Raw genomic sequence first — 72,089 nt, 5'->3', positions numbered from 1 at the left:
TGAGTACTTGCACTTATATAATATATGTATATATTTACTATTATGAGTTGAATCCATCGATTTTGGTTGCGATTTTCGATTATGCGATCTTGATTTCCCCTTTCGATTCAATAAAATTAATTGAGTAGAATCCTTCGATTTTGATTGCGATTTACGATTTTTCGATCTTACTATCCTCTTTGGATTTAAAGCAAAATCCCGATTCTGACAACCTTATTACCCAAGAAAACCAGATCCATAACTTGGTGTCTCAGCCTCGACAATCTTGCCATCGTGGCAGTACGAATAGCAAACTCGGTTTACAATAAAACAGATAAATAAACACAAACAAGAACAAAAATTATTGATCATAGAATTCGGCCAATTGTGCTACCACTCCGACATTAGAGTGGCTGTTACAAGTTTACTTCTGAAATCACTACACTCAAGAAATGTTGCATTTATCAGTAAATATGAGTCATATTCAACATTGGTCCTCAACTCAATAACTACCTTTCTTTTCTTGTACCTTACGTCTCCATGCAACTTGTATAAAACAAGCAGCCCATGTTCTCCATTGGTGTGAGTGAAACCTTAACTTGTTCCTCAATTGCTTGCTATGCAATCTTCTAAACTGAGATGCAACAAACTTCAAATCTTCTGCTATAAGTGCAAAGCCTTCTACTTCAGATATGGCTTGAACCGTTCGAGTCGAAGTAGGAATTACCATACTCGGTCGTGGATCCAACGCCCATGTCAAAAGCTCCTCACCACAAAAATCACCTGGACCAATTCGACATGAGTTGAAGAAACCAGTGCGCCCTCCATTGGTTGTGTAGGAATCAAGATGCCCCCTTATTATGAATAGCATCTCGTTTACAGGATCGCCTTCGCGAACTAGATATGTGTTCTCTGTGCATAGTGCTGGCTTTAGTCTTTCACATATCGCGTCTAGCATCCTCTCATCCATTGTGTCAAAAAATGGAACCTGTTCGAATATATATATATCTCATTAGTATAATCTTAAACATGCATAATATGAGACAGGGAGTAATTTGACGAGAAAAGTTTGATGATTTATTGACTTACTCTTCGAACTAGTTCAAGGCAAAGGTGACGCTTAATGTCTCTTCGAAGATCCAATGGAAGTCCTTTAAGAAGAGATTCTTCATCTACTCCTCGTGTAGCTAGCCATTTATATTGATCATATTTACGCACGGATTGTTTTAGTTCTTGAGGTAGCTGTCTATGATGCATCCATTGTTCCGTGTCTGTTCTTTTGACCCTCCACTCTTCTAACCGGACAGTCGTTGATTGTAGGTATGTCTGCCAAAATTTAAATTCTATTGTTATTAGTACATCTGTTGAGCTAAGTCATTTTAAGTTGGTGAAATATTTTTTACAATTCAATATGGAAAACTAAGTGGCATTTGAAAGAACTTATTCGAGTTTAACTTATGACATATGGATTTAATATTAGAAGAATTTATGATATGTCTACAAGTTATTTTCAGCTTATTTTCAAAGAACCTGTAGTTTAACTAGAGGTCGTATTTAAGTGCATTTACCTGCATATTACCAATGAGCAATCCAAAAAGAACCAATCCAAGTATTGCAATAACAATGGCAAACATTATTTCTCCAACAAATGTACTAGTAAGAAGACTTTGTCCCAAAGAACTGCACCAAGAAATCAGAAACTAATTAGTGCTAAAGGAACATAAAAAAGATTTTAGTCAATCATATGAAGAAAGCATGATGATAATTTCAATGCTTAATTAGGTGGAAATGTGGACTAATTAGTAATGTTTTCATGGTTCTGTACAGAAAGGAAACAGAACTGTTAATGGTTTGTCCCAAAGAAAAGCCTTTGAGAGAAAGAAGACGGCGATGATGCAAACGTCCGAACCACACTGAAAAGAACCGAACTATGATGGATAGATCACGAATTGAACTGAGTCTAATTCGTGAGCGTTAGTCACAGCGCAGCTTTTTTCGATGTCTTTCAGTTTGGTTTAACAGTTCTGTTTAGTTTTCAGTTTTCTTTTAATAGTCCTAGGAATAATGGTAGAACTACTAGCACATAGGAGAACCCTAATATGACATACCTCAAATTCCTTAGGCCCCACCAAAGACAAAAGAAGTACTTATTAAAGAATGCAGAGGCTGTAACTTTGGATGTCACTGCATCACCATATATACCAAACTGATAAAAGAGACCATTTGGTGAACATAAATTTGTGACATTACTCGCTATAAACCAGGACGCCCTCGCGGAATCTTTAACCCTATTGCAGTCAAAAAAATCATATTTACAAGATGACTCCTCCATTTTGCAGACACTCTTCCAGCATGCTTCTTGTCTTTCAATTGATAGAAGATACCAACATGCCCCTAAAACCTTCAACAAAGAAAATAATAATAAAGTTTGAGTTCAGTGTATCATATATTAACTGTCTTTGTAGTATTAATGGAATGCAAACATATAGATAGAGTTGTATAACAGTCAGTCCTGACATAGTTCTGAATTGCCTACGGATCCTTTTATAAATATTTTTCTGTTAACGTCTTCATTACGGATATAAATGGTGGACGACCCAATCAGAAACTTGATAGCAGATGGTCCAGTGGATCGTGGAGGACGCTCTGATACCATCTTAGAATTGGGAGTTGGGCCTAACTCAACCCTACAAAACCGGCTTGTAAGGCGAGGATTGCCCTCACTTATAAAGACATATTCAGGTCATCTCGCAACCAATGTGAAAATTCTTAACAATCTACACATCAAATCTTTCTACTTAACATAAGATTTTTTCCTTAATAATCAAAAGAAGAAAATGGAAATGTATATATTTACATGACTAGCTAACATGTAAAGCATCAGGTTATAAGCAGCTCCTGCCCATGCTGTTTCTGTCACAACACCTGTAGCTTTTACAATTTGTGATGAAAGTGGAAAAATGAGAAATAGCCTTGGCAAATATTGGAATATGATGATGAATCTAAGGACATTTTTTGTGTTTGCAATGGTTGAACCTCCAAGATTAGGTATGACAATCCAAATTAACACCTGTTTCAAACAACAAAAAAAGAGCATATTTAGCTAGTTAACACTTCAAACACATTATTAGCCTTTACAAAAAAAACACTTCAAACACTTAAAAACTTGACACAAATACCAGACACGACACTAATATACTAACATTAAATACTGATAATTATTTAAGAACCGGAAAATAATTGAATATAGTCACATGTGTTGGTGTCATGTCGGTGTTAAACACGGATACATCATACGTGTCAGACACCTAACACACCTTCGAATATGAAGTGTTAGTGCTACATAGGTCTATAATGGCTTGAGTCATAGTATGCACATAATTGAGATAAAACCAACACCTATGATACCGCAGGTATGTTTTTGTCCTTTTAAAAAAATGTCTACGATCCAGGCGAGATATAAAGTATTTTGCTGTATCTGTAACTGCAACGTAACTGTGATTGATAAAGAATCAGCTGCGTTTTACTACGATACCAAAGATTGTGACAAGACAGCGACTTAAAAAGTGAAAACCTGGCTATTGAGTAACATACCTGAGGAAGGGGCAGGGCAGCAATAAAGTCCAAGAAAAAACCCTTATGCAAGTACCTAGTAGCTATCTTAGAAGAGTCTATAACAAGTTCTCCTCTTCCAAACACCCTAGAAGAAGGAGCAACATAAGCTATATGAAACCTCATAAAAATGTGAATGATGTAAAAAGCATCCAAAATTGATCTTATAACTATGAGAACAACTTCAATTTCTATTCCAATGTCAATGCACGCTTCATCTTGAACTATTGGCAAATAAAAGAATAAAGGATCCACAAACAAAGAAACTAAACATGCTACTAAGAAAATCTTATTCCATTGGTGAATGATTTGTCCCCTAGGATCTAATATTCTTCTTCTTCTCACTCTCTTGTAATCTTCTGAGAACACTCTTGACAATATTCTAGGAGCTACTTGTTTTCCATTGAGTTTAGCTAATTCAAGATCACCTTCTGAAGCCATGTCACATAAAACAAATTTAGTGCTAATGAGGATTGGATTACTATCTAGCATGAACAACCATTTCAACCATGCTTAAGTTATGAGGATTGAACAAAACTTGTTACTCTGCCTGCTAAAAAATTGGTGATGATCGATCATGTAAAACCAAAACCAAAAACAAAACCGTTTAAAGAATCTTGTTAGTTAATTCTAAAGAGATGATGATGAAAGACGGAATAGCCTATGCAACTGTAAGGAAAGCAACATAAATACATTACAAAATAGGTATGCAGTATGCACACATAATATGTATATTATATTATATAAACTAGGGATAAACCCGTGCGTTGCACGGGTTTGATTAAAATATAAAATTAAAATATTTTTATAAATAAAAAATAATAATTGCGATAACTATAATCACATATAATTAAATAATAGATATTATTTTAAAATATGATTATATTTAATATTAGTATATGAGTAAAAAAAAAGTTGTTTAGAAATATTAGATTTTTTATTAATTTATATCGTAGTTTGTTTACATTTTAATGTAATAGATCTCTTGTAATATTTCATAAGTTTGAAAGGATGTATCATTTTTTATTTTATTAGTGTAATAATATAAGATTTTAGTTTTCTTTATATGAGTTGCAATTTTATAGTCAAATATCACTTTGTTTTTTATTTTTGATGTATCCCTTATTTTATTATTTTCAATAAGAGTTGGAGGCATACCTAATTATACTTGTAGACAATATTGCTCATGAGAAATGTTAAAAAAAGTTTTGATTATAGAATATGATTCATATATGGTGGCTTTGACTATTTGTTCCACGTGTTCTCATTTTTTAAAATTATGTATCAAATAGCATATTTTGCTTACTACGTTCTATGCAATTTAAGTTTCCAAATAGCTTATCTACTTACTCATCTCTCGTTTTCTTGGAGTTTATTCTCACTTATTCACTTGGTGAAATTTTATTCCAACTTTATTAGTCCCAATTTTTTAGTCTATTGTTTGGTTCACATTTATTTTTGCTTGGTCCTTTGTTTTTTGTTTGTTTTTCTTTTACTTGGCGAGGTTTGTGTCTCTTCAAAATTATTGTTAGTTTTTGTCCCTCTTATTTAATATTTTCTTGAACATTTATTTTATTTTTTCTTATTATATTATATAAACTCGAATATTTGTTGTTGTTAATATATAAGTTTGGACGAAGATTTTATATATTTGAATTTAGGTTTAGTTATTTGGTTAAGGTAAAGAAAGTCTTATAGATGAATTTAAGATTTAACATGTGTCATCTTCTTATTTGATTAAAAAAATGTCATCTTATTCTTATAAATATTCCACTATTTTATTTTCAGCCGTAACGTAAACATTCTTTTAGAATATGTACTTAATTTATTCAAAAAGTTATATTATTATGTAAATTAAATTAATAATTTTTGAATTATTGGTGAATTTTAGTTGTGTGTAAATATGTTTAAATATATGTGTGATTATATTTTCTAAATATATGTAAATATATTTTAACATCTACGGTTTTAATAATTTCTAAAATTTATTTTGACAAATGAGCATCAACAATTTTTATTTAATAATTTTTGTCTTTTTTTAATTTAATTTAGAAAGTTTTTAGTACAATTCTAAGTGGGAGGAAAAAGTATTTAGCACAATTTCTAAACCAACATGTTTTTAGCACAATTCTTTTCATCGATTCATTTTATGGTTGTAAGAATAAGATGACATGCGTAGATTAAAATAGGACCGTCCATTAAAATTCATATATACTTGGACTGGGCAATGGGCCTAAAGGCAAAATCAAACTAGCCCAATTAATATGAGAAAGGAAACAGGCCCAAAACAATTAAATTCCAAACGCCCATTTGGCGATACAAGGCCTTGGCGAGGTGGGTAATGACGGATAACGCCCATAAGACGGATTTGCATATGACAATAAAATATCTTCATCCTTCCCTGTCTTAGCGATTAACTTGGGAACGAAGAAACCAACTCCTTGAAACCGCCATGGCTTGGAGACCAAGGTTTTATTCCTACTTTCACGCTGCATCACCGGAAAAGGCGCTGAAGACCGGATTTGTAGGAACCCTAGCTTGGAGAAGAAGGCTTTAATGGTCTATAAATAGTTTGATATTTTCATCTGTAAAGAGGATCGAATTCTGACTTATAAAAACTCCCAGGGTCGTTGGGATTGAACTGAGTGTAATCACACCATTTAATCAATAATACAAACCCCCTTGTTTTTTACCAGAACATTTTGACGCCCACCGTGGGGCTGCGGTAAAATCATTTGATCCCAGCCTATCACAGCAACTAGACGAAAAATCAGACATCTTCACATGGCTGGAGAACATGGAAACAACGATAGCTCTAGCGTTAACACCTTGCAAGCCGCCGTTGTAGAAATACGGCGCTTACAAACTCAGATTGCGGCCATCGAAGCCGAGAGAACTAATGAGAAAGAGAAAGCGAAATTGATTTTGGAGGAAGAGGAGGGAGAGGGCGTCATGGACGTACAACCCTTAGCACAACACTTGTGGGATGCCCAAGTGGTGGAAACAATCAAGGTTCCTCACCTTCCTACCTTCGACGGAAAGACGGATCCAAGGGAGCACCTGATGGCAATTGGGACACAAACCGCCATAATCAATGCTCCGGAACATCTAAAGTGTAAATTACTAGCCGGCACCTTCAAGGATGTCGCCTTGCGTTGGTACATGAACCTTCCAAGAAACTCAATTGAGAGTTATGCTGACTTTCATAAAAAATTTATTCACCAGTTCGCTGGATCGAAACACGTGAAAGTCACATCAACCAGTCTTTTCTCCATCCGCCAAAACCATGGCGAGTCATTGCGTAACTTCCTCGCCAGATTTAGCGAAGCCACCATCAAAGTCTCAAATCCAAATCAGGAGATGTTCGTGGCAGCCTTCCACAATGGGCTAAGAGCAGGACATTTCAATGAGTCCTTAGCCCAAAAGCCAGCCTCGTCAATGCAAGAGGTGAACAAGAGGGCGGAATGTTATATAAAGGGCGAAGAAAGTAACGCCGAGAAAAGGCAAAGAGACGTTAAGGAGAAGGAATACGTGGGCCGTGCCATTAGAGCGCCCGAACACCCACGACCAAAATCGGGAGGCCACCAAGGAGACCCATGGCAGAGGCATCATGGGAAGCCCTACCGCCAACCGCCCAGAAGAGAATTCAGAAATCATCCCGCCAATGAAGACCTCACGCCATTAAACGCCTCAAAAGTTTACGTCTTAAATGAGATTCTGGCCACTGGTTTGGCAAACCTCCCCCCAAGGAGAACCAGTAACATCCCCATGGGGCTGGACGATAACGCCTGGTGCGCATATCACAGGTGTAGAGGTCACTCCACAGAAAAATGCTTCCGCTTAAGAGATTTAATCGAAGAACTAATAAAAAGCGGACACCTTCGCAAATTCATTGACGACGCCGCCCAAGGGCGGGTTGTCGTGCCAAAAGTCCCCCGGCAGGAGCCACGAGACCCTCCTGGGCCAAATAGAGAACCTCCCAAGGGGAGAATCTCCGTGAATACAATAGCAGGAGGATTCTCAGGCGGGGGCGAATCAAGCTCAGCAAGAAAAAGGTATGTACGCCGAGCTATCTCGGAAATATACCTCGTCAGTCAGCCTCAGCCATTAAACGTACCAGATTTGGCATTCACGGCAAAGGATGGTTTGGAGGTAGCACCCCATGACGATGATCCATTAGTGATACAAGTCCAAATTTTGAACTGTGATGTAAAAAGAGTATTGATAGACTCCGGAAGTTCAGCGGATATTATGTATTGGGAAGCTTTCAAGGCCATGCAATTAGCAGAGGAACAATTGCAGCCATACTCCGGAACCCTGGTTGGGTTCTCTGGCGAACAAGTGGACGTAATGGGTTACGCCTCCCTTCTTACCACGTTTGGAGAAGGCAGCAACGCCAAAACTATCAAGGTACGATACCTGGTAGTTAAAACTCCTTTTACCTCCTATAATATTATTATAGGAAGGCCCGCCTTTAACACATTAGGGGCGGCCATGTCCACTCTATACCTAGCAATAAAATACCCCCTTGAGAACGGGGGAGTAGGAACAGTAAGGGGCGATCAGATTCTCGCCAAGAAATGTTACGAATCCAGCTTAAAGATACGACACCGAACTTCCAGCGCAAACGGAAAATTCGGAAGAAAACAAGCCGCAATTCCAGGCGGCATAAACATCATAGAAAGCGCAGATATGGATCCGAGAGAAGAATTTCAGGATCGAAGGGTAAGTCCTATAGAAGACTTGGAGCAGGTTCAAATTGGCAATGACCCACACCAGACAACCAGCTTGGGAACAGCATTGCCCAACGAAGAAAGGAGACGAATCATAAAAATCTTGAAGGATAACGCTGATCTATTCGCATGGAAGCCTTCGGATATGCCAGGGATAGACGAAGGGGTGATAACACACAAACTTTCAATATCACCCAGCACAAAACCAGTTTCCCAAAGAAAAAGGAAGGTGGGAGAAGAAAGACGAGTCGCTATAGCAGAAGAAGTAGAGAAACTAAAGGAAGCGGGATTCATCGAAGAAATAAAATACCCCTCATGGTTGGCAAATGTCGTCATGGTGAAAAAGGCCAACGGGAAGTGGAGAATGTGCGTGGACTTCACAGACTTAAACAAGGCGTGTCCCAAAGATCCATATCCCCTACCTAACATAGACAGGTTAATTGATGGCGCCTCGGGGTGCAAGATGCTGAGTTTTATGGACGCCTACTCCGGATACAATCAAATAAAGATGAACCCCTCCGACGCCTGCCATACAGCCTTTATGTCGAATACCTGCAACTATTTTTACAACGTCATGCCTTTTGGATTGAAGAATGCGGGAGCAACATACCAAAGGTTGATGGACAGGGTTTTTGCTGAGCAAATAGGGAAAAATTTAGAGGTATATATCGACGACATGGTAGTAAAAACTTCCGAGGGAAGTCGCCATGATGATGATCTACTGGACATCATGGGATCAATAAGAAAGTACAACATGAGACTAAACCCAGCGAAGTGTTCTTTTGGAGTACAAGCCGGAAAATTCTTAGGATTTATGCTCACCAGCAGAGGAATAGAGGCTAACCCCGAAAAATGCCAAGCCATCATAGACATGAGGAGCCCTACATCCGTGAAAGAAGTACAAACCTTGACAGGCAGAATAGCGGCACTATCCAGATTCCTATCATGTGCGGGCGAAAAGGGTTTCCACTTCTTCGCATCTCTTAGGAAAAATGAGAGATTTTCCTGGACGCCAGAATGCGAAGAAGCCTTCAAACAACTAAAAGAGTTCCTGGCATCACCGCCCATCTTGACACGCCCATTACCAGGTAACACCCTTTACCTATATCTCGCAGTTTCGGATAGAGCTTTGAGTTCAGCTCTGGTTCAAGAAATAGAGGGCGAAGAAAAACCTATATATTTTGTAAGTAGAACCTTAAGGGGAGCAGAAACAAGGTATCAAAGAATAGAGAGGTTATCTCTCGCGGTAGTTGTCACAGCCAGAAAGTTAAGGCAGTATTTTCAAAGCCACCAGGTAGTTGTTAGAACGGATTACCCTATCAAGAACGTCCTCCGAAAGCCAGACTTGGCAGGAAGGATGGTGGCGTGGTCCGTGGAATTATCGGAATTTGACATCACCTTCTCACCTAGAGGGGCCATTAAGTCACAAAGACTAGCTGATTTTGTATTGGAGATGTCTACTCCGCCAACAACAGAGAAAGCGGCGTTTTGGACACTCTCAGTTGACGGGGCCTCCAATGTGCGAGGAAGTGGAGCCGGAATAGTACTGGAAGGACCGGATGGCGTTATGATAGAACAATCACTGCGATTCGCCTTCAAAGCTAGCAACAACCAAGCGGAATACGAGGCTTTGATAGCAGGAATGAAGTTAGCAAGCGATATGGAGGTAAAGGAGCTAAGAGCCATGAGTGATTCCCAACTGGTAACCAACCAAGTATCAGGGAAGTTTCAAACGAAGGAGCCGCAGTTAATCAAATACGTGGAGAAGGTGCAAAACCTAGCTAAGCATTTCGATTCGTTCGAGTTAGTTTACGTTCCCCGCGAACAAAACATGAGAGCAGATCTATTGTCAAAGCTGGCGAGCACCAAAAAACCAGGAAGCCATAGAACCGTTATCCAAGAAACCATAAAAACTCCCAGCATCAACGGGGAAGAGGTAATGATGGTGATAGAAGAAGAAGACTGGAGATCGCCCATTATCCGGTACCTCCAAAAGGATGAGCTCCCGAAAGAAAGGGAAAAGGCTTTTAAATTGAGGAAAATGGCGGCATGGTATTCAATGGTGGGGGATAAGCTATATAAGAGGGGATTCGCGTCCCCCCTCCTTTTATGCGTCAGTACTGAAGAAGCCAAGCGCATCATGACTGAAGTACACGAAGGATCATGTGGTAGTCATATCGGTTCAAGAGCATTAGCAGGAAAGATATTGAGAGCAGGATTTTATTGGCCAGATATACATGACGATACCGCCATGTATGTAAGAAACTGTGACAAATGTCAAAGACACGCCAACCTGCATCACGTTCCGGGGGAGCCACTAAAGTCAGTATTATCCCCTTGGCCCTTCTTCATGTGGGGTGTAGATATCGTTGATCCATTTCCGGTTGGCTATAAACAAGCGCGATGGATCATCGTCGCCGTAGACTACTTTACAAAATGGATTGAAGCAGAACCGGTGTCCAGCATCTCGGTGTTGGAACAAAATTGATTTAAAAATGTTTGCCCCTAAATCTATAAAGGTTTTGATGATAACAAAGTATTAATTAACAATTGGAAGGACTAAAAATTTATTTTGAGTGCGCAGATATAAGCATCATTTAAGTCCTGAGTGGAGTTCAGAGGATGTGAACTCAGAAGTTCACAAGCGCTCAGAAGATGTTGGACTTCAGAGGTTACAACGTTCAGAGGATGAAGACTTCAGTACTTCTGTCTGTCTACGAGCTTCATCAAACTCTGAAGATCTCTTTGAAAGCTGTGAAGATTCCTTTTCACCAGTCAACTCTTCTACCAATGGAGAAAAGGACCTTTCAAGCCTGATCAGTTCAGCTACCTCTGTTTTGTCTGTCCTGTCTTGAGAACGTGGGTCTTCAGTTTTGTTAGCTGAATAAGGAAAGTCCACTCTGCAGTAGTCAAAGTACCTGAAACTCTTTCTTAGTTTTGGATACAACCAACTGCATCAAGACAGACTGCTTGAAGACAAAAGTTTATCAACTCCAACGGTTCTCTTGCAACGACTCTTTTCTAGTGGTATATATACTAGAAGATTCAGCTACAACAAATATACAATTATCAAGAATTGAACGTGCGCTGAACAAACTCTGAACTCTGTGATATACAAGCTCTGAACCTTTCTCAAGTGTTTTTGCACTTTAGCCAAATACTCTGTAATATTTGTATTTGCTCTATTTAGGTTCATCTAAGAGCATTTGTATATTTTTATATACTTTACTATTTACTTGAGGAAACTTAAGCTTGTGTGCTTAAGTGTGTAACTTAAGCTTGTGTGCTTAAGTGTGAAGTCTCTTGCTTGTGTGCTTGAGCATTGTTGAGAAGTCTCTTGCTTGTGTGCTTGAGCATTGTTGAGAAGTCTCTTGCTTGTGTGCTTGAGCAGGTGTAATCTTGTGTGATTATAGTGAAATCCCTTGGAAGTGCAAGGGGACTGGACTACTCTCGTTTTGTGAGAGGAACCAGTATAAATTGCTTGTGTGATCTCTCTCTCTCTATCTTGTTATTTATTGTGTTATTTTTCCGCTGCTAACGTAGTTGAGTTAAGAACTTGAAAAAGTTTTTAACTTAGCTAAAACACAATTCAACCCCCCCCTTCTTGTGTTTTCACACCTTCAATTGGCATCAGAGCGCCTGGTCTGTTACTTTCACTTAACAGTGAGACAGTAAAGATCTTGTGAGAACACTATGTCTGGAGGAGATGATAGTAGTACTAGAACTACTGGTGAAGGTGAGGCCAGTGGTGCTGGTGGTGGTCCTAGAAATGCTTTTGGTTTTGACTACTTAAGTAATGAATCACATGAACATAGTGGCAATAGAAAAGCCCCTATATTCAATGGTGATGCATCATTATTTGAGTGGTGGAAGGAAAGATTGTATAGCAATATTACTGCTATTGATCATGAGTTGTGGGATTTGGTTGAGCTGGGAGTAACTTTTGAAAACTTAAATGAACATGGAAGATTGTCCATTGAGCATAGAAAGTTACTCACACCAGCTAACTTAAAAATCTACACTAAGCATCATAGAGTAAAGGACATTGTTGTTGGTGCTATTAGACATGAGGATTATGTCAGAATAGAGAACAAGTCTACCGCTAAATCTATCTTTGATTCTATGTGTGCTACCTATGATGGTAATGAAAAGGTTCAAGAGGCTAAGGCTAGTCTTTTGATAAGGCAATATGAACTATTCACTATGCAACAAGATGAAAACATTGAGACTATGTTTACAAGGTTTCAAATCCTTGTATCTGGTCTTAAAGCTCTTAAGAGAAGTTATTCAACCTATGACCATGTTCAGAAGATTCTGAGAAGTCTTCCTATTGCTTGGAGACCTAAGGTCACTGCAATAGAGGAAGCTCAAAATCTCAAGACTCTGAGTCTTGAAGCTCTGATAAGCAATCTCAGAAGCCATGAGATGGTTCTGGATGCTGACTCAGAAACTAAGAAGAAGTCTAAGTCAGTGGCTTTACAGTCAACTAAGACTACTTCTAAGGCTCTTAAGACTCAGCTTCTTGATATTGAAGAAGAATCTTCTGCTGATGGTCAAGAGGATGAAATGAATGAGGATGAGTTTGCTTTATTCACCAAGTTTCAGCAATGGAACAGATTTAACAAAAGAAATTTCAGAGGTAACAGCTCCAGAAATTTTGTCAGCAAAAAGGATGATCAGAAGAACTGCTTCAACTGTAAGAAGCCAGGACACTTTATTGCTGATTGTCCAGAAATGTCTGCTAAAGACAAAAGCAAAAGATACAGCTCAAAGAAGCAACAATTCAAGAGTAAATTGAGAAAGAGTCTGATGGCTACTTTTGAAGAGCTATCATCTGAGGAAGAAGTTGAGGAAGAAGAAGAGGCAAATCTAGCCCTGATGGCTTCAGCTGACTCAGATGTAGACTCAGACGATGAATCAGAATCAGATTCAGAAGTAACTGATGAGGTATTTTCTGACTGCTCTAAATCTCAACTTATAATTGCACTTAACAAGGTCATTGAGAAACATCTCAGAGTGTTAAGTAAACAAAAAGTTTTACAAGAAAAGCTTAACACTCTGACTGAGCAAGCAGAACATTTTCAAGGTCTATATCAAGAAACTCTGAATAGAGTAGATGACTTTGAAAAGGGTTGTGCTGTTTGTCACAAACCTATTGATGAGCAGGAAATAGCTCTTCAACAGTTTGTGCATCTCAACCTTGGGAAGAGCAAAGCTGCTAATAGAATTTATAATGTCTTGAGACATAGAGGAGAAGGACTTGGCTATGAATATGGTAGAACATATTCAAAGCTGAAGACCTTTGCCAAAAAGGTTGGAAAATCTTGGGTTTATTATGTTGTTCCACCAAGTGAAGAGGGAAAGAATCCTGGTAGTGTTGAAAATGACAATGATGATCTGAATGATTTAGAAGCTGACAGCTCAGAGGAACCAAGTGCCTCAGGATCTGGAAAGAAAAGTTCAGAAGATAGAAGCTGTTCAGAACCTGAGAACATTAGTTCAGATGTTCTGAAAGATTCAACATCTGAGACTTCAAATTCTGAATCCAAAGGAACTTCAGTACCTGAAGCTAGTCAATCTAAAAAATCAGAAGTTTTTAAAAGAAAAAATTCTAATTTCAAATCTCAGATGAAGTACAGGACTCAGATTATTTATGATTCTAGAGTCAGTAGATATAATCAATCAGAACTTGGGATTGATGATAAATACAAACCCTGGAATCATAAACAATCCAAATCCTGGAATAATAACAAATTTCAAAAGAAAAGATTTCAAAAAGGTCATTATTCCAAACCAAGATCTTTCTCTAACACTAGACAACATAATAAGCATGTTTGGACTAACAAGCGTGGACCCAGAAGATGGGTACCAAAAGCTGAAATCATGTATCATTCAGATTTACCAACTAGGAAAGGATATGTCCTACCTAAAGTATGGAAACAAGTCCTATGCAAAGGAAGAAGGGCTTATGTCCTTGACCAATGGCTGACAAGTTCTCAAGATAACAATCAGAACTTGATAAATGAAGAGGAAGAATATTGGGATGACCTTATCATTAACTGTGATAAAGAGTTCCACCGTAGTGATTAAAGTTGTTTCTCATACAGCCTGTCACTCATAGAAGTATCATGAATCATTCATGGTATCTGGATAGTGGGTGTTCAAGGCACATGACTGGTGATAAACAACTATTTTCTAAGCTGACTATGAAAGAAGGAGGTTCTGTTGGTTTTGGAGGAAATCAGAAAGGAAAGATAATAGGTACAGGTACAGTAGGTAATTCCTCCCTATCTATTAATGATGTTTGGTTAGTTGATGGACTTAAGCATAATCTATTGAGCATAAGTCAATTTTGCGACAATGGTTATGTAGTTGTCTTTAATAAGGAATCATGTACTGTGTCTAAACAATCTGATAACACCATGATATTCAAAGGTCTGAGAAAGAACAATGTTTATAAAATTAATCTTTCTGATTTGAATGAACAAAAAGTAATGTGTCTTTTGACCTTGAGTGAAGAAAAATGGATCTGGCATAAGAGGTTAGGCCATGCTAACTGGAGGTTAATCTCTAAGCTTAGTAAGCTTGACCTTGTCAGAGGTTTACCTAAAATTAAATATCACTCAAACACACTTTGTGGTTCATGTCAAAAAGGAAAGATTACAAAATCTTCTTTTAAACCTAAGAACATTGTCTCTACCTCAAGACCATTGGAACTTCTTCACATTGATCTTTTTGGGCCAGTTAACACTGCTTCAATCAATGGAAAGAAGTATGGATTAGTAATTGTTGATGATTACAGTAGATGGACTTGGGTAAAATTCCTAAGAACAAAAGATGAAGCTTATGATGAGTTTAGCATCTTCTGCAAACAAATTCAAAATGAAAAAGGCTACACTATTTTAAAAGTTAGAAGTGATCATGGTGGAGAATTTGAAAATGAACCTTTTGAAAACTTTTGTGAAAAATATGGCATTCTGCATGAATTCTCTTCTCCTAGAACGCCTCAACAAAATGGGGTTGTAGAAAGGAAGAATAGAACTCTGCAAGAAATGGCCAGAACCATGATGCATGAAACAAATGTAGCAAAGTTTTTATGGGCAGAAGCTGTAAACACAGCATGTTATGTTCAAAATAGAATCTATATCAGATCTAAGTTGAACAAAACTGCTTATGAATTGTTCAAAGGAAGAAAACCTGATATTTCTTATTTTCATCAGTTTGGATGTACATGTTACATCTTAAACAACAAAGTCCATCTAAAGAAATTTGATGCTAGAGGCTATAAGGGTATTTTTATAGGATACTCTGAGCGCTCAAAAGCATACAGACTGTATATTTCTGAAACACACACTGTGGAAGAAAGTATGCATGTCAAATTTGATGACAAAGAGCCTGACCAAGTGTCAGAGCTTGTGGAAGGTTTGTCTAAATTTCAGGTATCAGAGGATCAATATTCAGATATTCCAAACTACTCAGAACATCCATTCTCTGAAGTACCTCTGAACACAATAGTTCCTACAGACTCTGAACAACCAAGAACTGAAGCATCTGCTGAACCTGAAGTTGATGAGTCTGAAGATGATGAGCCCCCAAGAAATACTTTCAAATACAAGTCATCACATCCAGAGGAACTGATATTAGGCAACAAGGATAGTCCAAGGAAGACAAGATCTCAACTGAGAAATGAGGAATCATTAGTTGGTCTTATCTCAATGATGGAACCTTCAAAGATTGATGAAGCTCTGAAGGATAATGCTTGGATTGTAGCAATGCAAGAAGAGCTGAATCAATTCCAAAGGAATGATGTATGGACTCTAGTGCCTAAACCTTCACACAAGAACATTATTGGAACAAAATGGGTATTCAGAAACAAGCTGAATGAACAAGGTGAAGTGGTAAGGAACAAGGCTAGATTGGTTGCACAAGGTTATAGTCAACAAGAGGGGATTGACTATACTGAAACCTTTGCACCAGTTGCTAGACTTGAAGCAATCAGGTTACTTCTATCTTATGCTGTTAATCATGGAATAACCTTATATCAGATGGATGTTAAAAGTGCCTTCTTAAATGGTTTTATTTCTGAAGAAGTGTATGTTAAGCAACCTCCTGGTTTTGAAGATATCTCAAACCCTGAACATGTTTTTAAACTGAAGAAATCACTGTATGGTCTGAAACAAGCTCCAAGAGCTTGGTATGATAGACTCAGTAATTTCCTTCTTGAAAAGGGTTTTGAAAAAGGAAAGGTTGACTGCACACTCTTTAGAAAAACAACCAAAGAAGACATTTTAATTATTCAAATTTATGTTGATGATATTATTTTTGGTTCTACTAATGCTGCTTTATGCAAGAATTTTTCTAAGATAATGCAGGATGAATTTGAAATGAGCATGATGGGAGAGTTGAAGTTCTTTCTTGGAATTCAAATCAATCAGAAGAAGGAAGGAACTTATGTTCATCAATCAAAATACACTAAAGAACTTCTGAAGAAATTCAATCTAGATGACTGCAAGATAATGAACACTCCTATGCATCCAACTACCAACATGGGCAAGTCAGATGATGAAGGAAAGGTAGATCAAAAGGTCTACAGAGGTATGATTGGCTCCTTACTCTATCTGACAGCCTCTAGACCAGATATTTTATTCAGTGTTTGCTTATGTGCAAGATTCCAGTCAGATCCTAGAGAATCTCATCTTACAGCTGTAAAGAGAATCTTTAGGTATCTGAAAGGAACAACTAATCTTGGACTTCTCTATAAGAAATCCAATGATTATGTGCTAAATGGATTCTGTGATGCTGACTATGCTGGAGATAAAATTGAAAGAAAATCCACAAGTGGCAATTGTCAATTTGTTGGTGAAAACCTTATCTCCTGGGCTAGTAAAAGACAAACTACTATAGCTTTGTCTACAGCAGAAGCAGAATACATTTCAGCAGCTAAGTGTTGCACACAACTACTCTGGTTAAAATATCAGTTAGAAGATTATCAGGTAAGCAGTAACAATATTCCTTTATATTGTGATAATACTGCAGCCATTCATTTATCTAAAAATCCTATCCTACACTCTAGAGCCAAACATATTGAAATTAAACACCATTTTATCAGAGATTATGTTCAGAGAGGCATTATAGATATTAAGTTTGTTGATACTGAAAATCAATGGGCTGACATATTTACTAAAGCCTTATCTGTTGAAAGATTTGATTTTATAAAGAAACATCTGAACATGTTTTCAATCTCTGAATGAAAATTGTTTTTGGCAATTAAAGTGTAAGAGGTTATGTATATCAGAACTTATGATTCAGAACATCTGAAACACAAGCTCTGAAGTACTTGACTCTGATAGAGAATTTTAAATAACTCAGAGGCTCTGAACTATTTAAGTGGGAAACGTTCAGTATTCACTGCTGAACAGTTGTCCATTAAAATAGCAGTTACCGAGTAAATTTCTGCACGTGGTCTACGTGTGTCAGGTAGTGGGTGGTTAATGATGATTTTTGGTATTCAACTTTCTGTCAATTAGCGTAACTTCCCAAATTTGCTATTTTCGTGTTAACTGTGTGCATTTAAATAAAACTTACACAATACACTTGCACACTATTCACTTTCACAACCTACACTTTCATATTCTCTCTAAACCTCCAACAAACTTTCTTTCTCTCTCGTTAGTTTTCCAAACCTTACCCTAATCTCCAACAATGGCTGGTACTTCGTCTTCTTCGTCAAAAAGGATTCCACCATTCATATTCAAGAACCTTCAGATCGTTGGGAACGAGATGGAGTTTCCAGAATCTGAACTTACTTTTCTCTCAGAGAAGATGGTTGATTTTGATGGTCTACAAGCTAATGGGTTTGATGTTAAAAAGTACTTTATCGCTCAGGGATGGGATAAGTACTTCGACATGCTTAATGGTCCCATTTATCCAGATTTGTTGAAGAAATTTTGGATGAAAGCAAAGGTTTTTGATAAGCATGAAGCTAAGAAGGAAGAGCTTGCTGCTATTGAGAGGAATCCTAGTCTGAAGGGTAAAACTAGGAAGGAAATGGGTTTGCTGGATTATACAGGTGTACAGATTAGGTCAAATATCTGTGGGATGAACATGGCAATCTCGCCTATCCATCTCAATGCTCTTCTTGGTCTACCTAACTCTGGGATAGAGTTAGATGTGTTTGAAAAGGATACAAGATACAGGGATGATCTTCTGCATCTCATCTGCACAGATTTCTCTTTGAAAGGGAAGGTCAAGGGTTTGACTGATGAATGTAGAGTTCTCTTCAAGATCATCCTAGCTGCTATCAGTCCAAGGGTTGGTGGGACTGATACAATCTCCTGGACGCATCGTCATCTGCTGTACTTTCTTCTGACTGAAAAGAAGGTTAATCTTGGAGATTACTTTTTTGAACGTATCTGTGAAGCCATTTTTGCAAGTAAATCTCAGAGGAAAACTACTATAGTTTATCCTAGGCTGTTGTCTGACCTTCTGCATCAAGGTCATGTTGTTCAGAACTTGAGGAAGTTCCACCCTGAATTGGTTGAGAAGAGGTTCTATCCAGAAATTCTGAATGCTAACTTTCTGTCCAAGATGCGTTTGATTGCATCTAAGCCTGTTGCTCCCCCACAAGAGTTCACTGTTAGGCTTGAGGATCGTCTGTATGTCGCAGGCTATCCACTTATATCTGAAGCTGATGCTGAGCACATTATTCAGGACTATTTGGAGGTGCTCAGACAAGAAGGATTTGTTGTTGATAGAAGTATGATTCCTCCTGCTCCTGTAAGTCAGTATAATCCTAAGAGGAAACCTAAAAGAAAGGCTGAAGCTCAAGATGATCTACCAAAGCCAGATCTTCTGGCTCAGAAGAAAGTTAAAGTTGAGCAATCTATGGCTGAGCAAAGAACTAAGAGGAAGCATGAAGAATCTGCTGTCAAGGCTGCTGAAGGATCTTCTAAAAAGCCTATGGTTGTTGAAGTTGACAGTTCATCTGAAGGATCTACATCAGAAGATGAGACTGACTCTGATCAGGAGACTATTGCTGAAAGCCTTCGTAAAAGACCTGCTCCTACTCCTAAAGATAAAGGTAAATCTTCTACGTATGTCTTTAATGAAAATGAGATTGGATTAGGTTACACCAAACCTCTCAAAACCATCTTACCAACCTCTGATATTCCAACCTCTGATAACCCCCTATCTGAGCTTGAAAAACATCTGAGCCCTGACCCTCTTAATAATCACCCTTTTTCTCCTGAAACTCAACACAAATCTAGCTCACCTCCTAAACCTTCATCACCTCAACCTGAACCTCAACCTGACATTCCATCTTCTGAACCTCAACCAGATATTCCTGTCACTAAATCAACCTCTCCCTCTAAACAATCCTCTCCACCTCCTGAACCAACCCCTGAACAAATTGCTCCTGAACCAACCCCTGAACAAATTGCTCCTGAACCAAACCCTGAATCTAAATCCCCTGAACCTGAACATATTTACCCTGAATCAACTTCTGACATCTCATCACCTGAACCAACCCCTGAACCCCATCCTAACCCAAGTGCTGAACATGCTTCTCCTGAGCGTATTCACACTTGTGCTCCCAAGCCAGCTACTGAAATACCTACTCTCTCTACCATTCCCAATCCTTCACCCTCATCATCCAACACTTTTAGAAATCTATCCACTCAATTTCATGAAGACTTGCTTAGATTATCTACAATAAAGGACAGGTTCTTAGTTTGTCCTTCTGATGTGGATCTTGAAGTATCAAGCATTAAGGCAAGGCTTTGCAATGCTTTGGATGTTGCTGCTGCAAAGGTTAAGGCTGTTATTGGTAAACGGGATCTGGAAGGTATAAGCTTCATGAGGAACAATCTAGCTAGGGCTGAGTTGAAAAGGTTAACGCCATTCAATCATGAAGAGCATGAGCGTGCTAAGCTTGTTGCTATAGCTGCTGCTGTGAGGCGTTTGTCTGAATTTCAAGATTGCTGGGTTGATTCTACTCTTCTGCAACGTCTTGAGGATCAAAGGATTGAGACTGAACGTCTGGAAGAAGCTGCTGCTAGAGTTGCTGAGTTGGCAAATGAGCTACCTACTGAGGATGCCACAGAAGAGGATGTACTGGATGTGCTTGCCTCTCAGAATCAAGAGGATGTGCTGATGATAGACTATCCAGAGGAAGGAGAACCCTCTGATAAAGGCAAGGCACCTATGATTGAAGAACCAGAACCTGTGATTGAAGATCAAGCTCCTGCTATGGCTGATCAGTTGCAGATTTTTCAAGAAGCACTGAGGGAACAGCAAGAAGGTCTAGAACGTCAAAGAGCTGCTCAAGAGACATTGGAAACCAAGGTGGATGGTTTAGTTTCCAATGTGGGATCCTTGAATGACAAATTTGACCAACTCTTAGCCCTTCTTAAGAAACCCTAGGATTCTATGCACATTTTCTTCATATGTTTTGCTTACTTATTTTGTCATGTTTATTTCCTTGTTTACCTTCTGAACACTTTTTCTGGTTTATCTATTTCAAGATTTTGTTTATGTTTTGATTGATTAATTATTTTATGTCCACTTGATATTTTTTTCTTGATAAATAAGAACACAAGAACACAAGATGCTTTTTAAAACGAAAATTTTTATTAATGATCTGATAATGTAGAGTACATTGGTAAAAAGAAAAAGAAAAAGACAACCTAATCCTAATCAGATGGATAAAACTCAGAAGAAATCTCTGATTTCTCCTCAGCATCCTCTGATGAAATTTCAATGGGATCTGGGTTTTGCTCTTGTTCTTCTTCTTCCTGTTCCTCTTCTGGAACATAGCTAGCCAAGAACTCCACATAGTCAGCATCATCTTCATTCTCTTCAGCTTCAGAGTCTGATGAGATGATTATTATCTCAGCATCTTCTGGTTTCTTGTTGTCTTTTTTATCTTTCTCTTCGTCCTCGCGTTTCTCTTCGTTCTTCTTTCTCTTAAACTCTGCGATGCGTAAACTAAATCTTTTCATTATTCCTACTTTCTCTTGCTTCACTTGTTTCTTCTTGATTTTACGTGAAGCAGGCATGCTAAATCGCTCCTTTTTATAAACCCTTGAGCGCGTTGGTTTTTTGTTTTTAAAATTAATTCACCTTTGTAACAACCACTCTTTCTTCTTTGACTGTCTTGGTTTTATAACTTTGTCTTACTTTTTGATAATGACAAAAGGGGGAGTAGTTACGCATTAATTGATATGTTCCAAAACTGAAACCACGCCTTTTATCTCGCTTTTATCTGTTATGTTAAAAGTTGTTACTTTTAAGTTGTTTTACGTATTTCAAGGAGGAGACTAAGTTAGTTGAAACTAAAATAAATTTCATAAGTAAGGATAAGTTAAGAGTGCAATTTTAACTTAGCCTTATGAGACTTAGGGGGAGAGCTTGCAAACCTCTCACTCTGAAGAAAGATATGAAATTTGTTCTATTTCAAACATCTTAATCTTATACTAAATTAAAATATCATGGATAAAACATAAAGTTCAGACTTTATGGAGTATCAATCTTAGGGGGAGCTTGCAAACCTCAGAAACCTAAGAGAAACATGATAAGTTAATTTAACAACAATTGTCAATTAATACTTATGTTTGTCATCATCAAAAAGGGGGAGATTGTTGGAACAAAATTGATTTAAAAATGTTTGCCCCTAAATCTATAAAGGTTTTGATGATAACAAAGTATTAATTAACAATTGGAAGGACTAAAAATTTATTTTGAGTGCGCAGATATAAGCATCATTTAAGTCCTGAGTGGAGTTCAGAGGATGTGAACTCAGAAGTTCACAAGCGCTCAGAAGATGTTGGACTTCAGAGGTTACAACGTTCAGAGGATGAAGACTTCAGTACTTCTGTCTGTCTACGAGCTTCATCAAACTCTGAAGATCTCTTTGAAAGCTGTGAAGATTCCTTTCACCAGTCAACTCTTCTACCAATGGAGAAAAGGACCTTTCAAGCCTGATCAGTTCAGCTACCTCTGTTTTGTCTGTCCTGTCTTGAGAACGTGGGTCTTCAGTTTTGTTAGCTGAATAAGGAAAGTCCACTCTGCAGTAGTCAAAGTACCTGAAACTCTTTCTTAGTTTTGGATACAACCAACTGCATCAAGACAGACTGCTTGAAGACAAAAGTTTATCAACTCCAACGGTTCTCTTGCAACGACTCTTTTCTAGTGGTATATATACTAGAAGATTCAGCTACAACAAATATACAATTATCAAGAATTGAACGTGCGCTGAACAAACTCTGAACTCTGTGATATACAAGCTCTGAACCTTTCTCAAGTGTTTTTGCACTTTAGCCAAATACTCTGTAATATTTGTATTTGCTCTATTTAGGTTCATCTAAGAGCATTTGTATATTTTTATATACTTTACTATTTACTTGAGGAAACTTAAGCTTGTGTGCTTAAGTGTGTAACTTAAGCTTGTGTGCTTAAGTGTGAAGTCTCTTGCTTGTGTGCTTGAGCATTGTTGAGAAGTCTCTTGCTTGTGTGCTTGAGCATTGTTGAGAAGTCTCTTGCTTGTGTGCTTGAGCAGGTGTAATCTTGTGTGATTATAGTGAAATCCCTTGGAAGTGCAAGGGGACTGGACTACTCTCGTTTTGTGAGAGGAACCAGTATAAATTGCTTGTGTGATCTCTCTCTCTCTATCTTGTTATTTATTGTGTTATTTTTCCGCTGCTAACGTAGTTGAGTTAAGAACTTGAAAAAGTTTTTAACTTAGCTAAAACACAATTCAACCCCCCCCTTCTTGTGTTTTCACACCTTCACTCGGCGGAACAGGTAAAAATCTTTTATTGGAAGAAAATCATCTGCAGATTTGGATTGCCCAAATACATCGTATCCGACAACGGTACACAGTTCGCCAGCGAAAAGGTCGTTGAATTCTGTCGAAGCAAAGGAATCAAAAACACCTTTATATCAGTGGAACATCCACAAGCTAACGGACAAGCAGAGTCAGCAAATAAGGTGATACTAAGAGCCTTAAAAAGAAGGCTAGATAGCAAAGGCGAAGCTTGGGTAGCCCACATCTCACCCATCCTCTGGTCGTATCACACCACTCCCCAATCCTCGACAGGAGAAGCGCCATTTACAATGGTCTATGGTTCAGACGCGATGATCCCGGTGGAAGTAAATCCTCCTAGTTGGCGCAGAGAAACCACGACGCAGGAAGAGAACGACAGAGCTTTGGAAGAAAACCTAGACATGATCGAAGAAAGAAGAGAAAGAGCGCATTTCAGAGAATTCGCCATAAAGCAAAGGGCCGCTAGGCGTTACAATACGAGAGTCAAACAAAGAAGCTTTCAAGAGGGCGATTTAGTGTTGAAAAGACCTATGGGAAAGGATAAAGGAGGAAAGTTCGCAGCAAACTGGGAAGGCCCCTTTCGGGTGCAAGAAGTTTTTGAAGGAGGAGCATATCGTCTAGAGACCATGGAAGGAAGAATCCTCCCCAGGACGTGGAACATAGCAAACTTAAAGTTCTACTACAGCTAATCGCGGGGCATCACGTTTCTGGTGGAAGAATAAGTAAAACCATTCTCTTCTTTTAGCAATGTTTTTAATGATGTATAAGAACCGTTTTCATAAATGAATAAAAAGACAATGAGACACTCTTTTCCCCTGTTTTAACTGGGGTTTTTATCGAGGCTCATTGAATTTCAAAATTCTAGTAGTTTATATCTTCCTGCATATCTCAAAATATTTGCATCAACCTGATTAAGTTACGGGATCTGAATCAACAAAAATGGTTATCTCAAACTTGAGCTCTGAATCTTTATTAAAGATCAACTCAGATGTGAGCGCTGAACCAAAAACAAGGTTGCAAGGCCTTGGCGTTACCTGTAAGTCTTACGAGTTGGGTACGTCAGAAAAAGAAAAATCAAACAAGGTTGCAAGGCCTTGGCGTTACCTGTAAGTCTTACGAGTTGGGTACGTCAGAAAAAGAAAAATCAAACAAGGTTGCAAAGCCTTGGCGTTACCTGTAAGTCTTACGAGTTGGGTACGTCAGAAAAAGAAAAATCAAACAAGGTTGCAAAGCCTTGGCGTTACCTGTAAGTCTTACGAGTTGGGTACGTCAGAAAAAGAAAAATCAAACAAGGTTGCAAGGCCTTGGCGTTACCTGTAAGTCTTACGAGTTGGGTACGTCAGAAAAAGATACAACAAAGAAAGGCGAAATTATCAACACCGCCAGAAGAAGCTTATACACAACCAAAGCAGGCGATTCATTACAACGCCAAAAGACAACAGGTATAAAGTTATTTGTATCAATTTACAATTATTATAAAGTCGAAGATGTCGCAGGTACAAGAACAAAGTTCCCTAGATGAGAACAACAGAAGGCGTTACCTCACAACGTAATGCAAAAATAATCCATAAAGTTATGAAGAGAAGAAATCAGACGAACAAGGAAATTTATAAAGGACTCAGCCAAGGGGCAAATTGTTCAAAGCCACAAGAGGGCATACAAAATAGTTACAAACAGCCACAGAAGGGCGAGAACAAAATCATTACAAACAAGGTCATATCATTCACTAGGAGGTACATAGGGAACAAGCTTTCCATCAATAATCTGGTTCATCGCATCAGCTTCAGCTAGGCGCTTGGCGTCGAGGTCTGGGAAAAGAAGCTTGACTTGCTCAAGGGCATAGGCGAAGCCTTCCTCGTACTGGTTGGCAGCATACAGTTGAAGCTCCTTCACGTCAGTTTCCAACCTCTCCTTCTCTTCGCCCAAGGTCCCCACGGAGAACACCGCTGCATCTTTCTCTTTAGAAAGCTTAGAAATCATCTCACCTTGAGCAGCAGCATTCTCTTTGAGCTTGGTCTCGGAGGCGGCATAACCTTCCTTAACCTTCGCCAGCTTATCCTCATACTCCTTCTTCAACCTCTCCGCCTCGCCCTCCTGGCTCTCCTTCAGCTTCCTGATATCTTCCTCCAGCTTGGTCTTGGTCTCGGAATATTTCTTCTCAATATCAGCAAGATGGTCATCAACGACCTTCACCTTCCGTTTCGCCTCTTGAACCTCCTGCTCCTGCCGATTCGTCAGCAAATAGTTGAGAAGAGTACCTTTTACCTCATACTCCAGGGCTTTTCTCCTCAAGTCTTCAGTGGGAGTATCAGTAAAGCGAGTCATGTCACCCACCATGGTTACTCCTCTCTCAATGAACTCCAGAGGATCGAAGGAGCTCCAGGAAAGGGGCGCAGCGGCTTCAGCGTCTTGAGAAGGAGGCTGAGAAGAGCTGGAAGCCGCACCTTTGCCCTTGTCAGCACCCCCAGCCTGTTGAGTAGTCTTCTCCATTTTTTGTTTTTTGGGAGGAGGAGGAGCAACACCCTCGTTCTCTCCGCTTCAGCAGCTGTTTTTCCCGGGATCTCAACACGGATCCGCCCCTCATGCTTCTTCTTGCTTCGCCCTTCTTTGGCAGCAGCTTCCTCCACTTGTAGCTGCTTCAAGGGGTCAACCACAGCAACGACGGGTTTGGCCTTCTGTTGGCGAGCCTTTGCCAAAAACGCCAATCTTTCCTCATTTGAGATAGTCCTCATTCTCTCTACAAAAAAAAAAGACGACAAAAATACAAGTTAGTAATAAGGCGAGATCAACATGAAACAGAAGTAGAAAAATACCAGATGCATTACTTACGTAAATACTCTGTCAGGGCTTCACTATTACCCTCACACCTAAGAATGTCGGCGGTATCCATAAGAGCATATGAGTCAAGGAAGCTGACGGTATCTTGTTCAAAATCACTCAAGGCCTCAAAGACGGCCCCCTTGATAAGCCTAGGGTTATCGGTCCAGCAGAAGGGAAATAAAGGATCTTCTACTTCATCATACATCAAATCCGGGAATTGATCGCCACAGCGAACCCGGAAGAAAGAGTTCTTAAAGTTCTTGAAGTTGGAAGCGTACAAACTCAAGAGGCGACGGTTAGGTTGACTACTAAGGGAGACTAAAGCTTGGGGTTTCAAGTTTTTAATGTGGTAGAAGGAGAAAAAGACGCCAATTGAGGGCTCCAGTTCGAAACCTAAGCACATCACCTCGAAGGCTTTGACAAAGGCCCAACTATTGGGATGAAGCTGGGTAGGGGCGACGTTAAGAACCTTCAACATCTCCGCCTCAAAAGGGGTAAAGGGCAGCCAAATATTGAGGGGTTGGATCACGCCAGTATAAAGGTAGAAATAATGCGGAGGTTTGTCATTCTTAGAAAATACAAACTCATCCTCTCTGACAGGCTCGGTAATAATAGAATCTTCATGTCGAGAGTCAGAAAGTTTGACGGCTTTCCTAAAGCTCCTCACCATTTCCACACTAGTATACTTCGAAGGAACTTCCATGGTGACTGGAGTATAATCAGCAACGACCAGATCTCGACAAGGATTCTTCCGCTTTCCTGTGAAAGAGGAAGGGGAGATTATGACACAATCACTGTCATTACCACTATCACTACTGCTATCACTATCACTACTACTACTCCCCACATCAAAACCCCATAATTCCGAGTAAAACCCTCGGCTATTAAGGACGCCGTTAGCCCTAGTATAGTGGGCGCGAACTTGTTGCGCCCATTCGAGATAACTAGGAGAAGAAATAGGAACCCTCTCCTCATTATCATCTAACTCCCTCAAAATAACCATTTATCCAAACCTAATCAGAAAACTAGGGTTCCTACTCAAGACAGACCAAATCGGCAAAAAGGAGTAAGGTATAAAAGAAAGAATACCTCAAAGGAATTGACAAAGCTTGGAGAAATAAACTGGAAGCGTCCTAATCGTTGAACAAAGGCTTGCTGGATCGAAGAAGGATATGCGAAAGAGAATACTGATTCGCGAGAAGAAATAAGTAAAGGGAAAGAAGAAACGGAGATACTACTTATAAAGAGGGAAACCTTTTCGATTGGTTGAAGTCCAGAAGTCGAAGTAAGAAGTACCAAGTGCGCCGTCGGATTAAATACGTGTCAAAAAGCGTGTATCCCGAGAATAAGTTTTGGAAGATTTATCGTCAAATAGTTATCACCCTAAAAGGCGAACATGAAGTCGCCTCGAAGCACAATGCGCCTCTGGAATGACCACGCCAAAAGTACGAGCCTCGCCTTTTTTGAGCATAACATAAATTAACAGGAAAAACGCCCAAAAAGAGAAAAAATTCAAGATTAAGGAGAAAGCAAAACACAAGAACAATAAATTCAGCCCTAGACCAAAAATCTTTATTAATTTTGAAAAATAAAGGTACAATGACAGAAAGCAAAATTACAAAGAAAAACTAATCTTGAAAGTCCTATCACTCGGACTCGGAATCCTTTGGCGCAGGCTCAGGGAAAGTCATCTTGGATTCCACGGTGACCCGAGACCCCTCTTCTTCACTGGACGAAGAAGCACGAAGCTCAGGAGGAACGTAGGTCTCCAGAAACGAAACGTAATCCTCATCGCCACTACCAGAATCGGAGGTATCCGAGGAAAGGACGATAACCTCCACCTTTTTGACATCCTTAGACCTTCGGGAGCGAGTGGAGTTGGAGGTAGACACCTCTACCCTTTTCTTCCTTCGCTGAGGCGGGGTGCTTCTGGCAACAGGTTTTTTCGCATTGTTATTTTCCATAATAAAGATTCAAAACAAGTTGATGAAATATGAGAATAACAGTTGATATTTATAGCCAATCTTGCCCAACCCTAACATCGTTATTAACGGTCGTAATTAATGCTTGGACGGTCGCAACTACTTTGGTTTGACTGTCTTGAGAACCGTTATTTTTATCTTTCCAAGGAGTCAATGTTTGACCCATTTAAGTTAATGGGGATTTTAGAGGAGGGCGATACTAGCAGAAATAGAAAGCAGCGTATAACGGAAAAGGAAAGATTGAAATTCAAATTACTTAAAAGGAAATACAACGGAAGCAAAGAAGCAGAATAAAAATAACAAAGATCCCAAAATCCGGAAGCAAATTACAAATACTAGAAAAAAAAAAAAAAGCACAAAACGGAAAGATGAGCAAACAAAAGACTTCACGGCATGGTAGAACTCCCCAATTCACCAGCATCGGCAACGGCGATACGGTGCATTTCCTCCAGCGCCCGTTTCACCCTCTTCGCCTTCACCATGTTTTCTTCAATGGGCTTCAGATCCTCTCTCAGCTCGTTCTGCTTGTCTAAAAGGTCCATCAAAGAATGGCGCCTTGAAATCAGCTTAGCAACATCGTCCCTAATCTCGCCTTGGAGAGCCCTCTTCCTCTTCACAAGCGGCTTCATCTCCTTGTTCAGCAGCGCCAAACGATCGTCCACTCTCCGCTCCTCGTTGAAGCATATCCCTAAGATTTCCTCCTGCACACCCATGGTCTCTTTCGTGATCTCTATCTGGCTGTCGACAGCTTCGGTAACTTCGGCATGGCATTCTTTGACATTCTCCACAGCAATCACAAAGGATGCACTATCCTTCAACTCTTTCTCTAGACGCAGCACACTGTCAAGAAAACGCTTCTCTTCCTTGGTCAGCCTCCAGCAATAATCGTTCAGCTCTTTGACGAACTCTGAGAATTCGCCAAAATCATCCATCAAGTCCTCCGTGCTTAAGGCCAACATACGCCGGAGCCGCTTAATGACAGGGGAAGCCGGGGATTGACCACATTCGAAAGAAGGATTTTTGGGAGACATAACTCTGAAAGGAAAGCTTAGAATTTTGCAGGTAAGAAGGGATGAACTGATTATTTCATCAAAGTACCACTTTTATAGACGGAGAGTCTCATCGTGGCAGCAGCAGGTGGGGAAACGGTTAATGAGAGTTGCTCATGAATGTAAGAACGTGCACCAGAGAGTGGGAGAGAAACGCGGTATATCGCGCGCCAAGAATTTTGGAGGGAAATTCGAATTGTACTTAAGCATTTCATTCCTACGGATTTCATGCTTGGGGGGCTGTGGACTGGGCAATGGGCCTAAAGGCAAAATCAAACTAGCCCAATTAATATGAGAAAGGAAACAGGCCCAAAACAATTAAATTCCAAACGCCCATTTGGCGATACAAGGCCTTGGCGAGGTGGGTAATGACGGATAACGCCCATAAGACGGATTTGCATATGACAATAAAATATCTTCATCCTTCCCTGTCTTAGCGATTAACTTGGGAACGAAGAAACCAACTCCTTGAAACCGCCATGGCTTGGAGACCAAGGTTTTATTCCTACTTTCACGCTGCATCACCGGAAAAGGCGCTGAAGACCGGATTTGTAGGAACCCTAGCTTGGAGAAGAAGGCTTTAATGGTCTATAAATAGTTTGATATTTTCATCTGTAAAGAGGATCGAATTCTGACTTATAAAAACTCCCAGGGTCGTTGGGATTGAACTGAGTGTAATCACACCATTTAATCAATAATACAAACCCCCTTGTTTTTTACCAGAACAATACTCATATTGAACCATCCAGATTTAGGCAAGTGTTATACGATAAATGCATGAAGATTATATATTTGGACAACCTCTAAGTCAATTTGAATCAATATAACTTTTTGCATGTATTACAATTATAAGAACCGCAAGACTTGAGTGTCAACTACAAAAAAAAAAAACTTATTTTAATTTCTACTTTGTTTTTGTTTCTATATTTCTCTTGATCGAGATCAAGTAGATCACATACACATTGTAGACAATATAGTATTTAAAAATGAGACACATATTGACAAAATATGTGTCAAAATGTGTCAAAAAAAAATGAGACACATATTTATATTTCTAAATTATTTGGATTGTCCTCTTTTAATTGAATTCCTCCAACATCAATATACCCTCGATCTATATAAATTTTAAGGCACTTCAAAATCAATAAATAGAAGTCTCTTTTATCCTCTTCAACTTATTCACATGAAAATAATTAATTATATTTCCATTAATCAACAATTTTTTATACAAATCTTTTACCTTATATAAAATAATAAATGAAAAAGAAAATAAGAAACAAATAAGCTAAAACATTAGACTAATAAAATAATAAATGAAAAAGAAAAGTTGTCTAATTACAAACATTATATCAATAAAAAAAAATGATGGTTTACAAACTGCCATTAGAGTTAAATACACATCCTTACATGAGGTGTCATTTCATAGGCTTTATAAGGAGCAAAGATGTTCGTAAGCAAAAATATAAGTATGTTTTATCCTGTTCTCCTCCTTCACATGAAAAAATAGTCATATTCATATTAATCGATTCAACTCAAAGTTTAATTAATCATCGAACAAAACACCGGTTGATATTTAAAAAAATATCCAACCTAAAAAAGAAATAAAAAAATGATTAGAGATGTTCTAAACTCAGAGTAATAGAAAATTTTCAATTTACAAACATATTAATAGGCAACTATCACATATATGTATATCAATTTCTTAATCAATCACATGTAGAAATACCTGATATTCTAAGAGGTTAGACACCATCACATACCAAGGACAAAAACCAATATACTTATGATGTAACTATATATATGCACACAATAGCTTTTAAATCAATTCAAGACACTATAATGTGTAACTTTAAGATATGGAAGGTGAAGATGCATAACTTTTTCTCATGGAGATGTTAGACAAAGAAACCATAGAGTTTTTGTCATGAGATAGATAAATTAAAATTTTGTTAAAACATAGAAGGTAGACTTCCTGGTATGGTGGTGGTGATAATTAGCTTTTGGGTTAACTTTATATATAGCTTGTGTTTGATAATTAGCTAAATTTACATATTCAATATTAGTGTCTCCAAGAATTCTTTGTTTTCAATTGCATTAATAGGAAATTGTAACATACAATATATATTTTAATAAGATATTGCAATGCAATTAAAACAATAACATGATGCATCATTCCACCTTTCATTACTTGCAATTCATTTTTGTCTTAATTCAACAACAATAAATTGTGTTAGTTTTTTTTAATATATTATTATTGTTTATTATTTATTATTAGAGTAACTCTATTATATGAAATATGAAAAGGTTTTAATAAAGATCGTAGACTTTTCTTATAGAGTGTCACATCATCACAATAACTTATATGTCTAAGTAGAGTCATAAAATTAGAAGTATGATCCCTTTTAATTCATTAGGCTAAGTAGAAGTATGATCACTTTGGTTTCAAGCAATCCCTTCTAAACAATATAAGTAATGAAGAATGATCCATTTTTAATTCATTTACTATTGAAAGAATATATTTCAAGCAAGAGAGACACACAGTTTTTTTATTATTAAATTCAGTTCTTTAAGGGATTGATCAAAGAGGTTTGGAATATCAAAGTGAGTCACTTGCTTGAAATATAATGATTCCTTTTTTTATTAGTATTGAAAGAATTCCAATAGTCATGAATATTTTGTGGTTATATAAATCTTATATATTAGTTGGTCCATTTTAATTTAATAATTTTTCATTTTAGTTAGTTGGTCCCTTGTAAGAAGTTATATAGTGATAATTTGATATATTGATAATTAAAATAAAAATGATTTAATTAAAGATAATTAAAATTAAAATGATTTAATTAAAGGAGATGATGAAAAGGTTATATAGTGATAATTTGATATATTGATAATTAAAATTAAAATGATTTAATTAAAGATAATTAAAATTAAAATGATTTAATTAAAGGAAATGATGAAAATGTTTTTTAATAGAGATTGTAAACTTTTCTTATAGAGTGCCACATCATCAAAATACTTGATTGTGAGCAACTCAACATTCCTTTTACTTGTAAAAGATATGCTACCTTCATTCCTAAGTTAAATATTTGTGTTGTTTTTCAAGTTCACCCTTAACTTCCTAGTATTTAAAATTACTTAAAAAATATGTAAAAAAATAATTGAAAGTATTATAGTAAAGAAATAATTAATAAATATTTGTAATATTTTTTCAAGCTTACCCTAACGAAAGAGTAGTAATTTAACTTCCTAGTATTTAATATTACTTACAAAAAATGATATAAAAAATAATTAAGAGTACTTTAAAGAAATAATTAATGATGTTAAATTTTGTGAAAAAGATAGTATAAATAAATAAATAAATAAATTAAAAATGTCTTATATTTAGAGAATGAGGTAATATAGAATAAGAGCAATTATAAGGAATAAAGGTTGTTAGTTTAATAGCAAGAATATCTGAATATGGATGAGGCAGAGGTAGATAAGCAGGCGATAGATGGGCATATAGGTGTGTTCAAGTCCAACCAAATAAGTTGGTTGGCTGGATACAGAAATGGAGAACTGGTCATGGTCCTAAATGAGATATATAATATGTATAGTTGTTTAAATTTCAGTTGCATTAAGTCCTAATCTGAAAACTAAGTATTGTGACTATTTATAATGCAAATTTCAAACTAGGTGCATCCAAATAGAGTTACTCTCAATCTCATTTCATCCAATACAACTTTAAAACATGCCTTTAAGAAATTGTAGAACCATACTTTCCATTCAGGTTAATAATAATTTGTCAATTTCTGCTAACAAAATCCAAAGGTTAAGCAAGCAGATTAGATATAAGTCTAGCCTATAAACCTTTTGCTTAACCAAATTCCATATGTGGCATGCATTTGCAAACTCTGTTGCTATAGGAATAATTAATTTTTCACATTATCTTTGACAAGCTCATAAGCCAAAATTTGCAGGACATAAAAGGCATCTTTCCCTACATCCCTCCGAACAAAATATTCTCTCCCAATGTTGAGGTAGAAGAGAAAAAAGAAAAAACAAAGCAATTGAAAAGCACATCTTGTGTGTATAGCTAAGAACTCTCATTCTCCAATCCCTGTGCATCAGAAGCGGATTCTTTCAAACACGACCTCATAATCTTTGCAAGCTTTTTACAAGCATCCAAGCACAGCTGCATCCCCTGTATGAAGAAAACCAAATGCCAATGAGAGCCCACTCCATCTCTATTTGTTGTATTGTTTACATATGACACATTGAGATCAAAATATATGATAAGATTTGTCTCAATTTACGTTATTTTAATGTGATCTAATAAGAATTTAGCATTTTACAAATAGATGCCAAGGTTTTAGAGAAAAAATGTATGCAACATCATAGATTTTGGTGCTACTATGACTGCGATTGCGATCACATTAGCCGTGATTCTCTGCAATGTTAAGGATCACGATGCAATTGCAGCTGTAATATAAAACCTTGCTAGATAATTCTGTTTCAAGTACAAAAGATATAAAACTATTTAGATGATCTTAGCAATGCAACCATGCAATCCACAGAGCACAAAACCTCATATGATCGACTAAATGTTGTTTTTTTTCAATCAGTATATTGCAAAAGTATCCTGACGTAAACTCAACTTCAAATAGGCATCACCAAAAATAAATAAAATATTAAAAAGATTCAGGACAGACAGACCTCACTAATCTTTGGGGCGGACCATTCACCAGTAACTGTCAATTGGGTAACTTCATAGCGAGAAGGCATGCATGTGATCATTAAGCTTCCATCTTGGCAGTTTTCCTCCTCCGAAATAGGATCAATGATGAGGTTCTTACCGAGACATGACTGAAACCATTAAAAAAAAATACATTTCATATGATAAACATGAGCTAAATTGGACTTTTAGCAGCAAAATAAACATGTCGCTAAGAAATAATTCACAGCAGGGTCATATAAAGTAAAATCTCAATGGCCTTCCTCATGATCTCATTTTGTGATGATGATTTTGTGAAGAGGTGCCTAGAGATGCATGAAGTGTGTGGTGCTGGTGCAAAGTCAGAAATTGGAAGAAAAACAGAAAGTAGAAGATGATATTATAGTAAATACAAATTTCAAGAAAAGTTAAAAATCGGAGGCAGTTCAAGCACCCTACAAAACAAGCACAAATTATAGGGAACTCCAATTGAGAGTAAAAGTCATACCACAGAAACTGAGGTAACAAGGTCATACATCAGTATTCCAGCATCTGCCAAGGCAAGACTAGCAACTGATATGACAACTGGGAGATCACCTGCCACCAGTTAAATAATATTATTACAGCTAGAAACTTCGCAGAAAATCAAATAGAACATACTGTATTTTGCTTAATTATTTTGATTAAATTGCAATTCTGACCTCCAAAAATTTAAAATAGGATCATTCACTATTGCTTAGTTTTTAAAATTATTAAAACCCAAAGCAATCTCTTTGCACGATGCACCTCACACAAGTTGACTAAGAACTGGAATACCACACAAGATCATATCCCTACCCTAATATATATGGTAAAGGTGTCCATAAAAATCTACAGTTAGAATATAATTGATATAACTAATTCTCACAAAATAGAAGTCCTGGTTGATATCCCTTTCCAATGCCTATAATAGTAATAGTAATTCAACTAATAAAAACTACTTTTTCATGTCTCCTACGAGCTCTACCCACAACAACAAGTCTAGGAATAATCTTCACCAAGGCTACCAGTTAGATTCAAACCCCTTCATTTCATTCTAGGTGAGTTCATCCATATGTAGCTTAGGTTGCAAACAGAATCACACCTCATGATTAATTAACTAAATGAAAATATGTTAAAGCGAACATCAATATGTTTCTTCGCATTAACGCAAGGGAACAAACATGGTTGAAGCATATCAATTACCAGATAAAAGCATGGTGGTACACAAGAATAACAATAAAATTAGACTTACATTTCTATTGTGATTTCGTAATCAATATACATAACATTTTTATTCTTATATTTCTAACCTATCCATCAAAAACAAAATCACTATGAATTAAAGAGAAAATCAACACGAATTTGTAAGCTTACTGCCACTAGATTCCAGCACCAATGCAAACACATCCACAGTGGTCTTGGGGAAACTTTCCAATATTATTGCACCCTCCAAAGCTTTCTGAAGCATCGAACTGTACTCTTTGTGGTCTGAACCCTAACTTTGTGAGATACAACATATTAAATGCTACTTAAAATAACCAAGATATGGGAAAGAGTCAAAGAAAGCAAAAACTACAACATTTTATATACCTGTCCACGAACCGGAGTTGAAAACGTTGTATAGCTGACATTGCAATTTAGTCGCCCCGTATCACTGTAAAGCATTGCCTTCTTGCTCTCTCGTGGCCCAAATCTTATATGTAATAAACAAAAACATCAGGCAGAGAACATAACCAAAAAAAATGAGAAACACACCTCATAATGCTGATTGAAATATTAAATTACACATTTGTGAGATAAAAGAAAGCACTCACACAGATACAATGACCTTGGTATTTCCAAACTCAGCATAAGCTGATCCTGATGCAGCATTCACAGCACCAGTCCTGAAAACTGCAAGCATAAAACTATAAACCTACGAAGCACTGAGTCTGAGACTGACACCGGACACAACACTGACAATAATTTAACCCTAGAAAGGAAAATGCAAACAAGTTCCCTTAGGTCATTGTTTAAGTAACTAAAAGTGGTAACTTTTGCATAAAAAGTTGTATATTTATTATTTTTACATGTGTTTGACTTGTATTTTCAAGAATAAATTTCTTATTATTGATTCCTTTAACATGGGACACTTGTTAGCAATAGCATGATTGATTGAATGTAACTACTGAGACGGTGTACGCGTCTTCAATATAAAGTGTTGGTACCTATGAAGCACGAATACATACTCTGACACCGAACATGACACAGAACATGTTGACACCAATCATAATTTGAGAAAATGACATAATTTAATGTAAGACGTGTCCGACACCGGGACACACCTAATCCAAGGAGTGTCCGTGCTTCATAAGTCTACATTGCCCTAAACTAGTGCAACCAACACTAACATCAAAGTTATGTAATATTTCATGAACTCATATACATATACATATTAAAATTCAGTATATTTGTTCCTGTTTCAGAAATAACTAAACTTTTAAATTAATCATACATATAAAAACCTTATACCAAAGAGTAATAATAAAAATATTAAGGTATTTATTAATTTGCATTGAAATGAAAGAAACAAAGTAATTATTGAGATTGATGGAGCTTACAGGCGGGTCTACACTGGTGGAAGCCACGACCGTCAGGTCGGGTCCAATCTTCTTTGATAATTGCTGGTTTCTTTTTACCGGTTGTCGGAGACGGCGTGTATGTCGCCGGAGTCATTCCACTTTTACCGGCCATTCCTAATCGTAACGGCGGTTTCCACCGCTGTATGCTATAACGTGCGTGAACCGGGCCTTTACTATGGGCTGGGCCTATCTCGATTCTATAACCAACTTCGAGTTACTCTTCACACCCGTTTTATCTTATAAGCCACCCTACGGGCTTTTTTTTTTTAGGGTAAATGATCATTTACCCCCCTGCAAAATAAGCGAATTTTCGTTTACCCCCTGTGCAGATTTTTTTTCTGTTTACCCCCCTGCAAAACATAGATTCCCTCATTTTGCCCCCCGGGTGTACAGCAGGACATGTGACTGTGCACATATGCTGACGTGGCTTGTACGCGTGGAAAAAAATTATTTATATTTTTTTTAAAAATTCCACATAAGATAATATATTATTTTTTTAAAAAAAAAAAATCCTAAAATAAAAAAAAAAAAAAAAAAACGAATTTTTTTATTTTGCATCAAAAATAAAGATTTACTCCAAGATTTACTCCCAAATAAAATTTATTTTTAAAATAAAAATTTTAAAGATTTATTTTCAAATCTTTTTTAATTAAAAAAAATAGAATCTTTATTTTTTTAAAAACAAAACTTTACTTTTTTCTGCATAATTTAGTGTTGCTGATATAGTGCAAGCTAAGGTTGCTGCATAATTAAATATCACATAAGAATTGAAACTTAAAGTGAATAACTTCGTTACAAAAAAAATTTGCTGCAGATTTAGTGCAAAATAGCACATAAGAATTTCATAATATAGTGCATAATATCATTACATGATTCCAAAAAGAGCATATATAGTGCAAAATTCATTACATGATTTCAAAAGAGGTGCATCAGTCATTCCAAAATGGCACATAAAGTGCATCACTGATTACATAATGAAAAACATAAGTCATTACTAATTAACATCATAACTACTTTGAAATTTTGTTCCAAGACTTCATAGCTCTAAAACAGGTTTCAAGCTTTGATTCATTTCCCAGGACCTATAGTTGGTTTTTTAACCCAATTAGCCTTCTGCCTTTCACTTTGTCTTCTTTTCTCAGGTTCAACCATTGTAGTTTTTTTCTTGACAGTTTTGGCCTTGTCCTTGACTGGCTTATCCTTTACTGCATTGTCCTTCACAGCTTTGGCCTTCTTTGGAATATCATCATGATTGATTTCAGGAACTGTTGCCATAACTTCATCAGGTATTTCATCAAAAAAACTCTGACTAGCATCAATGACAGCTTCAACTTGACTCTGACTAGCATCAATCACAACTTCAGTGGTTGCAATTGGTTCAACAATTTCAGTGTTTGCATTGTCTTGCTTGGATTCACTGTTTGTATTATCTTTGCCTCTTGGTTGTTTTCTCTACAGTAAAGATGTTTAATGAGAGTGGAAAGTGAAAAAGATTAAAACATGAAAGTGGAAAGTGGAAAAGTAAGTTTATTTACCTTTCTGTTCATTGCTTCTGGGTCTTGAGTCTTGCTTTTACATGTTGCTGCATTGTGCTTAAAACTATTACATGTGGTACATCTATATTTTACACCTCTTTTCCTCTTCCTAACACCATCCTCATCAAATTCTCTAATTCTCACCTTCTTTGGCCTACCTGGACCAGTTTTGTAAATAGGTGGCAAAATTTCTGGTCGCTCTTCAGCATTTTCAGGTTCAGGCCACATGTCCATACCATTTATAGTACTCACACCAAAACCATAACAAAGTGCATATTTTTCCTTTGTATAATAGTGATCTACAAAGTCTGAAGGGTTTTGTTTCCTATAACCTAGTGCAGCAACAGCATGTCTACATGGAATCCCAATCAATTCCCAAAAATTACAACTACAAGTTTTTTTGGCAATATCAACTTTAAACTGTTGACCATTAAATTGATGTGCAACTTGAAATTCTTCATCTATGGACCAAGTTGTAATCCATTGACCACTCATATAGACCTCTTTATCTAACCTTCTCATAGGCATGGGCATGATTCTATGTTGCCATTTCTCTAACTTGGTGGTAGAGGTTGCCATCCTATTCATAAGGTAAGTTTTAATCCATTCACACATGGTCAATATAGGCTTATCCCTAGCAACTAAGATAGTGGCATTAAATGACTCAGATATGTTGTTCATCAAAACATCACATTTTGAATAATAAGAAAATGCATGCTTACACCAATTTTTTGTGGGAACTGCCATTAACCAGTCCCAAGCTTTCTTATCAAGAGCCTTAAGTTCATTCATCTTCTGCAACCAGCCTTGATAGTAAGTTGCCTTAGCAGCTCCCATCATCAAATCTCTAATATGAGTTCCTCCTCCAAATTTCTTCTTAAAGTTTGCATATAGGTGCCTGAGACATAATCTGTGCTCAATACTATCAAACATTTCTTGAAACACAGCTATCAATCCCTGCAAAAAAACCAAATACAACCCAACAAACCCTAACACTTGATTTTTCATAACCCCAACTGGTTAACAAGTTCATAATTTGAACCATACCCCATTCATTTATCTCAAGACCAGACACTATATTTTCAACCCCACCTCTGTACACAACATTGTTATCCCTTATAAATTCACCTCCATGATGAAAAACAACAGTAAACACACCATTTTTTCTGTGAAAAAAAAAACAATTTTTTTGTTAGACATGTATCATTAACACCTTTTTAAACCTCACACATACAAACAAAAACATACAATAAGAAAAAAACCCATTAACATATCGGATAAAAAACACACATATCACAACAAAATTTGAATGTCAGTAAACGAAGGGTTAAGATTTCGAAGAAAAAAAAATCAACTAACCTCACAGAATCGGAATCGCTAAAAGAAGGAGCTTCTTTCTTTTTGGTCGTCTTCGTTTTGGTCTTCTTCTTCATGGTTCAGGCTTCGCCGAAAATCGTATGCTTCCACCGTTGTGATCGTATTCGTCGTCGTCTTCTTCAATCGCCGGAGTCCTCTTCTACTTCGTTATTTCTAGTTCTAGGGCAAATAGTTTTGGTAGAAGATGAAAACTGAAACTTCTTTTCCTATTGTTTTTACGGTACTTTTTCTATTTCTAGGGCAAATAAAGATTCTATTTTTTTTAATTAAAAAAGATTTGAAAATAAATCTTTAAAATTTTTATTTTAAAAATAAATTTTATTTGGGAGTAAATCTTGGAGTAAATCTTTATTTTTGATGCAAAATAAAAAAATTCGTTTTTTTTATTTTTTTATTTTAGGATTTTTTTTTTAAAAAAATAATATATTATCTTATGTGGAATTTTTAAAAAAAATATAAATAATTTTTTTCCACGCGTACAAGCCACGTCAGCATATGTGCACAGTCACATGTCCTGCTGTACACCCGGGGGGCAAAATGAGGGAATCTATGTTTTGCAGGGGGGGTAAACAGAAAAAAAATCTGCACAGGGGGGTAAACGAAAATTCGCTTATTTTGCAGGGGGGTAAATGATCATTTTTTTATACTGAGGCTTTTTCTTTTTTAAAAAATGGTTTTTCTAATCTGCAATTTTGCATATGTTAATAAGTTTAAAATAGTGCGTCAATATAAAAAGTTTAAAATAGATTTCTATTAATAGATTTTCTATTATAACTGATAATAAACAACTCTAATTATTTTCTCTTTCAAGTATGAAAGGTGTTACATGATTTGAATTATCACTTATTTTAAACTAATAAAATTAAACTCTAATTTTTGGTTTTCAAATTTTATCCCTTTTTTTTACTAAAATTCATATAACATATTCCAAAAATTTATAACACCCATTCAAGGGTGTTTCAACATTTCACTCTCTTTATGTCAAGTGTTCATTCATATATTAACAGGGTCAGCTCCGACAATTTCGAGACTCGGTTAAGTATTCAAAATGGACCCCTAATAAGAAAATACAAAAAAAAATTGTCATCTAATTAAATTATAAATACATAAGAAACACATCAAAAATAATTGTTGGATATGCCTTGAAATCTCAGTTACAAGAAGTTAGAAAAATTTTTGTTGAATCTTTTTGCATCTTTGATGTTTTGAAGATTTTTTGGGAAAAAATATATTTTTTTGGAAGACACTCTGACTTTGATTTGTTTTATTTTAAAACAGATTTGTTACTAATTTTTTGGCATATTATTTTTCTATAAATAGGGAGTGCTTTATTCATAGAAAAATTGAGAGAGAGAGAGAGAGAGAGAGAGAAAGAGAAGGAGAGTATTGTTGAGAATTCGTCTTAAAATCACACCAATAAAAGAACTTGATGTGTGGAGCAATAGAACGGTAACCAAATAATTAAGCGGAATAAGCAATAATAATAATAACCGATAAAAGATAAAGGAGAAGAAAGAACACAATATTTGTTTACCCAGTTCGGTCCAATAATGACCTAGTCTGGGGGAGAGAGCAGCCCCTCCGTTCCACTATATCAAACAAGTAACTTTACAAAGAGTTCCAATTGAGTTACAAGAATTAATCCTAATTCTACCCAAAAACCCGAATCTCTTCCCGTGGCCAAGAGACTCAATTTGATAAGTGTTTCCCAAGGTGTACCACAAAGATAGTTTGCCCACCCTAGAGTTGTACCAAGAGAAAACTCTTTTTCCTCTCTAAAACCCTAGCCCTTGTGTGGTGGCAAACCCTAATCCTTGTCTCTACATCTCTACTCTCTTGAGTTGCTCTCTTTCTCTCTCAATTTTTCTATGAATAAAGTGATCCCTATTTATAGAAAAATATATGCCAGAGAGAGAGAGAGAGAAAGAGAAGGAGAGTATTGTTGAGTTACAAGAATTAATCCTATGGCGCCCACCGTGGGGCAATCGGAACAATTTGAAGTGAGCACCATGGGTTTTAAGTCGGATATTGAGGGACTTTCCGAAAACAGTTTGGAATTGTTGAAAGTGAAGATGGAAGCAATTTTAATGTTCGGGATGATGGGTAAAACATGGAGTGTTGTTATCCGGTGCCTCGAAGATAAAGAGTTAATGGAGATTGCGAAGAAGGTCGGCCTGGAGAGGCGGTGGTAATAATACTCGGGTTACTTCTGAAACAACAACTTTACTTTATTATGCGGAGGTTCTAGTGGAAGTTGAGATTCAGTGGAGTGTTGAGTCATGGACGTTGGATACTCCTATCACATGTGGTCAAAGAAGGAATACTTTGAGACTCTAGAGCTGGTTGAAGGTGGAGTTGTTCATCTTGAAAATGGAAAGCTTGAAGGTTCAAGGTATGGGTTCAGTTTGTCTTACGAAGTTTGACAATCGTGAGTTTCTTTACACGATGTGAGGTATATTTCTGAACTTAGATGCAAAGATAGTTGGTCATGCATCTATAACTAGTGGTGATTCTCATAATGTGGTTGAGTTGTGGGACTTCGGGTGGACCTGTTAGTGACATGAGTTTAGTTGGACTAGTGAACAAGGTTTACTAGGTGTTGAACTGAACTGGAATTGTTGGAGACTAACAATAGCTTGAAGTATGTTTCAGAGGAGTTGAAGAGGTCTTGCGTGTTACAAGGTGGAGATCATGGTGGGTATACTTTGGTGGAAACTCGGTTTGAGTTAGAGTCTTCCAATAGTGGTAGACAGTCAACATTAGCTCTTGGCTATCTAATCGGAGATAGGGAGAATAGTGGTATTGTTGAACCAAAGGGGATGACCATGGAGACCTTGTGGATTATGTTTCAATTGTGGCTGAAGAAGTGCAAGACCTTGAGAGGATCTTCAGGGAGGCAATTGAAAGCAACAGGTGATCAGACTTGGTAACTTATGAGACTGCTGGAGGTAGTTGGATACAAGGAGAGTTTGATGTTGCAGCTTGTGGAACCGCCTAAAATTCCAAGGTTGGTTTGGAGCCAAGCAAAACTTCGAGAGTACGGAAGGCATTCCGGGGTCGAAGAGTGGTGAAGGCTTGTAGGGCTATCGCAAAATCCCATGGATAGTCGGAGGCAAGCGATTCTTCAGGAGGACGGAAAAGGCACAATCCGGGGGCTGAAGAGGGATGGTGGAGCTTGTTGAGCTATCTAAAATTCCGATGATAGTTGGGAACAAGCGTTTCTTCAGGGAGGTACGAACTTGACCAGTTCGGAGTCTGAAGAGGGTGCGGTGAATCTTGTGGGGCTACCTAAAATCCTATGGTAGTGGGATGCAAGATCTTCATGAGAGCGGAAGGCATTCCGAGGATGAAGAAGGAGGTACAATCCGGTGATCTTGAATAGAAGATTCAAGATGGAGAGAGCAGCACGGTGGTTGATGGGATCACCATCGATTTAAAGGCAAGGTGGAGAATTGTTGGATATGCCTTGAAATCTCAGTTACAAGAAGTTGGAAAAATCTTTGTTGAATCTTTTTGCATCTTTGATGTTTTGAAGATTTTTTGGGAAAAAAAAATATATTTTCTTGGAAGATATTCTGACTTGGATTTGTTTTATTTTAAAACAGATTTGTTACTAATTTTTTGGCATATATTTTTCTATAAATAGGGATCACTTTATTCATAGAAAAATTGAGAGAGAAAGAGAGCAACTCAAGAGAGTAGAGATGTAGAGACAAGGATTAGGGTTTGCCACCACACAAGGGCTAGGGTTTTAGAGAGGAAAAAGAGTTTTCTCTTGGTACAACTCTAGGGTGGGCAAACTATCTTTGTGGTACACCTTGGGAAACACTTATCAAATTGAGTCTCTTGGCCACGGGAAGAGATTCGGGTTTTTGGGTAGAATTAGGATTAATTCTTGTAACTCAATTGGAACTCTTTGTAAAGTTACTTGTTTGATATAGTGGAACGGAGGGGCTGCTCTCTCCCCCAGACTAGGTCATTATTGGACCGAACTGGGTAAACAAATATTGTGTTCTTTCTTCTCCTTTATCTTTTATCGGTTATTATTATTATTGCTTATTCCGCTTAATTATTTGGTTGCCGTTCTATTGCTCCACACATCAAGTTCTTTTATTGGTGTGATTTTAAGACGAATTCTCAACAATAATTATTATATATAACATTAAAAAGAGACAATCTAATTAAGGATTAAATTTGATGCAAAGATTAAAATGACCTAGTGGTTGAGTTTGTAAATGATTTCGACATGTAATAGTTTCTGAAATTCTGGTATCACTAGAATGATGTTGCCTAAGATGTCCCAACAACTACTTTATGATTAATGTTGTTTCTATTGTTGGCACATCTTATATAACATATAAAAACTGACAGAAAATAAATAAATGACACAAGTAATTGTTAACCCAGTTCAGCCAACTGCCTACTCTGGGGGATACCAATCCAGGAAGGAAATCCACTAATAGCTCTAGTTACTAAGACCTCCAGCAAACCCTAGGATTTACGCCTTACACTAAGACCTCCAGCAAACCCTTGGTTTACGCCTTATAACCTCGACACTACTCATGCAACTTCTGCCTAGGAACTCCTAGACATGAGATCCCATCTCACTTCCACTCACACAACACAACCTGTGTTGATTATACAATGTTGGGAATGATGTGGCGACAACTTGTCAAGACAACACTTCACTTTTGCTTAAAAGCTTCAAGTGAATCACACACGGTAAACTCCGTACTTCAAAGCTTAGGAGTAACCTTAAAATAACAAACTCACTTCTTAACTTGTGTTATAGAATCCACAAGCAAGAATTACAATCAAATAATAAAAGACTCAACAAAGACTCAATATGTGAACTAATATTTTTCAATGAGATATCTATTCTTGAGCTTGGTCTTCGTATATATAATGATTAGGCACGCTCCTCTTTCTTCACAAATGCTCAGACGCTCCTTGAGAATCATAAAGGATGATCTGATACTTTTTCAATCTTCATTAAGGATATATCAAGACTTTCCAAAAGTGTTTAAAGGACTTTATGTGATAGGATAAGTCATCCAGCTATTCCATTAAGTTTGTCTTATCCTTAAAGCTCCTGATCAGATCAAATCTCCATTGAGCGTGCTCTTTAAGTGGATTTCCATAAATAGCAGATGCTCTCATAAATGCGCGAGATTTCCTTGAATAAAAAGGATGTTGTAACATGTTTTCCAACATCTTGTTAGTATATTTGTTTTAGCAAAATTAAGCCAATTCAAATATCCAACAATCTCCCCCTTTGGCAATTTTTGGCTAAAACAATTTCAGGCCATTACCCTTGAGAGATAAAAAAGCGCAATCCTTCAAATCACCATGGTCACACAAAAGAAGGAATGTTAGAGCATCATTTAATCAAAATTTCACATAGGTGAAAAATATATGCATCAGAGGCAGCAGCAGCGGAGTTATCATCAATTTGCCTCGAGCAAAATAAAACGTGGTATCAGAGCAAAAATTATATCATATGTCATATGTCATCAAAGGTGTTGTGACATATGGGAGTACATCTTCTAGCACATGTTCGTCCAATCAGGGCAGCATCCATTCAGTAGCAAACTCCCCCTGACTTCATCAGCTTGTGCATCATCTCAGGGTAATATATTTATATATTTACTCATATATTTACTCCCCCTGAATACTTGCTTACTGCTACTTAAAAACATGTCATAACAAAAGACACAACAACATGTAGCAGAAACAAACAAACCAAAATGCTACTCCCCCTTTTTAGCCACAAAATGTGCCAAAACAGGAAAGTAAAGTATCCAAAGTGCAAAATTAAAGGTACAGACCATGCACTCAGAAGGTGCTAAAATCCAGGGCACAAACAACCCACAAAACAAATAACAAAGTTCAGTAAAATATTAAACAGATTACAGAATCATTCATCATCACTACTGTCAGAGGCTTCATCCTCATCTGTAGCAGTAGCATAACCTTCATCCTCATCTGCATTGTTTTGATCACCTGTAGCAGCCACATTTGCACTAGCTTTCACAGGTACCTCATCAGCTTCCAATCCTTCAATCATCTTCAAGAACACATTCTTCCTTTCCTCAAGCTCAGCCTGCTGTTTATCAATGTCCTGACATTGAACCTTCAAACTAGCAATAATTTCCCTTTTGGTCATAACACCAGCTCCAGCAGCAGATGTCCCAACATGATCAGTAACATTGTGATTACCAAAAAGCTTATGATGAAAAGTAAAGCCAGATTCCCTTTTCTTGGGAGTGTCAGTCACAGTCTTAATGTCTGGATATTGGGCCAAAATGATTCCACATAGCAAAGATGGAAATGCTATTGGCATCTTCACAGCAGTTGATCTAATATGCTTAATGGTTTGATCAAAAATAAAGGTTCCATAGTCATAGTCAAACTTGGTTCCTACAGCATATATAAATCTACCCAGGTTGGTTGCAACATTGGTTGCATGCTTGGTTGGTACCCAATTGGTTGACCCTATCCTATTGAGGATGGCATATTTGACATTCAATTTACTCGTGGGAATCAGCTTCTTTGTAGGCCAGACCTTAACCTTACCACCAGTTATCTCAGTACTCACAACATCATTAGCAACCTCTAATTCAGCCTTAGGTTCTATAGATCTTCCTAAGTAATTATTAATCACAACAGGAGAAAAATTGATACATTTACCTCTGACAAAAACTTTGTGGTAGTCCTTGCTCAGTGGGTTATCACATTCTTCAGGGATGTTTACAAGAAATTCTTTCACCAGCAGCTCATAGCAGGGACTGAAGTCACAGACTGTCTTCATCAGACCAGCTTCCTTGATGTATTCAAAGATGTCTTGACATTTGAGAGCATCTTTGGACAGTTCCCTTTCAACAGCCAATCTCCTTTGGTAAATGTAGTCCCATCTCAGTGCAAAGGCAGCACGATGGAAGGAGATATTATCACATGGGGCTTCTTCAACACCTTGAGGAGCCTTTTTCACAGTAGTTTTCTTAGGGTTGGCAGATGAGATGTTAGCAACATCTTCAGCAACATCATAGTCTGAGTCACTGGATGACTCCTTCTTTCTCTTCAGTGTCTCCTTCTTCTTGGCAGGAGGGGAGAGGACTTTGCTCCAACCTTTGACTGGTCCAACACCTTTTGTTTTCACTCTTGGTGCAGGAGTCTTGCTTGCAGTGGCCACAGCCTTCCCTGTACAGCTTCTCAATCTCTTTGTTATACCACCAGTTGATTTTTCAGCAGTCTTGGTGGTGACATAATCATCAACATCAACAACATCTTTCTCTTTTTCTTTCTCAGGTTCTGCAGGCTTGTCAGCTTCAACCTCTTGCTCATCTGTAGGGATGGACTGGTTACTTTCTTCAGATTGAGTGTCCCCTTCATTATCAGAAGTATCCTCATCAGCAGTTCCAGTTTCCTCATCTGTGGACTCAGATGTTGTGGCAGTTGGCTCAACATCCTTTTCAGCAACAGTTTCCTTCACAGGTTCTTCCTCAGCAGTACCAGCATCTTCATTCTCATTCAAGAATGTCTCAACATCTTGCATGACAACCTCTTCAGTAACAACAGGGGTTGATTTTTCAGCCATCATCTCAGCAATTGTTGGTGATTCATTAGCAGTTTCCATTTCAACCTCTGTAGGAGTGTCTTCCATCTCAGTTTCAACAGGCATAGAATTAAGATCTCTCTTTTCAGCTTCAGACCCCAATTTTTCTAGACTAGGGTTATCACCGGTTGACACGATTGTTTCAACAACATCAGACACAGTTTTGGGGTTTACTTCAGTTGCTTTCTCAGATGTGTTAACATTCGAATCAAAAACCAAATCAGACATAGACAGAGCAAACTTAGACTTGTAGTCTCTTCTCTTTCTTTTAGAACTTCCTTTACTAGATTTAGCAATTTTAGCAGTAGAAAGAGAGATATCATCGCCTACCTCAGAAGTTCCCTTCTTCTCAACAGTTTTTCCTTTTCCTTGCTTCTCAGCGTCATTGGATTGAGCTTTGGGTTTAGATGCATGAACAACCGTAACGGGGACCGCGTCCTTGATAATCTTTGAGGGATCGATTTTTGTCTTTGATCGAGTAGACCGTCCGGTTTTAGTGGTTTGTGAAGATTCAGACATGTTTTGATAATTTTTGAAGGTTGAGAAGATGGATAGATGGAGTTTGATGATCAAAGTGAGAGAATAGGGTTTGCAGACAAAGGTTAGAATTTGGAAGAAAAACAATTGAATGCGTGTGATGATGTATTTAAGGGAAGTTTGTAATGATTTCCCTAAATTAGCGTGCATTGAATGATGGGAGAGAAAACGGTTTCCTTTTGCACGCCACAACTGCAGTAACTGCTATGCTTCTTCATGCAGGCAAATTCCCAATTTGCCCCTTAAAAATTCAAACTGATTAGCATCAAGCGCCTTTGTAAAAATGTCAGCTAGCTGTTCACTTGTACCAATGTGCTTGAGTTCCACACAATTTTCTTCAACAAGGTCTCTGATGAAATGATGCCTGATGTCTATGTGTTTGGTTCTTGAGTGTTGAACTGGATTCTTTGATATATTGATTGCACTCAAGTTGTCACAATATAATGTCATGACATCTTGGTTGACATTATATTCTTTCAGCATCTGTTTCATCCACATCAGCTGGGAACAACTGCTTCCTGCAGCTATGTATTCAGCCTCTGCAGTAGACAGAGACACACAATTCTGCTTCTTGCTGAACCATGAGATTAAATTATCACCCAAAAAGAAACATCCTCCTGAAGTGCTCTTTCTATCATCAGCACTTCCAGCCCAATCTGCATCACAATACCCTATCAAAGTTGAGTTCTTGGTCTGGGAATACAGAATCCCATAATCACTGGTGCCCTTTATATACTTCAGAATCCTCTTGACTTGCACAAGATGGCTCATCTTTGGCTTGGCTTGATATCTTGCACAAACACCAACAGCAAATGTGATGTCTGGTCTACTAGCTGTAAGATACAAGAGACTGCCAATCATGCTCCTGTATAGGCTTTGGTCAACATCAATGCCATTCTCATCTTTGGTTAGCTTCAGATGAGTAGCAGCTGGTGTTCTCTTGTGTGCTGCAGTGTCCATTCCAAACTTTTTGATCATGTTCTTCGCATACTTGCTTTGAGAGGCAAATATGGTGTCTTCCATTTGTTTTACTTGCAGACCAAGGAAATATGTCAGCTCACCTACCAAACTCATTTCAAACTCTGATTGCATTTGTTGTACAAAATGTTGCACCATCTTTTCAGACATTCCACCAAATACTATGTCATCAACATAAATCTGGGCAATCATCAGCTTCTCTTCTTGTTCTTTAACAAACAGAGTTTTGTCATGGCCTCCTTTTCTGTATCCTTGACTAACAAGAAAATTTGTCAGCCTTTCATACCAGGCCCTTGGAGCCTGTTTCAGTCCATAAAGAGCCTTCTTCAGCTTGTACACATGATCGGGATTAGCAGGATCTACAAAACCTTTTGGCTGCTCCACATAAACTTCTTCATGTAAGTACCCATTAAGGAAGGCACTCTTGACATCCATTTGATACAGCTTAAATTTGAAGATGCATGCTATACCAAGAAGTAGCCTAATAGATTCCAGTCTTGCAACTGGTGCAAATGTTTCATCAAAGTCAAGTCCTTCAACCTGAGTGTACCCTTGAGCCACTAACCTTGCCTTGTTTCTTGTTACAACACCATTTTCATCTGACTTGTTCTTGAACACCCATTTTGTGCCTATGACATTAACACCATTAGGTCTAGGAACAAGATCCCACACATCACTTCTCCTAAACTGAGTTAATTCATCTTGCATGGCTTCTATCCAGAACTCATCAGTGAGAGCCTCTTTTACATTTTTAGGCTCAACCTTTGAGACAAAACATGAATTAGTAACCACTTCATTTGTCCTTCTTGTAGCAATTCCCTGGTTAGGATTTCCTATGATGAGATCCTTGGGATGGTTCTTCTGTATTCTTATTGAAGGAACTTTGCTCACAGGGCGAGGTGTAGGAATGGTTGATTCATCATCTGAATCTGATTCCTTTTCTGCTACAGCTTCTTCAGATGTTGGAAAAGTTGTTGCAACATCATCTTCAGTATCAGATGTTTTAGCAGATGTCAAATCATCTATCACAACATTGATAGATTCTACTATTACCTTAGTTCTCTGGTTGTAAACTCTGTAGGCCCTGCTGTTTGTTGAGTACCCAAGAAACAATCCTTCTTCACTTTTAGGATCCATTTTTCTTCTGTGCTCTCTATCAGATAGGATATAGCACTTACTTCCAAACACATGAAAGTGTTTGACAGTTGGTTTTCTGCCTTTCCACAGTTCATATAGTGTAGTAGAAGTTCCAGTTCTGAGTGTGACACGATTGTGAATATAACAAGCAGTATGCATAGCCTCAGCCCAGAATTGATATGGAAGATGTTTTGCATGCAACATCACTCTGGCTGACTCTTGTATTGTCCTGTTCTTCCTCTCAACAACACCATTTTGTTGAGGTGTGATTGGAGCTGAGAATTCATGCTTGATTCCTTCAGAGATGCAGAATTCAAGAAAGCTTGCATTCTCAAACTCTTTACCATGATCACTTCGTATCCTAACAATAGCAGAGTTCTTTTCTCTTTGGAGTTGAAGACAAAGTTCTTTGAATGCATCAAAGCTTTCAGATTTGTCTTTTAGAAATTCAATCCATGTGAACCTTGAAAAATCATCTACCATAACAAACGCGTACCTTTTTCCTCCAAGACTCTCTACTTGCATTGGCCCCATCAGGTCTATGTGCAGTAATTCTAGAACCCTTGTTGTGGTAAGATGTTGCAACTTTGGATGCGACATCTTTGTCTGTTTTCCTATTTGACATTCTCCACATATACTTCCTTCCTCAATTTTGAGTTTTGGAAGACCTCTGATTGCCTCTTTAGCTATTGCCTTCTTCATGCCTTTGAGGTGCAGGTGGCCAAGTTTTTGATGCCACAACTTTACCTCATCTTCTTTACTAATAAGACATGTTGGTACCTCTTCTTCTTTAGGAATCCAGAGATAGCAGTTGTCTCTTGACCTTACTCCTTTCATCAACAGCTCTCCTTGCTCGTTTGTAACTAGGCATTCAGCTTTTGTGAAGTTAACTTTCATGCCTTGATCACAAAGTTGGCTTATGCTGATTAGATTTGCTTTAAGCCCTTTTACAAGCAGCACATTATCTAGATTTGGTAAGCCATGGTTTGCAAGTTTACCAACTCCCTTGATCTCTCCTTTGGCTCCATCTCCAAAGGTTACAAAACTGGTAGCATATGACTTCAAGTCTTCAAGATAGTGTTCAACACCTGTCATATGTCTAGAACAGCCACTATCAAAGTACCAGGTTTCTCTTGAAGAAGCTCTCAAGGATGTATGAGCTATTAGACCTGTGGTCTTCTTCTTTTCTCTCCATTCCTGTCTTGTTGTAACATTAGGAAAGACAGGAGTATAGAATTCTTGATGAACTCTCCTTGGATATCCGTGCAGCCTATAGCAAAAAGGCCTAATGTGCCCTTTCCTGCCACAATGATGACATGTCCAGTTATAGAACCTGGGCATAGGATGTCCCATCAGATGTTGTGACAATCCTCCTGACACAAACGTGCTGTTGATTGGAGTATGTATAGTGGCATTGTTGAACTTTATCTGTTGCTTTACTCTTTCATGCTGATTAGGTTTCCCGTAGTTTTGTCTTTGTAACATTTCCTCAAAGGCATCAGTACCTTTGGTCATCATTTTAGCCACTTTTGTGACTTGATCCAAGTCAGCATTTAACTTGGTCACTTCTTCACCTTGTTCAGCAACTTTACACAGGAGGTTAGACTTCTCTATTTCCAACTGTTGAATTTGACTACTCTGATCTTCAACCTTAATGTTGAGATTATTAATGTTCATGAGTAAGTCATTTCTCTCAGCTTGCAGTTTGCCATTGATCTTCTTTTGTTTCTCCAATGCTTTGCAAACTTCTATACTTCTACTATGAAGATCTTTGTAAGTAGCAGCTAGTTCTTCATAAGTTACCTCCTCATCACATGATTCTGAGTCAGATACACAGACTCCTGTTAAAGCATTAACATATTTGGCAGATTCTTCCTCCTCTGAATCCGTATCAGACCATGAAACCACAAGACTTTTCTTTTGCCTTTTTAGAAAGGTTGGACATTCAGGTCTGATATGGCCAAAACCTTCACATTCGTGGCATTTCACTCCTCTTTCATCTTCATTTGTCTTTTTCTGAAAGCTGGACTGTTTGTTGTTGTTGAATCGACCATTTGGCTTGTGCCTTTGATCTACTTTCTTCATCAACTTGTTGAACTGTGATACACCGGAAAATGTACTATTTATTTAGTTAATTTAGCATATGTTTTTATTATTTATTTCTACATTTTCGTCATATTACTTTAGTATTTTTATGTTTTTCAGTCACTTGCACCGGAACATACTAAAAAGGACACATTGATGAAAACAAAGAAAAATGGAACAAAAATGAATCGAAAAGGGATAAAAAGACCACGCATGAACGCAGACAAGTGGTGATTTCAATTTAATTAGGCAATTTGGAGTTGGATTCTACTCTGTGTATCTTGTGGCTGACTATGTTGAAGTTATTAGCAAGCATAATGATGACAAACAGTATGTTTGGGAATCAAAAGCTGATGGAGCATTTGCAATTTCAGAAGATACATGAAATGAACCACTAGGACGTGGAATAGAGATAAACCAGAATTTAAGGCTCTTGTTCTTCCACTAATGTCAAATGGTAGTTTTGAAAAACACTTATATAATTCAAACCATGAGTTAAGACAGAGAATGGATGTGATCATTACACACATCACAAAGCAATTACATGATGGTCATCACACCATATGCTGCTCGCCAAACACACCCATGTGCCGCCCGCCAAAGCTTCTTCATGCATGAATTTCAATTGCCATAAGTCCCACATCGCCTATTTTAATTATTTTGTCCCCTACTTACTAGTATAAATATGTGTCCTTTCTTACACTTTAGAGACACAACCAACTGGTAACAGTTGAGGAAGAGAATTGAGACTAAGATTTAATTCTTGATTTCTTCTCTTAGTTTAATATTTTTATTTCCTACCGTTATGCGGTCGGAATCCGTACTCGAGATTACTTTTTAATTCAGGTTCTTATTTTATTTTATGATCTTATTTATTTCTTGTCTTTATTTTATTGCTTTTATTTTATGCTTTTAATTTCTGCTTTTATTTTTATGTCTATTTATTTATTTGCTTATTTTATTTTTATGTCTTTATTTTTAGTTATGTCTAGCTAAATTTAGCGTTGCTAGGATGTGTAGTTAGTAGCTAATAGGGGTTCGGTAGTTAATTCGCGCTTAATAGTTTTCAACCACCAGTTTTAAATAAATACGTTATCAAATAATTCGTCACGAGAGTGAGGATTATTTTAAAGGCAATAAACCAACATTGACGAGAGTTGAGGTTTAGGGTCGGATAGTTAAAACTGACCGTTAGTTCTAAAGTCCGCGAGAGCTATTTAGGATTAATGAGTTTTATATTGATTTTCAAAGGTACTTATATAGGTAAGTGAGCGCGTGAGAGCTGAGCATTTATTTTATCTAAGTATAACGCTAGTCAAGATTTGCGAGAGCTGAGATTAGTGTTTTTAAATTAAATATAATTCTTGAAAACTGGCAACGGTTTTATTTTCTTAAGCAGTTTTTAATTAAGCGTTGATTATAATTCGTCACGAGAGTGAGAATTAATTAAAGTAAAAATCAATAGAGCGAGAGCGTGAGATTTCTACTAGATAGTAAAAACTGAACATTAAATCTAATTCGCAACGAGAGTTGGGATTAGAGTTAATTAAATTATATTGTTTTTCAAAGAGTATTTTATTAGCGGGTGTGAGGACGAGAGTTAAGCATCACCTTTATAATTTATAATACTATCTGAATTGTATTTTTAAAACAATATAGTTTCGAAAATTTAATTGTTTACACCACTAAAATCTAGAAGTAATGCAACTACTTTGTAAAGTATTTTATTAATTTCATGATGAGAGTTGTGAGAGCTGGAAGTGAGAACGGCTTTTGCCTGGAGCATCGATTTTATTAAAATACGACAATTAGATGTGGTAGTAATTTTGTCTAGCGCGAATTAAGCATTGAACCCTCTGAAGCAACTAATAGCACGTCCTAGCAATATTTTATTTACATATTAAAAATCTAAAAAATATTTATTTCTCTTATTTTAGTTATTCAATTAATCATAACCCTTTAAATCATTAGCCTTAGATTTACAAAGCAACACTAGAATACGGTAGGTCGATTATTGGTCCTTTGGGTTCGATATCTTTTAAAACTACACGACACGACTGTATACTTGCAGTCCCGTTGTCACGCACACGATCAAGTTTTTGGCGCCGTTGCCGGGGACCAATTTAGTCGATATCGTAACTCCAGTGTTACACCGTAGAGACTAAGGCAATTTAATTTTATTTTTATTTTACCCCGATTAGTTCGTTTGTTGCATGCCAAGCACTCGCTCTAGAGGAGAAAGATTGGTGCAACTAGTTAGCGAACCCGAACGTCTTTTAAGACGTAGAAATTTAGAAAATCAATTAGAGATTCCTCTTCCCGATTTAGTTATGGCTGAAGCCCCACAAGAACGACCACTAAGGTCATACGCTATTCCTTCGCAAGCTGAACCGCACAATAGCATCGCTGCCCCCGCTATTGAAGCAAATAACTTTGAGCTTAAACCTTCATTGTTGTCAGCCGTACAACAAAACCAATTCTCCGGAAACCCCACGGACGACCCCAATTTACATTTGTCCATATTCTTGCAATACGCGGATACCGTGAAGGCAAATGGTGTCAGTCCCGAAGCTATAAGACTTCGCTTATTCCCATTCTCATTAAGAGATAAAGCTAGAGCCTGGCTCCAGTCCCTACCATCCAACTCAGTCGCAACATGGAACGAGTTGAAGAAAGTCTTTTTAGCGAGATATTTCCCGCCTAGCAAAACTGCTATGCTAAGAGCCCAAATCAATGGATTTAGACAAAGAGACAACGAATCTCTTTTCGAAGCATGGGAAAGATACAAAGAAATGATTAGGATATGTCCTCATCATGGGCTCGAAAATTGGCTAATTATCCACACCTTTTACAATGGTCTCTTGTATAATACAAGAATGACAATAGACGCCGCAGCTGGTGGCGCACTTATGGATAAACCATACAACCAAGCCTATCAGCTTATTGAGAGCATGGCTCAAAATCACTATCAATGGGGAAGCGAGAGAGCACCAGTAGAGAAAACTCAAACGAAAGGTGGAATGTACGAAATCAGCAACATGGACCACATCAACGCCAAGTTAGATGCCTTAACTCAAAAGATAGAGAGTCTAACCAACGCACCCAAAGCCAACGTGGCTGCAACAATACAAAATTGTGAGTTGTGCGGAGCTCAAGGTCATACAATCGCTGAATGTCGACTTCTAACCGAAGCTCCCAACGACCAAGTGAATTACACTCAAGGGAACTCTTACAACCAAAACCAGAGAAATCACCCGTACCTTTCGTACAATAGCAACAACGCTTTATATGCACCTGGCCAAACACCTACTCCTTCGCCACCAGGATTCCAAAAACCTGCTCAAAATGCTCCTATGAAGTCAAACCTTGAATTGATGATGGAGAACTTCATAGCCCTACAAACTCAAACTAACAAGGAATTCCTAAATCAAAACATACACACTAATGAGCAAATTAAGCAATTAACAAGCAGGCTAGAACTCTTGACCACTCACAATAAGATGTTAGAAACACAAATCGCACAAGTTGCACAACAACAAGCATCTACCTCTGCTCCTGCAGGCATATTTCCTGGCCAGCCTCAGCCAAACCCAAGGGGACATGTGAATGCTGTTATATTACGAAGTGGGACACAATATGATGGACCAGCTGATCCTAGAACTAAAAATCCTACCATGCAACCCAATTCCGATAAGACAACCGAGAAGGAGAGTGAACCAAAAGAAAAGGAGGATAGTGGAGAGGAAACCAAAGAGAAAGAGAAACCTTACGTTCCTCCCCCACCATATAAACCACCCATCCCGTATCCTCAAAGATTAGTACAATCCAAAAACGTAGGGCAGTTTAAGAAATTTGTTGAGCTTCTACAAAAACTAAACATCACAATACCTTTTACGGAAGCTATCACACAAATGCCCTCGTACGCTAAGTTTCTTAAAGATATCTTAACTAATAAGAAAAAAATCGAGGAAGAAGAAACCGTTATGCTTACTGCCGAGTGTAGCTCCATACTTCAAAATAATATGCCTCCTAAGCTAAAAGACCCAGGAAGTTTTTCCATACCATGTGTCATTGGAAAACATGTCATAGATAGAGCACTATGCGATTTAGGAGCCAGTATAAGCTTAATGCCTATGCCCATATTTGAAAAACTTAAGTTAGGAGAATTGAGACCGACTAAAATGTCAATACAATTCGCTGACCGTTCTGTCAAATACCCCCTAGGTATACTAGAAAACGTGCCAGTACGTATAGGTCAATTCTTTATCCCAACTGATTTTATAGTCATGGACATTAGGGAAGATTCCAATACACCCATAATTTTAGGAAGGCCATTCTTAGCAACTGCCGGTGCCATAATAGATGTGAAAAAAGGAAAGCTCACCTTTGAAGTAGGTGAAGAAAAAGTTGAATTTATCTTAACACAATTCATGAACGCATCGGCCATTGAAGATAGTTGCTATATGTTAGACGTCGTCAAAGAATGTGGAAAAGAGATGGAGAAAGATAAAACCAAAAATTCTGAAATTCTAAAAACTCTCATCCCTCCGACTCATAAAAATGGTAATGACGACCTAGCTAAAAGTTTAAAGAAAAGCTCTTGCTATAGACTCGACATAGCTGAAACAAATGTCGATAACACACCCTTTAAACGAGTACCTCCCGACATACTAAAAGCCCACCCAGAAAGTAATATCGCTCAAAATAAAATACCCCCGGGTGTCTCTAAGAAAAAGAAAGAAAAAAAGAAGAGAAGACCTATGAAATGGTCTGACATTTTCAAATGGAGACCCAAGAATATTGAGCATAATTTAAAAGATGTGAGTCTAGAGGAGGAACCATGTTGACCTATAGGTCTAGATAGTCGAGCTAACCGACGTTAAACAAAGCGCTGCATGGGAGGCAACCCATGAGTTTTCTTTAATTCTTGTTTAAATTTTTGCTTTCTTTTATTTTTGATTTTTTTTTTTTTTATGACTATCTTTGATGATTCTGTGCCTAATAGAGCTCCCACGCACATTTCTCCAAATGTTGCCGCTGGTGGGGGCGCAAGCATTGTTCCACCTGCACACACTACACATTTTTCTAACACTTTTGCAGGTAGTTCCTCCTCATCAAGGCAAAGCTCCATCGATGATGTACTCGATAAGATACGCGCCCAAAACGCACTAAATCAAGAGCGCGATGGATTATTCTATGCCATGCATCAACAACAAGAGGAGATGATGGAACGAATGACATTCATGCAAGCCCAGCAAGACGAAATTCTTCAAAACCAACATGAGATGCAGGGCTATTATCATAGGTGGGAGAGCTCCGTCAACAACAGCTCGACAATGTCATACAAGAGCTAGGCGGTTTGAGGCTTCAGTTCAACTATTTCCAAAATTATCAACATCCTCCCTCATGATCTCTCCACCAGGTTTTGTGCTCCAAAGCTACACTTGAGTCTCAACAGTGAGGACACAGTTGGATTTAAGTTTAGGGGAGTATTCTACCATCCTTACTTTATTTCTCAGTCATTTTATTTTTAGTACAATTTCCCTTTTCGCAAATAAAATAATAGCACTATTTTTGGGTAAATTTTAAATTTTTCCTTTCCTTGAACCAATAAATTTTTTTTTTTTTTCCAAAGGCTTAGGCTAATAGCTCACTTAGAAAGTATATAGGATAAGAAAAGACGAGAGGCTAAGTTAAGGAAATTAGGGAATTTCACAACAAAATCGGTATTTTTCCAACACCCAGAAGTCTCCCTAGTATAGATATCAATTTGAATAACCATTGTGCCAAAATCTCCTGATTTAAATTTGTGGAATCCTTTAGTAGTTTATCTATCCAGTCGGACACCATCTATAAAGTCACACATTAAGTAGGTTTGTCGATGAATATAAGCGAATCATCTAAGCAAATTCTTAAGGTCATACTGTGGTAATACGGTTAAACCTTAAAGAAAAAAATATATATAAGGTCATACTGTGGTAATACGGTTAAACCTTGAAAAAATATTTATATGATTGCTAATACAAAATTTGTATCATCAAAATTTGTATCATCAAGCTAATTGCAGGTTGAAAAAGATGAATAAAGACGCTAACCGATTTTCTTACCATGTGTGTGACATAGATAAAGGGTCTTAATGTGACTGTCTAGAATGAAAAAGGATGAAACAAAGGAGAAGATTTAGATTTTAGTACAACGGCATGATCCGAATTCGATATGTATAAGAGGGAGAACTTTGTGTGTCGTTGAAATACCCTTCTTGATTGTGTAAAGAACCTAACTAATTAATCTTAGCCGATTTGAATTTCTGACCACGTATGAGTACTTGTGATGTTATTTTCCTCTAAGTCTGTGTGTGTGAGTTGCTTCGCATTTCAAATGTTTTCTATATGCAAGCTAAATTGCTTGAGGACAAGCAATGGTTCAAGTTTAGGGGAGTTTGATACACCGGAAAATGTACTATTTATTTAGTTAATTTAGCATATGTTTTTATTATTTATTTCTACATTTTCGTCATATTACTTTAGTATTTTTATGTTTTTCAGTCACTTGCACCGGAACATACTAAAAAGGACACATTGATGAAAACAAAGAAAAATGGAACAAAAATGAATCGAAAAGGGATAAAAAGACCACGCATGAACGCAGACAAGTGGTGATTTCAATTTAATTAGGCAATTTGGAGTTGGATTCTACTCTGTGTATCTTGTGGCTGACTATGTTGAAGTTATTAGCAAGCATAATGATGACAAACAGTATGTTTGGGAATCAAAAGCTGATGGAGCATTTGCAATTTCAGAAGATACATGAAATGAACCACTAGGACGTGGAATAGAGATAAACCAGAATTTAAGGCTCTTGTTCTTCCACTAATGTCAAATGGTAGTTTTGAAAAACACTTATATAATTCAAACCATGAGTTAAGACAGAGAATGGATGTGATCATTACACACATCACAAAGCAATTACATGATGGTCATCACACCATATGCTGCTCGCCAAACACACCCATGTGCCGCCCGCCAAAGCTTCTTCATGCATGAATTTCAATTGCCATAAGTCCCACATCGCCTATTTTAATTATTTTGTCCCCTACTTACTAGTATAAATATGTGTCCTTTCTTACACTTTAGAGACACAACCAACTGGTAACAGTTGAGGAAGAGAATTGAGACTAAGATTTAATTCTTGATTTCTTCTCTTAGTTTAATATTTTTATTTCCTACCGTTATGCGGTCGGAATCCGTACTCGAGATTACTTTTTAATTCAGGTTCTTATTTTATTTTATGATCTTATTTATTTCTTGTCTTTATTTTATTGCTTTTATTTTATGCTTTTAATTTCTGCTTTTATTTTTATGTCTATTTATTTATTTGCTTATTTTATTTTTATGTCTTTATTTTTAGTTATGTCTAGCTAAATTTAGCGTTGCTAGGATGTGTAGTTAGTAGCTAATAGGGGTTCGGTAGTTAATTCGCGCTTAATAGTTTTCAACCACCAGTTTTAAATAAATACGTTATCAAATAATTCGTCACGAGAGTGAGGATTATTTTAAAGGCAATAAACCAACATTGACGAGAGTTGAGGTTTAGGGTCGGATAGTTAAAACTGACCGTTAGTTCTAAAGTCCGCGAGAGCTATTTAGGATTAATGAGTTTTATATTGATTTTCAAAGGTACTTATATAGGTAAGTGAGCGCGTGAGAGCTGAGCATTTATTTTATCTAAGTATAACGCTAGTCAAGATTTGCGAGAGCTGAGATTAGTGTTTTTAAATTAAATATAATTCTTGAAAACTGGCAACGGTTTTATTTTCTTAAGCAGTTTTTAATTAAGCGTTGATTATAATTCGTCACGAGAGTGAGAATTAATTAAAGTAAAAATCAATAGAGCGAGAGCGTGAGATTTCTACTAGATAGTAAAAACTGAACATTAAATCTAATTCGCAACGAGAGTTGGGATTAGAGTTAATTAAATTATATTGTTTTTCAAAGAGTATTTTATTAGCGGGTGTGAGGACGAGAGTTAAGCATCACCTTTATAATTTATAATACTATCTGAATTGTATTTTTAAAACAATATAGTTTCGAAAATTTAATTGTTTACACCACTAAAATCTAGAAGTAATGCAACTACTTTGTAAAGTATTTTATTAATTTCATGATGAGAGTTGTGAGAGCTGGAAGTGAGAACGGCTTTTGCCTGGAGCATCGATTTTATTAAAATACGACAATTAGATGTGGTAGTAATTTTGTCTAGCGCGAATTAAGCATTGAACCCTCTGAAGCAACTAATAGCACGTCCTAGCAATATTTTATTTACATATTAAAAATCTAAAAAATATTTATTTCTCTTATTTTAGTTATTCAATTAATCATAACCCTTTAAATCATTAGCCTTAGATTTACAAAGCAACACTAGAATACGGTAGGTCGATTATTGGTCCTTTGGGTTCGATATCTTTTAAAACTACACGACACGACTGTATACTTGCAGTCCCGTTGTCACGCACACGATCAAACTGTCTCCCAAGCATAGCCATAGACTCAGCTAAGCTTTCTTCACCTTCAGATTCAATTTGTAAATCATCAGCAGCACTTTTTGAAGCAAAGGCTAGATTCTTATCTTTCTTTTCATTTCTCCTGTTTAGGCCAATTTCATAGGTCTGAAGTGATCCTATGAGTTCATCTAGATTTAGACTTGAAAGATCATGAGCCTCCTCAATAGCTGTCACATTCATATCAAATCTTTTAGGCAAAGATCTGAGTATTTTTCCAACTAGCTCCTCATCTGAGATAGGTTTCCCAAGTGCATCAAACGAATTTGCAAAGTCAAGCACATTCATCTGAAAGTCATGAATGGTTTCTTCCTCCTTCATTCTGAGATTCTCAAAATTGGTTTTGAGCATCTGAAGTTTAGATAGCTTAACTTTTGATGTTCCTTCATGAGCTTTTCTCAGAACTTCCCAGGCGTGCTTAGCAGTAATACATCTCTTAACAAGCCTGAACATGTTTGCATCCACACCATTAAAAATTGCATATAAGGCTTTGGAGTTGCCAAGTGCCAGATCATCCTCATCTTTAGTCCATTCATCATTTGGCTTCTTGACATCAGTTTTATTGCCATCTTTGTCAAGAACCATTGGTGGTTCCCATCCACGTAACACAGCCTTCCATGTCCTGCTGTCAATTGATTTTATGAAAGCCTCCATTTTAGATTTCCAATAATCATAGTTCTCAGGACCTGTCAGTAAGGGGGGTTTAGACACTGACCCTCCTTCTTTATCCATTGTACCAGAAAGTACTCTCCCTGGAGCTCACCCAAAATAACAGAACAGGGTGCCTGCTCTGATGCCAATTGAAATTCTGGTATCACTAGAATGATGTTGCCTAAGATGTCCCAACAACTACTTTATGATTAATGTTGTTTCTATTGTTGGCACATCTTATATAACATATAAAAACTGACAGAAAATAAATAAATGACACAAGTAATTGTTAACCCAGTTCAGCCAACTGCCTACTCTGGGGGATACCAATCCAGGAAGGAAATCCACTAATAGCTCTAGTTACTAAGACCTCCAGCAAACCCTAGGATTTACGCCTTACACTAAGACCTCCAGCAAACCCTTGGTTTACGCCTTATAACCTCGACACTACTCATGCAACTTCTGCCTAGGAACTCCTAGACATGAGATCCCATCTCACTTCCACTCACACAACACAACCTGTGTTGATTATACAATGTTGGGAATGATGTGGCGACAACTTGTCAAGACAACACTTCACTTTTGCTTAAAAGCTTCAAGTGAATCACACACGGTAAACTCCGTACTTCAAAGCTTAGGAGTAACCTTAAAATAACAAACTCACTTCTTAACTTGTGTTATAGAATCCACAAGCAAGAATTACAATCAAATAATAAAAGACTCAACAAAGACTCAATATGTGAACTAATATTTTTCAATGAGATATCTATTCTTGAGCTTGGTCTTCGTATATATAATGATTAGGCACGCTCCTCTTTCTTCACAAATGCTCAGACGCTCCTTGAGAATCATAAAGGATGATCTGATACTTTTTCAATCTTCATTAAGGATATATCAAGACTTTCCAAAAGTGTTTAAAGGACTTTATGTGATAGGATAAGTCATCCAGCTATTCCATTAAGTTTGTCTTATCCTTAAAGCTCCTGATCAGATCAAATCTCCATTGAGCGTGCTCTTTAAGTGGATTTCCATAAATAGCAGATGCTCTCATAAATGCGCGAGATTTCCTTGAATAAAAAGGATGTTGTAACATGTTTTCCAACATCTTGTTAGTATATTTGTTTTAGCAAAATTAAGCCAATTCAAATATCCAACAGTTTCAATTCTTAAGTTTTCCAAAAAATGACAATGTAGGATTTGTTGAAGCAATAATCTTGCACAGACAAACATTGTGGTCTGCAATTAATCTATAGATACACAAATAAATAAGCTAAGACATAACAGACAAAAATGCAGGAACATAACCCAGCTAAGACAACTGACAAAAAAATGCCAAAAATACAGGATAATTTGGATGGTTATATATATATATGGGATATGCTATAATACACCCACTCACTTTTGTGAAGGGTGTATTGTGTGTATTATGGTATTTATATTTTTGTGTATATTATGGTTAATAATTTGATTTATCGTGGCAAAATAACACAACTCAAGAAGCGGGTAGATATGTAGTTTAACTAGTTGAACTAAGAGTTAAAAGAGTTGGAAGTCCACAGTTCAAGTCCTGACGAGGTGTAAAAAACTAACGTAACAATTAACTGCTAACAATTTGCATTCAAAAAAAAAAAAAACACAACTCAAGAAGCAAATTCATTTAAAGAGGAGGAATTGTTACAAACTCCTGCAAGACTACTCCTAACGAGGAAACATGTGTATATTTGTCCAAAAAAAATTATGTTAATTTAATAAAATAGGGTTCTTATCCTATGAAAAGAACCAGAATCAATGTCAGCTAACAATCTCCTAAGCTTTTTTATACAAGAATACATTGAATATATTTTTTGTGCTTATAAACTAACAACACCTATTTGCTCTTCATATCAAAACAGAACTGAAGAAATGCAAGACATAATCTCAAAACCAGATTCAAAATCCCTTATGATATCCAATTGATCAATGCACAATAAATAGCAGTTCTTCAAGCTGTGTTTTCAAGGGACTGTGCCATTTGTCATGCAAAATGATTCAAACCGAGGCTCGATTATGTCAACCATTTCTTCTTCTGATGCATGCCTGCCATCAGATTTTGAAGTCAAGAGGATTAAACTTTCCATATACTCAGGTGAAACTGGACCTGCTTCTTTGTTTTCGTTCACAACACACGGATTGTGATTGATATCTAGTGACGATGAATTATGAGTTGGAAATTTACTCGATGGAACTTGCCTGTGCTTTCCGGCATCCTCCAGTTCCTTTATATGTACATAAAGAAAAAAGTTCAGCATATGGTTTATTTTTAATGCAAATTGAGAATGATCTTCAATGACAGCATGACGTAACTAACATTTAGGCAAGCAAAATATTCAGCAAAATTTTGAAAATTAAAAGACTTGATTAAACTAGAAATACTGTTATAATTATAAAGAAATGAGAACATGATAGTGAAAGTGTTCACCTGAAAAAAGCTAGTGGGAATGTTTCTTCTCCTCCTTGATTTTCCTGGAGAAATACTTGAAAGAATTTGAACAACCTCGCTCATGGTTGGTCGAGTGTCGGGATCCATAAGCAAGCACTCTTTTGCTAGGTATGCCACTATATGCACCTCTTCTTCTGGGAAATTACCTTTCAATTGTGGATCAACTAACTCTGTTATTACTCGTCTACTATCCTGTAAACGAGGAGAAGCCTAGAACAGAAGTTCCAGCAAGCTATTTCAATACTCAGATGTCTATAATATGTCCTAATTGAATTCATAAAGTATGATATGCAACAAATTCAAAATGAATCTAGTAATAATTATTGTAAAATAAATGAGGATTAAAATGGAGACGCGGCAATTATAAGGAAGATCCTCATGAAAATTGTCATAGACTCGTAGAATATGCATCGACTTGAGAACATTGAAATTCAGGTTAATTTATCATTATGAGTTTAATTTAAAGTACCCATATAACGAGGCTTTCTTCTTTTCCTGAAGTTTTATGGATAGGATGTCGACCACTAATAAGCTCGAGAAGAACCACACCAAAACTGAAGACATCTGATTCAAGTGAGGCTCTACCAATAATAGCATACTCGGGTGCAAAATAGCCAAATGTTCCCTGCATTCTTGCTGGAGAACCCGAACAGCTTGGTAGGTCATCTGATCTCAAGTTTTTAGCCATACCAAGATCAGTTATCTGCAAGTTGATTATTTGAAAAAATTATATACATATAACTTATGATTAAAGTGACTATTACAATGAAGCACTGACACCTTGGATTGAAGTTGTGTCCAGTGTCGGACATGTGTTAGTGTGTGATAATGACTTATGTGGTTACATCCGATCACTTCTATTTAAATCATTTGTGGTGCCTATGTGTCAGTGTCATTTGTGCAACTACCACCAAAGGCAAGAATTTAAGTTCAAAATCACCCCAAAGCTACACATTTGCTTTTAGTATCTGATTGTCCGCAATCATATCATAAGCTAATTTCACTAGGACTCCTATACATGCATATCCAAGGATAGTCGCCTCTAAAGTAATTCAAAATTTAAAACTACCATCTAAAAAGAATAACCAAGATTCATACTTTTGCTTGCCAATTCTTGTCCAGAAGAATGTTGGTTGATTTCACATCTCTATGAAGAATCCTTGGAGCAGCTGCTTCATGGAGATACTCCAAGCCCCTTGCTGCTCCTATTGCAATCGTAACACGAGTAGTCCAATCCATATATTTTCCAGAAACTCCGTCTAAACATTCCCTCAAATTCCCATTAGTCATGTACTCAAATACTAGTAACCTCTGAACATGTTTTCCTTTCGATTCTAAGCAGTATCCAAGCAACGGCACCAAATGACAATGATGAAGTCTACCTAATAGTTCAATCTGCAAAAAAGTAAAATATTACTATCTTAATACTATGGAACATTACAACATAGCCAAAGAATACTGAATTACTGATTAGTTATTACCTCCTTGAAACATGCAGAGTCTGCTTCTGTCCCTCCATGATCTTTTAGTCGCTTAACAGCCACAATATTACCATCTTTCAGCCGACCACGGTACACATAACTACTTCCGCCTAATCCAATAAGGTTGGTAGCTGAAAAGTTATCAGTGGCACTTTCCAGTTCGGCAAATGAAAATTGAATAATATTTCCATAAAACGTTTCTTTTTGGCTCCCAAACAAAAAAGAGGCTTTCGGAAAGCATCCTGCATAAAAAGAAATTAATCAAGAATTAATACATAATGGAAAATTGACAGAACTTTGGAGCTTACATATACACTGTAAAAACTGAAAAGAAAACAAAAACTTTGAAGTAAGAAATCAGAATCAAGGGGAAGTGAGTAAAAATTAACTTACCTGTGAAATGATAAATAGGAGAATTTATAAAAAGTTTTGTTTCTGGCACTGAAGAAGTTCCTGTCCTATAACTGATTAGATTGGTGGTACTACCACTACTCGTATCCTTATCTGATGAGAATATTGGTGATTGAATAGTGCATCTGCCCCTTCGGTAGATGTAGCATACAACTGAGGTAAGCAATGCAATGGTTGTGCATATAACACATATCAATAGGATAATTACAACAGCCTTGCTGGAGATGTGTTTCTTTGAACCTGATGATGTGCCGACAGTTCCTACATAGCACTCAAAAATTCATAAATTTAGTACGAGTTCTTGATCTAGGAACAAAGCAATGATTTAGCATTACTGAATACTAGGCGTTATCATCAATAATAAGACACAAATACGCTGAAAAGAGGGTAAAAATAGAAGAAAAATCATCACACTTCACAATGACAACTAAATACTCTATTCCCCGTAATAACCGTCACATTTGTAAAAAAGTAGTATTTATCCCTTAAAGAATGTCACTTTTAGTTCCAATGTAATTTTAATTACTTTCCTCCAATTGTATCCTTTAATTAATTGACACTATATGCATCAATATCAAGCTATTAATCTACACTTTGAATCTATGATAATAAAAATACACCAATAGCTAATGAACATTAGTAAAATTATCATTTTCTCTCATTTATCATATTTTCTTAATATGTGTAAAATGGTAAAATGTGACTGTTATTGTGAGTAGAGTCGCCGAGAGAGTAATTGTTTTTAATATTCATAAGTCAGGAAACAAATCTTAGTATACAAATATGTATTTAGGTTTGGTGTACAATAATAACAGGTTTAGCACTAGTCCATCTAAATCACCTTCATCTTCAGGAAGCAATAGTTATGGTAACTTTTGATATTGAAATTTAGGATTAGAGAAACATATACGAAGAGAAAGATATACCCCAGGTGCAGTTGCAGGCATGAAAGCAATTAGAGCTATGACCATCTTCTGCCACATGGGGAAATCCATCAGGATCACAAATGCATGTCCATATGGATGCACCCTCTTCAGAATCTAAATGGAAGGGAAAGTTGTTATTATCCTGTAATAATATTCAGGCTGCGATCACTGTCTCCCCGTTTCACAAAAAACAAAAGTGCATACCTGAATGGCAATCACATGATTTCGAACAATTAGCAAGATAGTTGCTTTGGTTCCCTTCAAAAAAAGAACATCTACATTTCCACTTGTTTAGGCCAGATGTATCAGATGCTTCATCTGCCAAAAACCAACAGTGAGATATACGGTTTCTTTGGCTTTGCCTATCACTGAGATGAACAAGTAAACATAGAAGGGAGGAACTCTATAAACTTTTCATCAAAAAACATAAAACTAAATCTAAATGAGTGTTGCTCCAAGTAATGCCCTGTATATTGAATGCATTACAGCTAATCCCTCATTTGTTATACTTATACCAGTATACAGCATATGCTACTACTGACAAGACATAGAGAGTCGAATACCGAGTGTTTAATAATTTGTGATACCGGGTGTTTCAATGCATAAAGCATGCTACTGAAAACAAATATGGTAAAAATTGTGATACTAACCACCAAGGGAATGTTGAATCCAGAGCAAACTAATAACAATAGCAAGAGCAACTTTGATCTGCAACTTCATTTTTCAACTCCATACACTACAAGGAAAAGAAAGGAAACCATTAATCGCTACACAAATATTTGGGCAATAATATTCCTCATGTCAGGAAAAAAATTATAAAATAAGTGGCATTTCATAGACACTAAAAAATTTGTCAAAAAAAAATTCACTAAAAAATAAAAATGGTACCAATAAAAAAAAATTCAAGTTTTGTGAAGCAACTAATAAAATCTATACCAGTTTAGAGGTCATAAATGAATGAAAGTAGCATCAATTGGTAAACCTGTATCAAGAATAACAAGCTTAATCTTCAAAAGTCATGAGTAGATTCATCATCTGTGGAAATGAAAAGGTAAAGTGACTCATAAGATAAATTAATCCAAAAAATACAACCTGCAGACAAAGTAATAATGGTAGGAAGAAACAAATACATGGCTGGCCAACAAATATCATATCAGAGTCAAGGATATCAGTCATATCACCATCCTCATTACCACCAAGTACCAAAACAGATAGAAAATTATAGTAGTAGGAAGTATATATTAACAAAAAAAAAAAAAAAACATCACACACCAATGTTTTAAAAAATGAACTGAACATTGAACCAGTAAGACTTCCAGGTCATAGTTCAACTGCTTTAAACAGTTGAACAGTTTGGTTCGGTTTTTAAAACATTTCTGCATATACATATACAGAAGCATTGAAAACATGAACACTTAGTAGCCTAGATAGTAGCTAGAGGATCTAGAATACTCCCTCCGGTCTCATATATATAAGAAAAAATTCTTTTTTCAGATTCATTGAATAACTTCTGGGACGATACATCAGTTATTCAATGGACCAGATACATCAGTTATTCAAAGAACCTGGAAAAAGAATTTTTGCTTATATATGAGGCCGGAGGGAGTAATAGTATTGAGTGAGAGTGGTAAGGAAAGTCAACAACTGATTTACATAAACATTCAATTAAAGGAGGACAAATGGACAGTTGTATAGTTACATAATAAATCAGACCATAAATGCAACTCAATGAATTACTGGTAAAATAGTAGAACTCACTTGATGGTTTTGCATATACAGTCTTTGATTGGATTAAATTCAGCAACTACCATCATAAATTCTACCTATAATTCTGCAAAGGTTTTGAGAATCAGGAGCCAAAAGCAGTTCACTTTGAAATTTATATAAATAGAATCAAGTCAAAGCAGCAAAAAGATAAAGGAAAAAAAAAGAGGTATGATGAGCATCTTAGAAAGGAAAAGACTAATGTCTATTATATATATAGCTAAATGACTAAAACATAGCCAAAAAAAGAAATTAACTTAGAGCAACACAAGTGTTCTCACCAACCTAAGGTTTGAAAATATGAGAGAATTAATAAAAGAGGATATAGAGACCTATCTCAAACAGTTATATATATGACATAAAAGCAACAGAAACATTTATTAGAGTTGAAATGAAGCTTAAGAAAAGAACTGTAAAATTCTACCACCACTTTCTGAAAGTAACACATTTGCTAACTGAAAGCAACACCTTAACCACCAATTATCTTGGAAGAATAGAAACTTAGCTGATTAATTAGTATAAAAAAATCAATGATAATAATAACAATAAATAAGGAATATTAATAAAGTTTTTTGAAGAACCAAATAATATTACTTATTACATGAAAAGGATAGGATATGGTAGTCTGTAGCTAACGGCTAGAAAGATAAAGATAAAGTATTACTTTGTCATTTCTTGACTCACAAGATTGGAGACACAAAAAACAAAATAAATAAATAAATAAATAAATAAATAAATAAATTAAGATTAAGAAAAGAAAGAGCAGTACTGAGTCATAACTCAAGTGACAATGTCGATATTGTTATTGTTAGTTTGAATTTGAACGTCATCATCTGAGACCTGACGGTGCTTGTGAGTTTAAGTGATTTTTTTTTTGGCTTTTCACCACCAGTTTAATCTGGTTCGGTGGTTAGTTCTGACACACAGCAGTTGCGGGATCCAAATGTGGTCCTCCCAAAGTGATATTTGCTGGTATATGGATGAAGAAATAAAAAGGAAAAGGAAAGAGCAAAGGTAGATTCTCTCTTATTATGAAATAACGGATCCATAATCCGTATATCGTACATGATTTGATTACTTTGCTTGAAAGTCATGTATGATACGAATGGTTGAGATTTGAGAACAATCTCAATTTTGTACTTATTTAGTTGTTTAATCTAATAAAGTTATGTGGGTTCCATTAAGGAAGTTGAGTTTGGGACCCACTCGTGATTGAGAACGTTAAGCAATTATTAGTACTTGTAAAATTAAGCTGATTAGCTGAAAGAGATCTTAATCAGCAGCAGCAACGACTTTAACATATTAATCCAATCTAACATTACAATAAAAAAATCCTGCATAATAGTAAATCATACAATACAACCCCCAAAATTAGTAACTAATTTCAAACAAACATATTGTTTTGGTACAACTAAGATTGTAAATTGCAAAAATAAATTGTAAATATACCTTAATTGGGATTGATTGAAAGGAAGAGTGAATTGAATAGAGGAGGAAGGAGTTTTGGTTGTGATATGGTAGCTAGAAGAAGTAGAACGACCGACGAAAAAATAAGCGATTAATTGAAGAGAAGCTTGCTCGGTGTTGGTAGTTAGAAGAAGCAATTACTGAAGAGCGGAGTGATAGTAAATGTGGCATACACTTCTTGCTTTCTTCAAATACACGTGTGCTTCTCCTACACGTTTTACATTTAAGATTTTACTACAAGCAGTAACAGTGATGATGTTTCAATTTTCAACACACTTTCTGGACATAGTCAGTCAATGATATCTATAAGTGGGGATCTTGTGAGTTGTTTTGTTTTTTTAGAAATGGAGATCAAGGTGTTTTGAGATGGGGATGACCCATCTTGCAAAGATTCTATCACCAAATTTATTTTTTTAATCTGATTCGGGTAATGTCAAGTACTTTCAGTCCTCTCTGATTGATTATTAAATATTTTAGTATTAATTTTATGGGTTGTGTTAACTTGTATTCTAATAACACACGTTAAGCGGCCTAAAAATAGAAATATAGCATTAATATTAATTTTAGTATTAATTTTATTTATATGTGTTGTTTATTGTTGTCACAATGTTCTTTTTTTTTATTTCTTTTATAATTAAATTTTAATGTTATTAATATTTTTTTGGTACAAGAATGCAAAGACAAAAGAGAAAAGCTAAAGAAAACTATCTAGAAAAACAAACCCCACTAGCATCAGCTAGCAGACAAAGATTTAAACCAGCAGGCGGGAACGGGATAGCTATGGAAGTGAAGACTTCATTGTTGTGGGCATCATGCTTAGCTAAAAAGTCGGCGCAAGCGTTGCCTTCATGGTAGGTGTGGAGGATGGTAACATGTCAATTCCTATTCAGGATGTCCTTGATGTTATTAATGATGGCTGCATAGTGGTGCCACTCATCTACCGTTTCAGTTATTAATTTAAGAGTTGTCACGGAGTCGGAATAGCACCACAAGTTCCTAATGTTCAACTCCCGAGCTAAATGAAGGCCTTTATAAATTGTCATAAGCTCCGCATGGAGTAATGTTATTATTTGCAACAAGTTTGATTGAAAATGATTAAAATTTGATATTTTTAATATTGAAGGATCTTTGCAGAAATTGTGAGATCTACGAGGACATGAATGACAAAAAAAAAAAGTAACACTCCTTGACGTATAAAGATGAGAATGAAGAGTATTTTAGATGAGAAGGAGTGAGAAAGTATCTTCCGCTCAATTTCTGCCCAGTCAACAATCAGTTTTATGGTACAAAGTTTTACGGTACAAGTGTTATCACCTTTGTTGATTTCGGGTGTGGTTACGGTGCATAAGCCCAAACTTATGCACCATGCATAAACTTGCTTCCTACACCCATCATATTTGCTTCCTACACCAAAAGTCAACCAAAGGTCAGCCCAAGCCCAAAATTAGGCAATCCATTACTCGCGCGCCCCCCATATACTATCTCATTACTTGCGCCCCCCCCTTTTGCTTAGCGCACCCCCCATTTTTTTTCCTTTTTCTCCTAGATTTCTAGCGCGCCCCCAATTTTTTTCCCTCCTCCAAACTTCTAGCGCACCCCCCCAAATTTCTAGCGCGCCCCCCGTTTCCAATTAAATAATAACTTTTGTTCCTTTGAAGTATATATTATAAAAATCCATTTTTAATTAATTTTCGTCATACACCCCCTCGAAGCCCAACATAATAACGAATGGTTCATGTATATATAAAGCATACTTGTCAAACATACAATTTAATTTTAAGTTTTATCAATCATAATCACAATATAAATAAAATTTCATACATTAATTACATATATATATATATATATATATATATATATATATATATATATATATATATATATATATATATATCGATTTTTCTTTACAATAAAGAAATGATCGAATCCAATATCTCATGCATACTATCCAAATTTTTTTCAACCAAACTAACCCTAATTGCTTTATATGATTTTTTGCTTTATGTAGCATGGTTTTGTAAAATAGTTATGTGATGTTTTACTTAATAACAATGGTTTCAATGTATAACATGTTGACACTAATGCCCATATGAAACCATTTAACTAAAATAATGGTTTCAGTGTATAACGCTATGAAACCATTTAACTAGACTAATGGTTTCAGTGTATAACATCTTGAAACCAAATAACAAGACTAATCGTTTCAGTGTATAACGCTATGAAACCATTTAACTAGAATAATGGTTTCAGTGTATAACAGTATGAAACCATTTAACTAGACAAATGGTTTCAGTGTATAACATCTTGAAACCAATTAAAAGGACTAATGGTTTCAATGTATAACATCTTGGCACTAATGCTCATATAAAACCATTTAACTATAATAATGGTTTCAGTGTATAACAGTATCAAACCATTTAACTAGACAAATGGGCGTGGACGCGCGTCACTGTTCATCATCTTCCTCACCCATTTTCTGCAGAAACGGGTCACGACGACCCGGTTCGTCGACCCGGTTCGTTCTCCCTCAATAATCAACGAAACTCGACGTTCTTTATACCGTTTTGATCGTCGTTCGATTTTATGAATGTTTCCGGTATTAATTTTCGAAATCGGTGATCGAATCGCATGTAAAATGTGGCAGAAATTGAGCAAGCAAAAATATAAAGTTCTTTAGTTATGATTATTACATGTGTAAAATCATCTGATGGCTGTGAATGACTTATGCACCATACATAATAAAAGGCTTATGCAT

General features: G+C 36.8%; 5 protein-coding genes and 1 non-coding gene across 22 annotated transcripts; 1 reads left to right on the top strand and 5 right to left on the bottom strand.

Annotated features, from left to right (window-relative positions):
* Window positions 1-298: 298 nt before the first annotated feature.
* On the bottom strand, window positions 299-4,220 carry LOC123919933 (protein CNGC15b-like). The gene is given in 7 exon segments (XM_045971987.1): window positions 299-513; window positions 515-967; window positions 1,069-1,305; window positions 1,548-1,659; window positions 2,088-2,380; window positions 2,837-3,049; window positions 3,574-4,220. Coding segments are annotated over 7 exon segments (1,962 nt in total). The 5' UTR covers window positions 4,084-4,220; the 3' UTR covers window positions 299-369.
* A 28,635-nt stretch (window positions 4,221-32,855) lies between these two features.
* LOC123919932 (exosome complex component RRP41-like) lies at window positions 32,856-36,519 on the bottom strand. Its single transcript, XM_045971986.1, has 7 exons — window positions 36,314-36,519; window positions 35,528-35,606; window positions 35,304-35,406; window positions 35,088-35,208; window positions 34,201-34,289; window positions 33,695-33,844; window positions 32,856-33,182 (listed from the first exon to the last, which is right to left on the bottom strand). The coding sequence occupies exons 1-7, from the start codon at window positions 36,444-36,446 to the stop codon at window positions 33,075-33,077; spliced, it is 783 nt and encodes a 260-aa protein (XP_045827942.1). The 5' UTR covers window positions 36,447-36,519; the 3' UTR covers window positions 32,856-33,074.
* Window positions 36,520-37,149: 630 nt separating this feature from the next.
* On the bottom strand, window positions 37,150-38,832 carry LOC123919931. Of its 2 annotated transcripts, XM_045971985.1 has the most exons (3): window positions 38,592-38,832; window positions 37,870-37,916; window positions 37,150-37,786 (listed from the first exon to the last, which is right to left on the bottom strand). In XM_045971985.1, the coding sequence occupies exons 1-3, from the start codon at window positions 38,800-38,802 to the stop codon at window positions 37,403-37,405; spliced, it is 642 nt and encodes a 213-aa protein (XP_045827941.1). In that variant the 5' UTR covers window positions 38,803-38,832; the 3' UTR covers window positions 37,150-37,402. The 2 variants fall into 2 exon arrangements, with proteins under 2 accessions (XP_045827941.1, XP_045827940.1); XM_045971984.1 differs by lacking the exon at window positions 38,592-38,832 and having other exon boundaries at window positions 37,870-38,461.
* Window positions 38,833-52,703: 13,871 nt separating this feature from the next.
* On the top strand, window positions 52,704-57,209 carry LOC123919930. The gene is made up of 2 exons (XM_045971983.1): window positions 52,704-56,903; window positions 57,021-57,209. Exon 1 carries the CDS (start codon window positions 53,812-53,814, stop codon window positions 56,443-56,445), a length of 2,634 nt encoding a protein of 877 aa, XP_045827939.1. The 5' UTR covers window positions 52,704-53,811; the 3' UTR covers window positions 56,446-56,903; window positions 57,021-57,209.
* Window positions 54,313-54,419, bottom strand: LOC123882658. The gene has a single exon (XR_006799968.1). It is a non-coding gene; the product is annotated as a small nucleolar RNA R71 (small nucleolar RNA).
* A 5,315-nt stretch (window positions 57,210-62,524) lies between the features above and the next one.
* Window positions 62,525-69,737, bottom strand: LOC123919928 (receptor-like serine/threonine-protein kinase NCRK). Of its 16 annotated transcripts, none has more exons than XM_045971978.1 (12): window positions 69,317-69,737; window positions 67,862-67,934; window positions 67,086-67,138; window positions 66,754-66,839; window positions 66,308-66,421; window positions 66,104-66,217; window positions 65,160-65,438; window positions 64,767-65,008; window positions 64,384-64,680; window positions 63,755-63,988; window positions 63,265-63,495; window positions 62,525-63,061 (listed from the first exon to the last, which is right to left on the bottom strand). In XM_045971978.1, the coding sequence occupies exons 4-12, from the start codon at window positions 66,821-66,823 to the stop codon at window positions 62,801-62,803; spliced, it is 1,842 nt and encodes a 613-aa protein (XP_045827934.1). In that variant the 5' UTR covers window positions 66,824-66,839; window positions 67,086-67,138; window positions 67,862-67,934; window positions 69,317-69,737; the 3' UTR covers window positions 62,525-62,800. The 16 variants fall into 16 exon arrangements, with proteins under 16 accessions (XP_045827934.1, XP_045827935.1, XP_045827930.1 ...); XM_045971979.1 differs by having other exon boundaries at window positions 67,040-67,138; window positions 69,317-69,735; XM_045971974.1 differs by lacking the exons at window positions 67,086-67,138; window positions 69,317-69,737 and adding exons at window positions 67,040-67,085; window positions 68,637-68,947.
* Window positions 69,738-72,089: the final 2,352 nt, after the last annotated feature.

This window comes from Trifolium pratense, linkage group LG4, assembly GCF_020283565.1.
Source record: "Trifolium pratense cultivar HEN17-A07 linkage group LG4, ARS_RC_1.1, whole genome shotgun sequence".
In the NCBI taxonomy this organism is placed as follows: Eukaryota; Viridiplantae; Streptophyta; class Magnoliopsida; order Fabales; family Fabaceae; genus Trifolium; species Trifolium pratense.
This window is presented reverse-complemented; position numbering and strand designations above follow the sequence as displayed.

Coding starts and splice junctions, on each gene's coding strand:
- LOC123919932 (XM_045971986.1), bottom strand. CDS start 36,446: ATGGCCGGTAAAAGTGGAATGACTCCGGCGACATACACGCCGTCTCCG. Junction 34,290..35,087: donor GGTGCTGGAATCTAGTGGCA/GTAAGCTTACAA, acceptor AACTGGTGGCAG/GTGATCTCCCAGTTGTCATA. Junction 33,845..34,200: donor TTGTTACCTCAGTTTCTGTG/GTATGACTTTTA, acceptor TAATGGTTTCAG/TCATGTCTCGGTAAGAACCT.
- LOC123919931 (XM_045971984.1), bottom strand. CDS start 38,457: ATGAATAGGATGGCAACCTCTACCACCAAGTTAGAGAAATGGCAACAT. Junction 37,787..37,869: donor CAGAAGCAATGAACAGAAAG/GTAAATAAACTT, acceptor TCTTTACTGTAG/AGAAAACAACCAAGAGGCAA.
- LOC123919930 (XM_045971983.1), top strand. CDS start 53,812: ATGCCAAGCACTCGCTCTAGAGGAGAAAGATTGGTGCAACTAGTTAGC.
- LOC123919928 (XM_045971978.1), bottom strand. CDS start 66,823: ATGAAGTTGCAGATCAAAGTTGCTCTTGCTATTGTTATTAGTTTGCTC. Junction 65,009..65,159: donor TCCTATTTATCATTTCACAG/GTAAGTTAATTT, acceptor CTTTTTATGCAG/GATGCTTTCCGAAAGCCTCT. Junction 63,062..63,264: donor TTCCCACTAGCTTTTTTCAG/GTGAACACTTTC, acceptor GTACATATAAAG/GAACTGGAGGATGCCGGAAA.